General features: G+C 34.5%; 9 protein-coding genes across 13 annotated transcripts; all 9 read left to right on the top strand.

Moving 5' to 3' along the window:
* On the top strand, nt 10785–11473 carry LOC104746599. The gene has a single exon (XM_010468119.1). The coding sequence runs from the start codon at nt 10940–10942 to the stop codon at nt 11330–11332; it is 393 nt and encodes a 130-aa protein (XP_010466421.1). The 5' UTR covers nt 10785–10939; the 3' UTR covers nt 11333–11473.
* LOC104746598 (protein NRT1/ PTR FAMILY 6.4) lies at nt 18160–20659 on the top strand. The gene is made up of 4 exons (XM_010468118.2): nt 18160–18438; nt 18524–18638; nt 18728–18945; nt 19027–20659. The coding sequence occupies exons 1-4, from the start codon at nt 18436–18438 to the stop codon at nt 20458–20460; spliced, it is 1770 nt and encodes a 589-aa protein (XP_010466420.1). The 5' UTR covers nt 18160–18435; the 3' UTR covers nt 20461–20659.
* On the top strand, nt 20742–22694 carry LOC104748402 (plant UBX domain-containing protein 6-like). The gene is made up of 7 exons (XM_019236710.1): nt 20742–21207; nt 21343–21527; nt 21613–21699; nt 21805–21878; nt 22132–22339; nt 22426–22512; nt 22605–22694. Exons 1-7 carry the CDS (start codon nt 20742–20744, stop codon nt 22692–22694), a joined length of 1197 nt encoding a protein of 398 aa, XP_019092255.1.
* Nucleotides 23126–25832, top strand: LOC104746597 (serine/threonine protein phosphatase 2A 59 kDa regulatory subunit B' zeta isoform). 3 transcript variants are annotated; one of them, XM_010468116.2, is made up of 3 exons: nt 23126–23566; nt 23672–25025; nt 25114–25832. In XM_010468116.2, exons 2-3 carry the CDS (start codon nt 23832–23834, stop codon nt 25492–25494), a joined length of 1575 nt encoding a protein of 524 aa, XP_010466418.1. In that variant the 5' UTR covers nt 23126–23566; nt 23672–23831; the 3' UTR covers nt 25495–25832. The 3 variants fall into 3 exon arrangements, with proteins under 3 accessions (XP_010466418.1, XP_019092716.1, XP_010466419.1); XM_010468117.2 differs by having other exon boundaries at nt 23127–23566; nt 23735–25025; XM_019237171.1 differs by having other exon boundaries at nt 23126–25025.
* LOC104746596 (peptidyl-prolyl cis-trans isomerase FKBP42-like) lies at nt 25941–28571 on the top strand. The gene is made up of 8 exons (XM_010468115.2): nt 25941–26061; nt 26304–26363; nt 26464–26649; nt 27009–27098; nt 27304–27488; nt 27605–27727; nt 27850–28002; nt 28091–28571. The coding sequence occupies exons 2-8, from the start codon at nt 26315–26317 to the stop codon at nt 28421–28423; spliced, it is 1119 nt and encodes a 372-aa protein (XP_010466417.1). The 5' UTR covers nt 25941–26061; nt 26304–26314; the 3' UTR covers nt 28424–28571.
* Nucleotides 28885–31974, top strand: LOC104746591 (chitin elicitor receptor kinase 1). 2 transcript variants are annotated; one of them, XM_010468109.2, is made up of 12 exons: nt 28885–29697; nt 29775–29808; nt 29890–29897; nt 29999–30157; nt 30239–30432; nt 30524–30613; nt 30691–30784; nt 30896–31047; nt 31135–31223; nt 31312–31447; nt 31536–31634; nt 31720–31974. In XM_010468109.2, exons 1-12 carry the CDS (start codon nt 29037–29039, stop codon nt 31879–31881), a joined length of 1878 nt encoding a protein of 625 aa, XP_010466411.1. In that variant the 5' UTR covers nt 28885–29036; the 3' UTR covers nt 31882–31974. The 2 variants fall into 2 exon arrangements, with proteins under 2 accessions (XP_010466411.1, XP_019092715.1); XM_019237170.1 differs by having other exon boundaries at nt 28886–29697; nt 30002–30157.
* Nucleotides 50886–52210, top strand: LOC104746592 (F-box/LRR-repeat protein At2g43260-like). The gene is made up of 2 exons (XM_010468110.1): nt 50886–51337; nt 51419–52210. The coding sequence occupies exons 1-2, from the start codon at nt 51315–51317 to the stop codon at nt 52086–52088; spliced, it is 693 nt and encodes a 230-aa protein (XP_010466412.1). The 5' UTR covers nt 50886–51314; the 3' UTR covers nt 52089–52210.
* Nucleotides 52596–55715, top strand: LOC104746593 (chitin elicitor receptor kinase 1-like). The gene is made up of 12 exons (XM_010468112.1): nt 52596–53351; nt 53442–53475; nt 53563–53570; nt 53698–53808; nt 53919–54118; nt 54205–54294; nt 54373–54466; nt 54585–54736; nt 54820–54908; nt 54991–55126; nt 55232–55336; nt 55421–55715. Exons 1-12 carry the CDS (start codon nt 52682–52684, stop codon nt 55580–55582), a joined length of 1851 nt encoding a protein of 616 aa, XP_010466414.1. The 5' UTR covers nt 52596–52681; the 3' UTR covers nt 55583–55715.
* Nucleotides 56767–60517, top strand: LOC104746595 (CSC1-like protein At3g21620). Of its 2 annotated transcripts, none has more exons than XM_019237169.1 (11): nt 56767–56910; nt 57216–57561; nt 57665–57814; nt 57906–58041; nt 58135–58236; nt 58322–58441; nt 58531–58611; nt 58693–59033; nt 59127–59697; nt 59768–60001; nt 60098–60517. In XM_019237169.1, exons 2-11 carry the CDS (start codon nt 57248–57250, stop codon nt 60320–60322), a joined length of 2274 nt encoding a protein of 757 aa, XP_019092714.1. In that variant the 5' UTR covers nt 56767–56910; nt 57216–57247; the 3' UTR covers nt 60323–60517. The 2 variants fall into 2 exon arrangements, with proteins under 2 accessions (XP_019092714.1, XP_010466416.1); XM_010468114.1 differs by lacking the exon at nt 56767–56910 and having other exon boundaries at nt 57301–57372; nt 57460–57561.

Genomic DNA, 61442 nt, shown 5'->3' with positions numbered 1-61442 from the left:
CGGGGTTTGAACCGAGTTACTGTGAAGAACAAGTACCCTCTCCCGAGGATTGATGAGTTGTTGGATCAGTTGAGGGGTGCTACTTGGTTCTCCAAGATCGACTTGGCTTCAGGTTATCATCAGATTCCTATACATGAGGCAGATGTGAGGAAGACAAAGAAGTCTTTGTTAGCATGTCCACTGATGAACGTCATGGTTGGATTAAGCGTAACGTGATGGAGTGTTAATTATTATTAGGCGATCACCCTTTCTGCTTTCTCTTTATAAGTTGAATTATTTTTATTAGGTGCTTCATGATTTTTGTCTTCTACTATAATTATTAGGTGCTTCATAATAATTTACATGTCCGATATTTATCATGTCCGATATTTATCATGATTATCATGTTACGTACTGTTATGCTTTTTATTATTATCATGTCATTCTTTGTTTTGCTGTGTTTTTAAGAACAATCTTTAAGAATGTTCGTGCATGAACACTGTTTTGTTCGTAGCTTTTATTATTATTACGTATTGTAATTTTTTTTCCAAATCCACCCAAATAACTAGGTGGAGACCAAGGATTCCATTCTCTATATTTATAAGTAAAACATATTTTCAAATCCATCCAAATCCAATATGAAATCAAATCCATACTCAAATCTTTAATAATGAATAAGGGGTGATTTTAATTAGGATTTAGAATTCATAGATCCAATAACACAGAATTTTAATAAAGATTTTAAAATGAATGATTGAATAACATATGATTTAACTTGGATTTCTAAATCCATTAAAATCAAGGATCCAATAACCCCCCTAAACAAATCCCACCTAAATCCTCCAGAATCTCAAAAATCATTAAAATCCAAATCCACAAACTATTTTGAATAACAGTGGATTTTAAAGTAGATTTTTAAATCATCAGTTTAATAACAGTGGATTTTAATAGACTTTTTAAAATATATGATTGAATAACATAGGATTTGTAAGTTTCACACAAATCATTTAAAATGTCAAGTTGAATACACCCCCCGTAGTAGATTTTACAATAGTTTTTGGATTTTGTTTTCTAAAACTCCATTTTTCTCTATTCAAGATCTTAGCCAAAATAGATTCTCTAAAAAAAAGGAAAATTAGTTTTTAGGTTTTATTTACAATTCTTAATAGAAACCAAAATCCACTAAATTAAGGATTTTAAGAAAACACTCATGACCTTCTCCATTTTTTTTTTCTTTTGTAAATAAAAAGTAGCAAAAATAAAATTAATATCTATTGCAAAAATTAAAAACCAAAAAATCAAAAACCAATAATCAATCATGGCCTAAATGATTAAAACATACGGGTCAATATTTAGGGGGATGTATTGAACTTGATATTTTAGGAGATTTACTGAGATTTTAATATTTTAGAATTTTGAGAGATTTGAGTTTAATTTTAGGAGATTTGGTTATTAAATTTGGGATTTTAGGATTTGGTGAGATTTGGGTTTTGAGATTTGTTGAAATTTGATTATTGAATTTTAGGTGATTTTGATATCTATAAAAAAAAAAAAAAAAGAGCAACTTGGAATGTCGTTCATTAATTTACCTAAGCTTCTTTCATACTTTGATTAATTTTAGAAGAAAAATAGACATTGGTCATGTTCTTTTTCCAATCGTTAGTGGAGCAACTGCGACACAAATGAAATGAAGCTGTTGATCACATCGTTTAGAGAAACAGAGCATGCCTTTTCAGGCAGATCCTTCATTGGAGACAATGTTGGTGTTGAATCTTCTGCGGTTATATCGCCGTCGTCTTCATCATCTTCAAGCGGTGACGGTGAAGACTGAGGTGTTTTATAGTAAGATGTTTAAAGGCTACCATGAACATCAGCCGATGCTGATCAAGAGGTACTCTTGTCCATTCCTGGGTTGCAAACGTAACAAGGACCACAAAAAGTTCCAGCCTTTGAAATGCGTGAAAAACCACTATAAACGCACCCACTGCGATAAAAGCTTCACTTGCAGCCGGTGCCATACCAAGAAGTTCTCTGTCATAGCAGACCTGAAAACACACGAGAAGCATTGCGGGAAAAACAAGTGGCTCTGTTCCTGTGGTACAACATTTTCAAGGAAAGACAAGCTGTTTGGTCACATAGCTCTGTTCCAGGGACACACGCCTGCAATCCCTCTTAAAGAGACAAAACCTTCAGCCAGTACATCTGCTCAGAGAGAGAGCTCTGAAGGCGGGAACAACAACCAAGGAATGGTTGGCTTCAATCTCGGTTCTGCACCAAAAAGAAACAAGAACAACGGCCTTATTGTAACAAACTTTTTACACTTACAAGAGCCATGACATGAGCTGCCTCTTCTCTCTTCCAGTACTCCTATGTACTACTACATATACACAATAAGCAATTTCAAATGAAACTTCAATTTCAATCATAAGCAAATTCATAAGGAAACAAATCTGCAGTTTTTTTGTTTGGGTTTTATTTATCGAAAGAAACAGAGTTTGCAAAATTAAAAAAGTACCTTTAGTTACTGGGTTTTCATCATGCTGCTGAAAGTAACAAAACTGAATTCAGCTTTTCAATTATCTCAAACCTGCTAAGTAATTAGAAGAAATTGAAAATCTTGAGTTGATAAAGGGGGTTATTATTGCCTGGAGAGAAGTTTATGGAGAGCGATGGTAGAGACATGGAGAGCGACAGTGGAGACGATCCGATCAGAGTTTCGGCTCCGACGAGACTCATCTCATGATCATAGATGGGAGTTTATTTTTTGTGTTTCCCAGCGCATCAATTAAAAAGTTTTGCGCAGAGTATATTAACGAAACTTTTTAGGATTTTAAGATCAAAGAGAGAAGAAAGAAAGAAAGAAAGAGAGAGTTGCACTTATAAAAAATATTGCAGTAGATGTCGAAGAAAATTTCTTTCAAAGTTTCAACCTTTAGGTGGGATTTTGTAAGACATATTTTTTTAACTAGAAATTTTAGAAAAATCTTCTAGAATCACATTCACTAGCTTTTTATAAAAAAATTGTGATTTTTTGAATAACAGTAGATTTGAGGTGAGATTTATAAATTATTGATTGAATAACAAGAGATTCTAAATGATTTTTATAAATTTCACATTCAAAAACATAGGATTTCAGATGATTTTTTAAAATCATCAATTAAATAACAGTGGATTTCAGAATACTCCAAAATCTCCTAAAATATCAAATTCAATACACTCCCTTAATTATTTTTTACTGGAAGCATATATATTTAACAAAATTATGTAAGTTGAGTTTAATTTGATACATTTAGTTAGAAATTGGAAACAAAATGCATTAATACAAGGCTTATGCAGTTTTAGCAGGTTGAAACGGTTGTTTGGACGTTGTCTAAATGCTTAAAATCTAGAGCATTAGTAAAATCTAGCTAAGCCACTTTTTAGAGCACTAGTAAAATCTAGCTATATTTATTAATGATTTCCTCTACTATCTATATATTTTATTTATTTTTTGGATGATAAAAAAAAACAGTATTCACACTTTTAAGGAATGATCATTTAGCAAATGGTTATCATTTTTTTCCTTATTCTAATTTGGAATTTTCAGGCCTACATCCATACATCTTTTAGAGCTGAAACAAGCCTTTATTTTTTGTTTTCTTTTTGTCGTGAAACAAGCCTTTACTAAATTATCTCTCCTAAAAAGAAATCAATATTAATAATGCTTGCAGTTACCTAAATTCAACAACTACCCAAACTCTACTCTTAAGTAAAATTTATCGTTACTTAATTTCTATACCACATATATGCGCTCATGGGTATAGGTTGGAAGAAAGTATTGTATTTGGTGTTAATCTTACAAATTTTATTAGTAATCTACGTTAGTGTCTTTTTAATTTATGAAACTAATTTGCTTAAACTCTAGACAAAGACACTAGCTAAAGTACGATCCTGACACTTTACTCAAAAATATGAATAAATCTTGAAAAGAAATGCGGAAAAGAAAAAAAATCTTTCATGAAAAAATAATTATTTAAACTGAATAAAAAAATGATCATATGGAGTCGGATCAAACTAGACATAGACAACCAAATACGTAGGTGCAAACGCATTTTGTACGATGCCCGAAACAACATTATAGTCTTTACAGGGGTAGTTACACCCCCTTCTTCTTAAAACGTAGGTCGGCTACAGAAGTTGGTATAGTCATGAAAGCAAACGTACTAGTGTGTTTATGTATTGTAAATTTTGATATTTATGTGGATATAAATGATTGCAAATAAAATTGTTCACCAATAGTCTGCATGCAAGTACTGGTACACGTCCCCATTCTTTCTCAGTCACTCATTCCAATTTTCAACCCAATGCCATTGCTACGTTTAATAAGCATGTTACAGAATAGAAATGGTTTGTCCATAGTTTAATGCCCCCCAAGAAACTATATTAAGAATTGCTTGTAGTATATACACATACTTATATAAAGTTCATCTTGGCGGAATATACATGTTTTGATTCAACGATCCATGCATAGGATATGGTATAAAGATACGGTACCAAGGCGAAACCTACTAGTATAACATTTGCTTAGATGATTTAAAACCAATCGCTGTTTCTCTAGACAATAGTCGATATCGACCATAAAGCCAAGAAACATGTTTTTCTTATTGTATTTATTTTAAATATAATAATGTCCACAAATTAAATGTATCAAACTGAAATTATAAATCAACCATAAAGCGGATGGAAGTGATCCCAAAAGCTACAGTACAGTCTTTGATGAAATTATTTGGATGAAATTAATAAACTCCAACCAATAAAGTAGATGCAATTATGATCAAAAATTGAATTAGAGGAGTTCTGATCTCACTTGGAACCCAATTCTTGTAGGGATCACTGCTTATCCTTGAGAGACTTTTTTGGAAATTGGCTAGGAGAGAGAATCTAGACGAGAGTAGCACTGTTCTTTCTATGTAAACAACAACACAATTTCCAAATGTTTACACGGATTTGTGTTAGTAGGGTTTTAGTTCCATATATTTCGTATTCGTGATGTTAGAGCTTAGCAGATATTTTGATATTACGAGAATTACGTTTGCTTCAGATTCACAGCAGTTGATCAAAGCACTTTATTCGGAGTTTTCCTCGAAGTAGCTCTACGGGATTCAACACGACATCCTTTAACTATCTTTCAATTTGGTTCATTTACTTTTGTTAGAAGAGATTTAACCAAAAAGCCGATAGGGTAGCTAAATCGGCATTAGTTTCTTTTACCCAGTACTATACCGATGCTTAATTTAATGATACCGGTTGGGTCAGGGGCGGATCTACGTGTGCACTAGGTGGAGCACGTGCTCCATACACCTTTATAAAAATCGTTTAAGTGATGTGCTAATAACATCAATTTCTTAGCTCATTTGAGAAGAGTGTCCCAAGTTACTTGAAAGGTCAAGGGTTCAAATCCCTCAACATGCACTTATTTATCAAAAAATTTATATTTTTCTATGTTATGTATTACTAGAAATTTTTTTAAAAAGTAATATAATTTTTGTGCCCCATATTATTTTTCTTCCTGGATCCGCCACTGGGTTGGGTTTTGACAAAAAAAATATATTCCGTATTCGTGATGTTAGAGCTTAGAAAATATTTTAAATATTTATGTAAGGAATTTGTATTTACATTATATCATTCAAGGTAATAATTTTAAGTTATTTGATATTTGTTTACTAACAAAATTACACTCTTGAGTAGGGAAGTGTTAATAATAGTTCTATCTCTTGCTCTTAACAAGATTCAGCTGTAAGTTAACAAAACGTCGAAGAGCTTAAATGAAATTGACAAAATAAAAAATAACTTTGTAAAAGTCTATAAAAAGCCACTCATTCAAGAGTTAAAAAAAAAGAAGCTGAAACCTTTTTTTTGTCGGTAAAAAGCTGAAACCTAGTTACCAATCATTGCCTTCATCTCCCACTTCTTTAGGTTTTTAAAGCAAATTAAAAAACTTCTCACTTTTTGGAAATAAATAAGGATGAGGACATCAAGCATTTACCATGATATAATTGAAGCAAGTTCTATAATAGGTGGTGAAACATATGCAGTTTCTGGTTTATTCATTTTGCCCCCAAAAAAACTACAAAGTCCAACAAATGCATAATTCTTCTTGATCACTCCAAATAAGCACCTTTTACATACCTATATAAAGCCCATCTTGGCTCTTCACAGAAATTTACTTGTAAAGCCCAAATATGGACGAAAGGGACTCATTTATCCGATATATTTGGTTGAAATAACATAAATTATTAAATTGTATGATTTTATCCATGTTTTATGACAATACCTCATATATGCTATGACGAATTCTTAAAGAAAAAATGAGTAATTTCCTCAATACATCTAAACTCATTTCCACAGAGTAAAACATCGTATATCATATATACTTGTAATTTGTTTTGTTGATTATTCCATAATTATCCAAAAATACAAACTATTATACCACAAATTGATTATTTTTCTTATTTAATAAATTATGGGTTGATAATGAGTTGTTATTAATCGTTTTTGACTAAATAAAATTTATTTTTTCTAATATAATACGTAAATACATATTAGCAAAAAAAGAAAAGAAAAAAAATACATATTAGCGTACATGAACTACAACCAGGGGCAGATGCAAGGCAAGAGAGGGTGGGGCACGTGCCCCACACTGTTTTTTTTTCCTTTATACATTTTATGTTTGGTTCAATTGGTGCCACACCCTAACTAGAAACAAAAGTTGTGCCTAGATCTAAACCAGTGTAATTAAAAAACAAACAAAAAATCATCCCAAAAAAATTAAATTAAAAGACCTACCTAAAATTTTAGGGGCATTCCCAAAAATGCCCCTTTTTCCATACCCCTTTTTAAAAATACCCCTTCATGTTGACCATTTTTAAAACTATCCTTCTTTATATACAAAATGACCAAATTACCCTTTTTGAGTGACAGCAAAAATGTACAGTCATCAAAATCGAAAATATTTTCCCGCCAAAAAAATTTCCCGCCGAAAGTTTTTTTTTCCCGCCAAAATTGAAAATTTTTCCCGAAAAAATATTTTTTCCCGCCAAAAAAAATTGTCCCGCCAAAAACGAAAATTTTTCCCGCCAAAAATATTGAAATTTATACATTTTAAAAACATTGTAAACGCTTTTAAAAACCTTGTAAATGCTTTTAAAAAGCTTGTAAATGCTTTTAAAAAGCTTGTAAATGCTTTTAAAAAGCTTGTAAATGCTTTTAAAAAGCTTGTAAATGCTTTTAAAAAGCTTGTAAATGCTTTTAAAAAGCTTGTAAATGCTTTTAAAAAGCTTGTAAATGCTTTTAAAAAGCTTGTAAATGCTTTTAAAAAGCTTGTAAATGCTTTTAAAAAGCTTGTAAATGCTTTTAAAAAGCTTGTAAATGCTTTTAAAAAGCTTGTAAATGCTTTTAAAAAGCTTGTAAATGCTTTTAAAAAGCTTGTAAATGCTTTTAAAAAGCTTGTAAATGCTTTTAAAAAGCTTGTAAATGCTTTTAAAAAGCTTGTAAATGCTTTTAAAAAGCTTGTAAATGCTTTTAAAAAGCTTGTAAATGCTTTTAAAAAGCTTGTAAATGCTTTTAAAAGGTTTTTAAACACCTTGTAAACGCTTTTAAAAAGTTTTTAAAAGCGTTTACAATGCGTTTAAAAACCTTTTAAAATTTTTTAAAAAAACTATTTGAAAACCTTTTAAAAACCTTTAAAAAACTTTTAAAAATCTTGTAAAAGCGTTTACAAGGTGTTTAAAAACCTTTTAAAATTTTTTAAAAAAACTATTTGAAAACCTTTTAAAAACCTTTAAAAAACTTTTAAAAATCTTGTAAAAGCGTTTACAAGTTGTTTAAAAAACCTTTTAAAACTCTTTAAAAAATCTTGTAAAAGCCTTTACAAGGTGTTTATAAGGTGTTTATAAGGCTTTTATAAGGTAGAAACCTTATAAAACCTTTTAAAAACCTTGTAAATTTTTTTTGGCAGGAAAATTTTGGCGGGAAAATTTTTTTGTTCGAAATTTTTGGCGGGAAAATTTTGTTTTTCTTTTTATTGAATAAAATAATTTTCATCTAAGGGTAAAATGGTTATTAAAAATTAAAAGAGGGCAAAAATAAAAATGGCCAGAAAAGAGGATATTTTTGAAAAGGGTATATCAAAAAGGGCATTTTTAATAAATTCTCAAAATTTTATTTTCGCATATGCATCCAATAATTTTTTTTCTTTTTTTGTTGTAAAGGATACATGCGAATTATTAAGAAAGTTGACGATAGATTACTTAGAGCATCATTGAAATGATTTTTTCCTCGTCAACTACTTTTTCTTACTGTTACATTTTGGTTTTTTACAATTCTAAAATCAAACATGTTTACAGTAAATAACTATTTTGTGATTAATTGATATTATGGAAAATTCTCTAGTTAGACAAATCATTTTTTTGTCTGGTTTTTTTAAATTTAGTTTTCATCCTTAAAACTTGTAAATCATATTATTTTATTTTCTATAGTGATATTTGATAAAATGATAAATAAAATAGTGATAAAATGTTATTGAATATAAAAATAAAATAAAATTCTGCAGTTTTTTAAATTTATTATACAACTTCTTTTTATGTTTGTTTAATTTATATTAATTTTTTAAAAAAAGTTATATAGGATGTATAAATGTTATGGATCCTAAAAATGTTATGGATCCGCCACTGACTACAACAGTAACTTTAGTATTAAATATATATATAAATCAACCATCTAGTAGCTAATTAATACGGGGGTGTATTCAAAAAATAATTTTGGAGGATTTAATGGGATTTAGTAAATTTGGAATTTTGATAGATTTTAGGGAAGTTGATATGATTTATAGTAAAATTTCTTTCAAATCCCACCTAAAATCATGAGATTTGGATTTCTATATTTTTAACTAAACAAATCCTATCAAATCCTCCATAATCCCTAAAACTTATTAAAATTCAAATTCACAAACTGTTTTGAATAATAGTGGATTTTAAAATAGATTTTTAAATCATCAGTTCAATAACAGTAAATTTCATGAGATTTTTTAAAATTCATGATTGAATAACATAAGATTTGTAACTTTTACACAAATCACTTAAAATGTCAACTTGAATACACCCCCTGTAATGTCGTTTAGTCAGATAGGGATAAATTAACTCCAAGAGACAATCAGACAATGTGTATATGTGGAATAATTGAATTGATAACGTCACATGCAATGGGCTCTGAAAGTGCCATGAAAATTATTGCGAAATTGACCTAATTAATCCCATGTGGAAGACACTCTTTACGAATTGTCAGCTCTTTTCCGCGTTTCACCCTCTATCTTTCTTTCTCCGTTTAGCAATATGCATATCATCCCATGCATGGCCCATTTTCAAAAGTACGTCAATCTATATATTCTTAATAAGAAAAAGTTTTTTAAAATACACATAAGATATTTTGTTAGTTTCTAAGTTAAATTTGTATAAACTGGCTTTAATTTATTTAATTCCATTAGGACTTCCTTTGTTAATTTACTAATTAATGGAAGGGTCTCTAATCTCAATTATGAAAAGCGATCAGCGGTTAGAATTGGATTTGATTTGGTCAGAAAATCGTGATTAGACAAAATCTATTTTTATACGACGGCTTGTATGTTTTATTATAATCGTTGATGGATATGGACCTTACACCATACTTTTTATTCAGAAAATATACCAAAGAAATTTTTGATATATCAAAAACTATAGTAGCTAGGGATAATTCAGTTTTTTCTTGACTTGGATCCGAATGTGATATGCATAATTAAGGAAATATGAGTTGAGTTTTTACATGCTATGATCAATGGCTACTGCAGTACTGCAATACCTAGAATCGAACAGAAAATGATATTAAGGGTTAGAAACTTTTCAAGATACAATAGAGGGAAAAAAAATATATACTCCGTTGAAAAAGTCTCAAACCTGGATAGTGGATTTTGACAACTGTCCTATTCCACATTTTACAATTAGTTGCATTAAAATCTACAAGTTCTTGAAATATTTCATGTAATTTGTTGCCTCGTTGGTCCCCAACCTTCAGTTGGAAAAATTTTAGAGAAGTGTATATGACTTGTGAGCTTGCACGACCTACCTAACGCATACTACGTTCACATGTCTATATATGTTACATTAATATGTTCACCGGATTTTAAAAAGAAACCTTGCAATTAGATTTTGACCTGGTTAATTATGCTGAGGCAAGCATGACACATCAATTTGTGGTTGGAAAAATTGTCAAGTTCGGTGATATTGCTACGGTCCCTTCCTTTTTTGTATATATATATTTTATAATTAAGAATTACGTTGGACTGAAAAAAATTGCTATGTGGGTTAAAACTAGGTAAAATGAAAACTTAAGTTAAGCTACTTTCATAAACAACTCATAACTATAAAAGTAGCTTAACGTAATCTTAAACAAAACTATTTTAAAAACCTTTTCTGTCAACGATTAATATGTGATATAGCATGACATTATTATTTTTGTTTAATAGAGAGATACAACTTCAGATCAGATCCGTTTACTATGGTTATATTGATTCCATTTACACTTCTTTTTATAGTTAAATTGTTAGTGATGAATAGCCAAATCATTACAATGCATAAAGATATTTATTTGAGAAATATATTATAATCTCACCCAAGCAACCGTGACAAGACAAAACGTACACATGATAAAAGAACGACCCACCTATGTGATTGAATTTATTTATCTATATAGTTTACATAATTATATGACATATACCGTGTTATGACAGAACATCTAAGATAATAATTACGACACAATAAAAAAAAAAATTTCAAAACCTCACTTACACATTGCAAATGCTCCGGCGCATAAATCGCTCCTCTCATGTGCTCTCTCTCTCTCTCCCCCCTTCTGGATTGTATATATATACCAATACAACCCTCACCATCTCATGTCTCTTATATCATACACATTTGACATATCAATGGGAAATTGCCTGAGACACGACAATGGCCTCGCTGGAGAAGAGGTAGACGATCTTGAGCCTGAGCCGCTGATTAAGTTATTAGAAGAAGGCAAAGCGAGTATCAGTGGGAAAGAAGAAAGTGAAAGATCAACGGAAGGATCAGAATCTAAGGTGGTAAGGATAAAAGTTACGGTGACAAAAGAAGAACTTAGACAAATCTTGGGTCACAAGAAAGGTATCAACTCCATTCAACACTTAGTTCATGTTCTCAAAGATAGTGGCAGAAACATCTCCAGGGCTGATGATCAAGAGGAACCAACTGATGAAAATTGGAGGCCTTCGTTAGAAAGCATTCCAGAGAGTGAGAATCATTACTGAAATTTATCATACATATTTAACTAAATCCAATTTCTCCAGTACTTTTTGACTCTTTTTTTTCCCAAGATGACTTTTTATTTTCTTGTCTGATTGGTACTTTTTAACCAATGTTGTCTCATAAACATTTTGGTTTTTTCTTTTCTCCTTTTTAGTTTTCTTATATTGTTTGTTTATTCCCGACGATATTTGGTGGTGCTTTGTGTTTTTGTTAGAGCACTAATTAACTATTACATGTCATTGTGTGCTGTATTTTGTAAAAGTATAATATATGTTATGTGGTTGAAAAATCAGAATCTTTTATATATGTACAACGGCATGTCGTTGTTTTTTTCTTTTTCAAAATTTTCGCGTAAGTACACAATGGCCATATTATCACAAAATCACTACACTACATGTCATATATTAAAGTGTTTCTTTCTTCGAATCCGCATCTAGAACAACGTCTTGCGAGTTGCGAGTGATAGTACCATGGTACATTGGCCAATGTAGGTAAGATCATAACTTATAAGAGCAGAGCCGTGCTTAGAGATATAGAGGCTGGAGGCGGTATACTGAAAAAAAAACTCAAATAGAATAAATGTAAATTTTTATTTTTAACATAATTTTCGTTTTGTATATAAGATTGTTAAACAAAATTTCAAAATCAATATTTCATAACCTTTTGTGAATAAACAATCAAAAATCTTTATATATATAAAACCTATAGCTAATATTTTTGAGTACATGAATTACAATTGAGTTATGGACACATAAATAGCTCAAAAATATTACCAGTCATAAACTAATTTGCGTTATCAAGTGACCTTGTATCACCAAATTGAATTTAGTTCATTATTTCCTTTTTAATTTCTAACTACATGACTAATTTCAAACAAAAATCACTAACACAGTATATAAAACAATCACGTTTAGAAGAAAGGAGAAAAGAATTATCAAAGCATTTATTCAAATTATTAAAACCATCACGTGGGCAAATGCTCCTTTACGTTTCTATAGTACACTTTTCTCTTAGAATTGCACTAAAAATAATATAATAAGCTACTGAATGTTTTTCTAAAGTTGAGGCCGTAGGCGAAGGCTTCATATTGCTTAACGTAGGCACGGCATAAGAGCTTCATTATCTTCGAGTTTGCTTATCCATACAGTCATGCAGATATAATTATAGGCTCATACTCATCTAACCTTAAAAAGAAACAAGCGGATCAAACTAAGCGAGAAACCTGAAAGGCCCACTTTTGAATAACAGACAAAATGGGCTGCTTAAGTGAACCTATGAGTAATATAGTATTTTTTTTTTCCTTCAACAACCAGTTTGAGTTTGCCTAACAAGTTAAGTTACAAACCATTCTAATTTTGATATAAAGACTAGCTAGAGCAGAAACTTTGAGAGTTAGACTTAAACATACTCAAAATCGTTCAAGATAATGATATGATCATTTAAATACTTTGTATGAACCTATGCACATATACCGTATGTATGACTTTTCGTATACGTTTTAAATAAATATATATCATGCATATATATTTCGACGTTTATAATTTATAAATAATTTATATACGGTAATTGAACAGTAACTATACTTTGTATATATATGCATTTAAACGTATACAGAAGTCATACGAAACGATACTTTGTTTGTATACGTTAATTTAATATATATATACCGTACCGTATGTATTTGTAAAATACTTTGTATGTACAGTATCTACGTACGTACATACACCGTATACAAATGATCAAAATTTCCGTAAGAATCTTAACGTGTCAATGTTCTATTATAAATTATCACAGGCCGAACACATATATACATATTTATTATAGTAGACAATTGGAACATGAGTTTCACGTTACTTAACCAAACATGCTAGGATAAGCTCAACTACGTACGAAGAGTTGTGGTCAGCAAAAGCCTAGAGATTGCGTGAACAAATTGTCTAATACGAAATAATCATGGAAAGAGTTTTTTATTGAAACTTCATTTTATTTATTTATCTATTTATTTATTTATTTTTTCTTTTACGCGTAACTCGATTTATGTTAGGTTACAAATTAGAATTAACATGTGTTGACAGGTACAATATGGATCTGGTAACCGATGCAATGCACATGCATGTACGTTTATCATATATAGATGTCGACAATATATGTATACTGTAAAATTTGTAGGTAGGATTTAGAAAAGATAATACATAAATGCCAAGTATTTCAAGGTTAACAAAATATGAATACGTTAAGTCACTAGATATCTAGGGCGTGTTCTTTTTCCTATCGCGCGACCAGCGACGGCGACAACAAAAATACACTATTACGACGGCAAACAAAAATTCTAGCGACTCATTTAAAATTAACGCACCGATGAACACTGTCGCACACTCTCGATTAAGTGGACGCTATATTTTTTAGCGACTGTAAAAGCCTAGATTTTCTGTCGCTGCATCTATATTTTCCGTGCTTTAACTGTTACGGTTAGAGTAGAGAAGCATCTTGGCCTTCTATTTTGCTTGTCGCTGTCGCTAATAGAGCGACTAAGAAACGAACACGCCCCTAGTTGTCAAAGTGACTGTGAATTGTCTTGTGTGTGTTTCCATGTATATTTAAATAACTAGATTTTAACCCGTGGTATACTATGGATCAATAATTTTTATTAATATCTATAATTTATATTGTATTTGCTTGTTAAGTTATGATTGTTTTTTAAATAAATGAATAATTAAAATTTTCAGCCGCTTAAGGAACAATTAAAATTTTCAGCCGTTCAAACGGCTAAAATATTAATATTATTTTTTAACCTACGGTACACTGTGTGACTATTTTTTTATTAAATTTAATTTGTTTTATTAAGTGTTTGAGATTCTATTTGGTTTTTTAGTTATTAGAACAAAAAATAAAGGATTTAAATATATAATATGTAATTTATAAGCTATGATTAAGTCATATTTTCATAATGATTTACTTATTTTACAAAATCTTAGTTAAAGTAAGTTGATTTAATATGTCAAATATTCTAATATTAGTATTGTTGATAAATAATAAAATAAGGGTTTAACCCGTGTTTATGCACAAATTTAATGATATTTTATTAATTCCAACATATCTTTTTCATAACCCGTCATACTATATAACAACATTGAATAATATTTTAAACTTTTTATAAGCTTTTATTTATAATATTTTAAAGTTTTTATTAAGTTTATATATATATATATATATATCAACAAATTGATTTTAAAAAATGAGAATCAAAGTTTTTATCTATATTAACATTTTTATCTACATTAAGAATCGAAGCTAACATGTTTTGAAAAACAAAATATGAATTAAATTGTTGTTTTCTTTGTTTGCAAAAAATTTAGAGATAGAATATCTTCAATAAAAAGAATAGAAGGTGTCATTAGTATAGTATAGTTTTTGTTTGCATAAAATATTGATTGCAGTTTGTTACATTTCTAATATGAATGAAATGTAAAATATTTAGGAAACAAAATCTGATGTAATTGTTAGTTTAGAAAATTTTCTAGGGGTTAAAATTGTAAATAATTTTTTTAATAACTACAATTAAAAGGACATAACAGAAAATGTACTTCAAAAATGTTAATATAGATTTGATAGTACTACCTTTTCAATGGAAACTAAGTAACTTAATTTTCTTTCTATTTTCTGCAAAGTTATTCTTTCTATTTCTTTGACTGGAATTTTTTTTTGATAATACTGTGTTGTCATTAATTAGTTCGAAATTATGAATCTTCTAAGTTTATTGCGATAGTTGTTGTTTGTTTGTTTTACCCCTCGTAGTTGTTTTGTTTGGTTTATGGCAATTTACCAATTCTATTCTCATATCATTACGTTTACATGGTGAATTTAAAATTGATTGAAACTTATATATAGTTTAATGATTTATACTGATATAATAATAATTAAATTTATTAAAATCTTGTAAAAATACGCTTGTGAGTTGTTTACAGAATAGAGTTTTTAAAGTTATTTATTCGTAGAATTTCTAAATTTACTGAATTTTGGTTGAGCTTAATCTTATAACTCGATCGTTATTACATTTCTGCTAGAAAGCTTACATGTTTATTTTGGGATGACCGTATACAATGAATATGGAGTGAGAAAGGTTTATCGTGAGAAACCAAGCAAGATTTTTATATATCAACATGCATGGAGATAAAAAGAGTGGGGCTATGTGGTACAATATATCATACAAGATTTTCTTATCGTCCCATTATTGTTTTGGCCTTCTTAATTTTTATTTTGGAATGACATGTGACACATCCAAAGTTGGCATAGATTCCCAAACAATCACACTTTTGGTTTGTTTTGGTTTTTATCTCAAGTTGATGATGAATTCTCTCGGATTCTATTTGTACAGTAAAAAAACACTTAAAACTTTTTTTTTTTTTGGATAGTTAAAAACGTTTTTGTTAGTATGTCAATTTGGTTTGTTGGTACGGGACAATTGATCACATGTATTTTCGAGTGCCAATATGTTGTAAATCTTGTTTAATTTCATGTCGACGATAGATGTGAAACTTATAATATGTCTTTTCAATGTGATGTCTATAAATCATACATTTTGATATTATCTCTCTAGATTGGATCATACATTTATATGAATCCGCTCGAGTAATCAAAGTTTTGTTAGGATTTTACTACTTTGTGAAGATTCATGACTTTTTAATTCAACCCAATGGGAATGATTAATATCTTATATATATACCTTATCTTATATAGTTGGTATGACATTAATTTCCAACAAACATATCGTATATATGATTTTTTTTTTGTGGTCAAACATACAAGAAAATCTTAGAATCGTTAGTATATTATACTCTAGAGTTAATATAACATATCCTATTCTATCATACGACTACGTGTTGAATTGGTTATGGCCGGACTATGTTCTGTGTGAGTAGTGGGATTGTCCCACATAAGCTTAATAATTGCACATAAAATAAATCATAAATAAATCTTGATTACAATCACTAACCCTTTTCCAAAATGTTGGAGAAAATATCTCTTCTTTGGAAAGACTAAACACTAAATCATCTCAATTACTTGACCAACCCAACAAAACTAGGATCGGATACCATATAACTAAAAAAACAGTACAATGCTTTTAAGTTCTAAAATCTATAAAGAATATTGAACAAACAATTCATTGTATCCAGTGTCAGTATGGTTTACTTACCAGTTGAACAAAGACTTGTTTTTATCCTTCTTTGTTTTGTTTTGGGGCAAACTACTTGTTTTTATTCTAACTTTAAACACACACACTCTTGGTTTCTAGAAATAATTCAGCTTGAAAACTGTTTAACTTTAAGAATTATTAGTATATTGACGTGGATACATTAATAATTTAGTAGGGTCGAGAAAGAATTATTGTAATGTATGGTGAAAATATATAATCATGACGTCCACAAAGAGAGAATGCAACTTGTAGTAGAGGGAACCTTAAACCTCAACTTTACCTTAACCATTGGAGGCAAAACTATATTATAAGTTTTACTTTTATAATGTTTTTGCTTCTTCTTTTGACTTATGTTGCTTACATCATTAATTCAAGTAGAGGGATCAATTCGTCAACATGTACAGCTTTTTTAAATCAGTAGAGATCTCTCGAAGTAATATCTTCCTCCATTTGGGGGACTTTTTTACATGTTAATTAATTCACCTTTATAGGGTCACTTTCGAATATAATTGTTGGTTACCTTATAAAGGCAAAAACAAACCTATGTTTTTCCTTTACACATCTCAGCTTCAATGCACAATTCTTACGTATCACCAGAAATTTTGTACTCTTTCTCAAAAGTTAAAGCATCAGCTTATTGTAGACCATTACAAAAACCCTAGACACTGAAAAATGAAGTCCATTGTTTGCCGACTTCCTATGGGTTAGGGACCTTGTGATCATCACAAAACCGGTACATAGTCCGACAAAACGAGTTATTGAGTCCAAATCCTGATTCAATCATCCCCTATATGAAAAAACGAAAATTTGAATTAAAAATACTTTAGTTACGTATTACGTTTGCCACAAACGGATATTAATTCAATAATTATAATTTTACTCATAATAGTTTTATTTAAATTGATTTATTTCATACATAATGTGAGTTGTTACCTAATGTCATATTCAACTAGATATTGGTAAAAAAATACATATGCCATTTTTATCAAGTACACACATTAAGTCATGATGAGTTTTTGATCCACCACAAGAATTCTAATAAATATTTGTTAATCAGTCGGTAATACAAATATACTCACTAAAGAACCATTCTCGGTCTCACTAATGATTATTGAACATTAGTTTGGAACATGTGATATCGAAATGAAATGATAGCACTAACTTGATTTAATGTTAAACAAGTCACAATAATATCCCAAATATTAAAGAACATGCATATTCAGTAAAATTTGGCCACGTGACCGATCAGTAGATCACACAACTATCTGGCACACATGATAATAGAGACAAAGATTTCGATATGTTTCAAAAGTGTAAAATCATAAAAACAAAATAACTATTGTAATGGTAAGTACAAGTAAAGAATATTTCAATGGGTGGTAACTGGTAATAGATTTGTTGATGGAGAAGAGGACATGGGAAATTACAAACAAGCTACACACACACAAGAAAGAAAAGAAAAAACTATTTGCTACCACACGAAAAAGGGAAAAAAAGACAAAAAAGATGAGTAATGGACATGGGGAATTACAAAGAAGCAGAAAACCTTGCAACCACATGAAATAAACAAATGTCTTTGTCATAAGATAATGAAATCACACCACTGTTGTCTCAGTGTTTGTTTTAGATCTCATCTGATCATATATATCGTCGATGAAGCAACCACACAAAAAAAGCAAAGCCACATTTTCATATATAAAGACCCATCAATCAAGTCCCCATCTCTCTTCACATGCCCATTTGAGTCGTATCTCTTCTCATTTCTTCTTTTGTTTTGTTGGAGTTAGATAAAATCAAAGGACTAATAAAAGTGTCAAAACCCTTATCGCTACAACCTCCTCCAAGCCATCTTTATAACTCCTCAAACTTCTCTGCCTTCTTCTCTCAAAGTCCAACTGCTCAAAAAAAAAAATGGTGAGTTTAATAAGTTCTTTTTCTCTGTCTTTTTTTTTATTGGCTCTGTTTTCTCTGTTCTAAATGGTTTTGCTTGTCTCTTCAGGTTCATGTGTCATCTCATGGAGCAAAAGATGGCTCAGACGAAGCCGTCGACTACCGAGGAAATCCCCCCGATAAATCCAAAACCGGTGGATGGTTAGGTGCCGGTTTAATCTTAGGTAAAGTTTCCACAAACTTCATAGTATAACACAAAAGGTTTCTAAGCTCCTCTGTTTCTAACACTCCTCTGTTTCTTGTTAATGTGAAGGGAGTGAGCTATCGGAGAGAATATGCGTGATGGGTATATCAATGAACCTAGTGACGTACCTTGTCGGAGATTTACACATCTCATCAGCTAAATCAGCGACCATAGTTACCAATTTCATGGGAACTCTTAACCTCTTAGGACTTCTTGGTGGTTTCTTGGCTGATGCTAAACTCGGTCGTTACAAGATGGTTGCAATCTCAGCCTCTGTTACAGCTCTGGTTAGCTCTTAAACTATGTCTTTGTACATCTTGATTGGCTCGCAAAGTTTTAGCTCTGACTCTTTGTTTTTGTGAAATCAGGGAGTGTTGCTATTGACGGTGGCTACAACCATCACAAGCATGAGACCACCACCATGTGACGATTTCAGGAGACTTCACCATCAGTGTGTGGAAGCAAACGGACACCAGTTAGCTCTTCTCTACGTTGCTCTCTACACCATAGCTTTAGGTGGAGGAGGAATCAAATCCAACGTCTCCGGTTTCGGGTCTGACCAGTTCGACACGAGTGATCCCAAAGAAGAGAAACAGATGATTTTCTTTTTCAACAGATTCTATTTCTCCATCAGCATAGGCTCTCTCTTCGCCGTGATTGTCCTCGTTTACGTTCAGGACAACGTTGGGAGAGGATGGGGTTACGGGATCTCAGCCGCGACTATGGTGATTGCAGCCATTGTTTTGCTTTGCGGAACGAGGTGGTACCGTTTCAAGAAACCTAAAGGAAGCCCTTTCACAACAATATGGAGGGTTGGTTTCTTGGCGTGGAAGAAAAGAAAGGAGAGTTACCCTGCGCATCCAAGTCTTTTGAACGGTTTTGACAACACCACGGTTCCACACACAGAGAGGCTAAAGTGTTTAGACAAAGCCGCGATTCTCAAGAACGAGAGCTCTCCTAGTTCAAAAGACTTCGAAGAGAAGGATCCGTGGATCGTTTCGACAGTTACACAAGTCGAAGAAGTGAAGCTCGTGATGAAATTGGTTCCGATTTGGGCAACAAACATTCTCTTCTGGACGATTTACTCCCAAATGACGACTTTCACGGTGGAACAAGCCACGTTTATGGACCGTAAACTCGGTTCTTTCACTGTTCCTGCTGGCTCCTACTCTGCTTTTCTCATACTCACAATTCTCCTCTTCACTTCCCTTAACGAGAGAGTCTTTGTTCCTTTAACAAGAAAGCTCACAAAAAAGCCTCAAGGGATCACCAGCCTCCAAAGAATCGGAGTAGGGCTTGTGTTCTCAATGGGAGCAATGGCAGTAGCCGCGGTTATAGAGAACGCTAGACGCGAGGCAGCGGTTTCAAGCAATACAAAAATAAGCGCGTTTTGGTTGATTCCTCAGTATTTCTTGGTTGGTGCGGGTGAAGCGTTTGCTTACGTTGGACAGCTTGAGTTCTTCATAAGAGAAGCACCAGAGAGGATGAAATCAATGAGCACCGGGTTGTTTCTCAGCACGATTTCGATGGGGTTCTTCGTGAGTAGCTTGCTTGTTTCCCTTGTTGACAAGGTCACACACAAAAGCTGGCTTAGAAGCAACCTCAACAAAGCGAGATTGAACTACTTCTACTGGTTACTTGTTGTCTTGGGAGCACTGAACTTCTTGATTTTTCTTGTGTTTGCCATGAAACATCAGTATAAAGCTGATGTGATTAGTGTTGGCGTTGATGATGATTCAGTTGAGAAAGAGAAGAAGACGAAGAAAGAAAGCTCTGAGTTTGAGCTTAAGGACATTCCTTGAAACCAAACTTGAAGAAGAAGAAAGAGAGAGCTCTGCTTTGTTTTATTGCTTTGAAGATTTCATCTTGTTTTTTTTTTTTTTTTGTATTTAGTATATTGTTGTGTGTATGAAATAGAAAGATTATTATATTGGTTTGAGTTGTATTTTTTTGTAACATTTTAAACAATTTAGTTACTATATATATGTGGTTTTTTTTTTTGTTTCTCTTTCAAGAACTTTATACTGAAGTTATAAACAAAAGTTTTTACAGAGGCTAGTCTGAGAAGAAACGTATTCTTGCGATGGAAGATAACTCAACGGAGATGGAGAAGTTGATCAGTTCCTTCATTGAGGTTACATCTTCGTCGAGAGAAGTAGCTATATCTGTTCTTGAAACTCATCAATGGAATCTTAACGCTGCTGTTTCAACCTTCACTAAGAACGAGGTTACCACCGCCGAGCCTAATGTACCAAACTCTAACGACGAAAAGCTCGTCCGTCGTAACCTAACTCCGTTTCCGAATCTTCGAATCAACATCCCTTTTTCTTCTTTCTCTCCTTTTGATGGCTCTTCCGATTACTCTCCGTCGCGGTCACGGTTACGGTTACTATCACCGTCGCCGCCGAGGTTTTATCTACAGTCAAAACGCACAGTAGCTAATCCATTCGGGAGACACACGATTAACCTCCGTCAAGGCTCCGGTGATCTCTCCGGCGGAACTGGTACTGATTCCGATGAAGTGCTGGAGAAGCACGGCGGAGAAGATAGTAGGTTAGTGTTTTTCAAGTATACTTGGCCTCTGTTTTGTAAACAGAGATTGGTTTTGATCAACGTTTTAGTGATATGCTTGTGCAAGATCCATCAGAATGGTTAAAGATGTGTTGATGTGATTTTTGACAGAGATATACTAGAAAGTTCTGACGATCAGTCATCAAGATCAATGTCTGGAGAAACTGTATCAGATGAGTTTGAAGAAGAGTCTCAAGAATTGATCACGCATACTGTAACAAGCTGGAGGAACGGTTACACTGTCGATGATAGTTCGTTAAAGACATTGGATGATCCCGAAAATGCAACCTTTCTTCAGGTTAAGTATGATTGATTACAAAGGTATTGGTCTTTCTCTGTAGTTGATTCACTTTGGTTAACGTTAAGTTCCATGTCAATGCCAGGCCATATCAAGGTTGGAGTCTCCACGTGAACTCGGTCAAGTCCGTGGTCAATTCAAACTCATTAGGCGTGAAGAAGAAAATTTCACTGTATATTTGTCTCCTTCCCTTTCTTTAATGTTTTTTTTTCTTTCACTTCTCTGATTCAAATGAGATAGTAAAGTGTAAGATCTTGTTCTTATATCTTAACAATAGGAAACACAAGCTTCAGCCGGATCAGACTCTGCTTCAACTGAGCCACCAGCTTTAGCTGCCTTACCATCAATGAGGTTACTGACATGAACATTGTGCTTTTTTCTGAAGGAGACGAATCGTCAATGTCTCCAAACACTGAAGAATTGTGCTATTCACAAATCCATGATACTGCCAGGATCTTGTGTATAGGATTAGGATGTTGATGGTATTTGCAAGTCATAAGGCATCAATCTTGCTTAGTAGTCTGGTGTTTAGAAAAGAAGGTTTTTGAATGTATGTGGTAGCTTTAGTGGGATGCTAAAGATGTCCTGATGCGATTTTCGACAGAGCTAAGGAATCAGCTATAGAAAGACCTGAGCAGTCACCAAGATTGATGTCTGACGAAACTGTTTCAGCTGAGCTTCAAGAAGAACAACAACAAGACGAGCCATGTGAAGTGTTCATGTACATTGTAACTATCTGGAAGAACGGTTTCACTGTAGATGATAGTCCGTTAAAGAGTTTGGATGACCCTGAAAATGCAGCCTTTCTTGAGGTTACTAATTCAATACCTTCATACCATTTCAGTCTTTCTCTGTAGTTCTTGATTGACTTGGATAACATAAGGTTCGATGATGCCAGAGGATAACAAGGTTGGAGTCCCCACGTCTACTCGATCCAGTTCGTGTTCAAGTCGAACTCATCAGGCGTGAAGAAGAAGACTTCAATGTAAATTAATCTCCTCCCCTCTCTTTCTAATGTTTTGATTCAACTGAGGTAGTAAAGTGAAAGCTCTTGGTCTTATATCTTATATCAAACAGGAACAGGATACAGCTCTTGCAGGATCAGAATCTGTCTTTACTGAGTCACAAGCTTTAGCCGCCTCACCATCACCATCCGAGGCTTCATAGACGCTTCTAGACCAGGTGGCTCGGAAGACTACCAAATTGTCCATCATGGGGTCTCCTCCTAACCAGTAACCACTACCTGACTTTGACCAAACCATTGAGAAAGCTGGCATCGCCAACTCTGTCCTCATCCAAAATCTCTAACTTTTTTGTCCAAAGTAAAAAAGGAAATGACTTTTATTACATTTGGTAACTAACTAATAAATATCATTGAAACATTTGTTTTTTTTTTTGTGGTTGTCTTTTAGCTAAGTCTTGAAGTGTTTGACCCAAATCTTTTGACTTGAATAATTAGGTGTTTGATATACTATGATACTTGCTGAATGTATGTATAAAATGAGAATGGTGCAATTTAACGAATTGACCATATACTAGTTGACGACCATAGACATAAAACGTTTACTTTTCGGGGGTTGTTTGTTTTGACTCACCTGCCCATTCTGTCAAACCGTGCGTGTCCCATCTTTATTGATTTTTTTTCTGTTCTGAAAAACAAAAGAAACCATAAAAAAAAGAAGAAAATATCTGGATGTGTTATTCAGGTTTGTTCGATTCAGAGATAAGTGTTACAGTGTAAAATCCGTGGAGAGATAGAGACAAGGATAAGGGACGAGAAGTAACGATTACTGTCTTCTATTTTTGTTCGTTATTACAACCTTTTAAAAATCTCATATTTTTTTTTGGGTTTCGTTTTTTTTTCCCCCTTACCTTTCTCCTCTCTCGCTCGATTTCAATTTGGGTGAGAAAGGAGCGGTCTTTTGTCTTTCCAGGGTTTATCACCAAAAGCTTGTATCTTTTTTTTTTTTTTGTTCTTTGTCTGATTTTACTTTCTGGGGTTGTGTAGATCTCTCCTTTATAAAGTCATCTGCAAAAATGTAAGCTCTTCTCTTCTTAATTTTCGTTTCTTTATCTCTCCAGATTCATTTGTTTGATCTGATTCTGATATGTTTTATTCCGTCTTCGTGTAATTCTCGGTTCAGGGTTGAGGCTTGTTCGATATACTGAAAATTAGGTTTTTTTTTTTTTTGTTCCTTTTCCTTCAGAAGCGAATCTGGTTATGTGTTTAGAGAATAAAGTGCGAGACTTTTGACTTATTCAGAGCTTGTTAGGAGTGAGTAGTGTGAAGGGTTTGTGCCAAATATGATCAAACAGATATTTGGGAAATTGCCTAGAAAGCCTTCAAAGTCTTTGCAAAATGAGTCTAATGGTGAAGGAGGGGTTAACTCTTACTATGCTCCCAATTCCACTACTAGTAGTACTAGTTCTGTTTCGAAACCTTCTTCAAAATCGTCTGCTTCTGGTTCACGTGTAGTTAATGGGACTCTTGCTCCTAATCAAGGGAAGAAACCATTGGGAGGAGATGCTGTTGGTGGGGTTAATGAGGCTTTGCCTAGCTTTAGAGATGTTCCCATGTCTGAGAAACCAAATCTCTTTATCGGGAAGTTGAGTATGTGCTGTGTTGTCTTTGATTTTAGTGATCCTTCAAAGAACCTTAAAGAGAAAGAGATTAAACGGCAGACATTGCTCGAGCTCGTTGATTATATTGCAACGGTTGGTGTGAAGTTTAATGATGTCGCGATGCAAGAGCTGACAAAGATGGTAGCGGTTAATCTGTTTAGAACGTTTCCTTCTGCGAATCACGAGAGTAAAATTCTTGAAATGCATGATATGGATGACGAGGAGCCTTCGATGGAACCAGCTTGGCCTCATATTCAAGTTGTGTATGAGATTCTGCTCAGATTCGTGGCTTCTCCCATGACTGACGCAAAGCTTGCAAAGAGATATATTGACCATTCCTTTGTTTTGAAGCTGTTGGACTTGTTTGATTCTGAAGATCAAAGAGAGAGGGAGTATTTAAAAACCATTCTGCATCGGGTGTATGGGAAGTTCATGGTGCATCGACCCTATATCAGAAAGTCTATTAATAATATCTTCTACAGACTCATATCCGAGACTGAAAGGCATAATGGTATTGCAGAGTTGCTAGAGATTCTTGGAAGTATAATTAATGGTTTTGCTTTGCCTTTAAAAGAAGAGCACAAGCTCTTCCTTTTGCGAGCTTTGATACCTCTGCACAAGCCTAAATGTTCATCGGTCTATTACCAACAGCTTTCTTATTGCATAGTTCAGTTTGTAGAGAAGGACATCAAGCTCGCTGATACCGTTATTAGAGGTCTTCTAAAATATTGGCCTGTGACTAACAGCTCGAAGGAAGTTTTGTTTCTTGGAGAATTAGAAGAAGTCTTGGAAGCAACTCAAGCTGCTGAGTTTCAACGCTGTATGGTCCCTTTATTCCGACAAATTGCTCGATGTCTCAACAGTTCACATTTTCAGGTTCGAGTCTTTTTGGTTTATCACACAACTTCCTATTTTGTATCTTGACAAGTAGCTATATGAAAAATGGTACTTTTGTTTTTTCCAGGTCGCTGAGAGGGCATTGTTTCTATGGAACAATGATCACATAAGAAACCTAATCACACAGAACCATAAAGTGATAATGCCAATAGTCTTCCCAGCTCTAGAGAGAAACACGCGTGGACACTGGAACCAAGCAGTTCAGAGTCTGACTATAAACGTGAGGAAAGTATTCTGCGACATTGACCAAGTTCTCTTCGACGAGTGTTTAGCCAAATTCCAAGTATCAGAAGAGAATAAAGCAGAGGTCAAAGCGAAACGCGAAAGAACATGGCAGTGCTTAGAAGATTTAGCGACTTCAAATACCATTGTAACGAACGAGGCAGTGCTGGTTCCAAGATTTGTATCCTCAGTCAATCTTGCAAGCAGCTCTGAGTCCACAGGGTAGTAATAGGCTCTGGTACGTAAAGAAGGGCTCTTGAAACGATAACAATACAGATTGGGGGGTTTGAGTTGTTGGAGGAGCAAAGTAGAGGAGTGGTGAAGTATCTCATTCTCATCAGTGAATACTTACTTGTTTTAACATTTTCTTCTTTGGGGTTTCTGGGTTTACTTCTTAGTTCTTTAAGTGGAAAGGGCAACATATGTACTGTAACAAATATTGTGGTCAATAGACTATAGGGATGGTTTCTTGAGGGACGACTGTATAATTATATTTTTTAGTGAAATCTTTGGGATATAACCTGAGAATATATTTTTCTGAATAAAATAATAATTTTTCGTAAACGCCGTTAGCCTGCCGTTAGTATTGATGTTCTTTTTGTAAAGCTTTCGATAACTAGTTAACGGGAGAGGTGCCGTTAAATTTGTTTCTAGATGTTTCGTTTTTTTTGACTTAAGTGGGAAAGTTGAAGGGTCTCTTAACCCAAATCTGTAATTTTAGTGACTTCGACGACGACGACGACGAAACAAGGCGATTCACATTTTCCCCTGAGCTTCTTCTTCTCCGAGTATCGTAAGTTCTTTCACTCTCCTCTTCTCCAATTCCACAAACTCTATCTTCGCTTTCTTCTATAATGACGACAACACCTGATTTTGTTGTTGCTTCCATTAGCTTTGACTTCGACCATGTTCGTTCGTATGGGTTTTTGTTATTGACTCTTACTTAGTCCGATTTTGCCGATGATTGAACTCTTATTATACAATAGTTGCTGAAAATTGAGCGTAACGTTTATCAATTCTCACTTTTGATTTCAGGAGAGGTTAAAATGGAAAAACAAATGGATGAATCTGTGGAGAATCAAAGTCAAACACATGGTAAGTATATTGTGAATCTTGGAACTATCATGTATACAACATGCTTGTTAGAGGAATGAATTTGATAATTGATTACTATCTTTTTCTACTGCATCATTAGTGGCAGAAGAACAAGAGAACGAAATAGTTACTGAAGGAAGTGCTGTTGTGCACGGGGAGCTTTCTCAAGATGGTAGTGTTCCCCCTAAAGTTGATGGTGAAGCTGAGGTCTTGGATGAGAAAGTCAGTAAGCAGATCATTAAGGAAGGTCACGGTTCCAAACCATCCAAGTACGCGACATGCTTCTGTAAGTACCTCTTAGATTTCTGCTGATCAGATGCTGATTTGTAATTGCACTTGTTTCTGCTCGTTTATATTCCCTTTGTGAAGGAGTCTCTTGACTGAGTTTCATAAAATTGGTTTGTTGTAATCCTTGATATGATATTGGAGCTTGTGCTAAAAGAGGGTTATTTATGTTGAAGAGGGTTCAAATGTGGTATAAGTTTTGTGAATTTGCAGTTAGTGATTAAACAATTACTTTAAATTTCCTCTGGGTGTGATGGTTGATGAGGAACACTTTGTGGCCGAATATGCCCTGGATTGAATCTTCTTCAAGCTTATCCATCTATTTGAATTTATATCTGACAAATTTCATATTGGCCATAGTGCACTATAGGGCATGGACCAAAAACAGTCAGCATAAATTTGAGGACACATGGAAAGAGCAGCAACCTATTGAATTGGTTATAGGAAAAGGTATGTGTCTGTCCATTATGTACTCTACACCTCCCTTTCGATGGATGTATCATGTGAACCTAATGAAAATTGATATATTTGAGAAGCAAGATTGAGTTTCCTATGTTTTCGCTTCAAAGCTGATTAGCCCATTTTAACATTACTATATATACAAAAATTTAAACCAGATTTTGTACTAATGAGTGAATTGTTGTCTGTGAGACAGAGAAGAAAGAGTTGGCCGGTTTAGCCATCGGAGTTTCTAGCATGAAGTCTGGTGAACGTGCGCTCGTGCATGTTGGCTGGGAGCTGGCATATGGTAAAGAAGGAAACTTTTCTTTTCCGAATGTTCCACCTATGGCAGATTTGATATATGAGGTTGAAGTTATTGGGTTTGATGAAACGAAGGAGGTAAGTTTCTCCTTATTATTATCTGTAGTTAATCGTTTCCTGACACAGACAACTCCACAACCAAGCTTTATCCCAACCTGTTTGCTTACCTCTGACTTAGAGAATGAATTATGCAGGGAAAGGCTCGCAGTGATATGACTGTGGAGGAAAGGATTGGTGCAGCAGACAGAAGGAAAATGGATGGGAATTCTCTGTTTAAGGAGGAGAAACTGGAGGAGGCCATGCAACAGTATGAAATGGTTATGCATCTTTCTCTCTCTCTTTCTATCAAAGTTTTGGTTTTCAGGCATACGTAGCGAGTCTGCTCAAGGATCGTGTGTCTTGTTTCGGCTTTTGATTAGTCATGGTATTACTGTTTCAGGCCATCGCATACATGGGGGACGATTTTATGTTTCAGCTGTATGGGAAGTACCAAGATATGGCTTTGGCAGTAAAGAACCCATGCCACCTAAACATGGCAGCTTGCCTCATCAAGCTGAAACGATACGATGAAGCAATTGGTCACTGCAACATTGTAAGACGCATCAAGCCATTCATTGGAAAAAGTCATTAGTGTTCATACTCGGTTTCTTGAAATCCAATCATACTGTAAACATTCTCAGGTCCTGACAGAAGAAGAGAAAAATCCAAAAGCGCTGTTCAGAAGAGGAAAGGCGAAGGCAGAGCTAGGTCAGACGGAATCAGCCCGTGATGATTTTCGAAAGGCACAAAAGTATGCTCCTGAGGACAATGCGATTAGAAGAGAGCTACGAGCACTTGCAGAGCAAGAGAAGGCTGTGTACCAAAAGCAGAAAGAAATGTACAAAGGAATGTTCAAAGGGAAGGAAGAAGGCAGTGCAAAGGCAAGGAGCCTGAATTGGTTGATACTGTTATGGCAATGGCTGGTTTCCCTTTTCAGCGGGATCTTTCGACGCGACAGAGTTAAAGCAGATTGAGGTATGAACGAACGAAGCTTAACAATTCAACTATAAAAGTTTAAAGTGAAAGATCATTAACTCTAGTGAGCTTGTCTCTGTTCTCTGGAACCCTACTCAAGTTATCACATCTAATTTAGACGTTACCTTCATAAAATTCGGTGTTTTTTTTTTTTTTTTTATGATTCTGAAATATTTAGTTTTATCTCTACAGACACATAATTTTAGACGTAAAAAATACATTTCGATTGTTTCCAAATATGGTTTAAGAAAATTCGATTTTAAATTAGTAACTTTATATAATTGAACCCAAAAAAAAATAACAAAATAACGATAATCCAAATTCCTTCAACAAATTTGGCGGCCTTCATAGTTTTGGTATTTGACCGACGACTTTCAAATTCCAGCTGGTAGTTGCATGAAATGTAATCTTATTAAATTAAGAAACATCAAACACTGATTAAAGTCATTAAACTAAATAATCATCATTCTCTGTGTTGACGAATAGTCAACGTTGATAAAGTCAACCTTTTCCTCTTTGAATCCATCTTCTCCAACAACAGAGCAGACGAAGAAACAAAACAGAGACCTTCCTCTGTGAATCTTAAAGAAGCTTCCAAATTTATCTCCGGCGATGAAGCTAAAGATTCTAATCACTCCGCCTCTCCGTCTTCTTCTTCTCCTTCTCTTATCGTCGTCGTTTCTCTTCTCCGCCGTCGAATCAAAGTGCAGGAACACCTGCGGTTTAGCTCTAGCTTCTTACTACCTCGAGAACGGAACAACTCTCTCCGTCATAAACCAAAACCTCAATTCATCACTCGCGCCATACGATCAAGTCAATTTCGATGCAATCCTAAGGTACAACAGCAACATTAAGGACAAAGATAGGATCCAGATGGGTTCTAGGGTTCTTGTACCTTTCCCTTGTGAATGTCAACCTGGTGATTTCCTAGGCCACGATTTCAGCTACGATGTTCAACAGGAAGATACTTATGAGAAAGTCGCCACTAAGAGATACGCGAATCTCACCACGGTGGCTTCGTTGCTGGGGAGGAATCCTTTTCCGGCGATTAACATCCCTCTCTCTGCTACGCTTAATGTGCTTGTGAACTGCTCTTGTGGCGATGAGAGAGTTTCTAAGAATTATGGTTTGTTTGTTACTTATCCGCTTCGTCCTGAGGATAGTCTCAATTCTATCGCGAGATCTTCCGGTGTACCGGCGGATGTTATTAGTAGGTATAACCCTGGCGTCGATTTCAGCTCTGGGAATGGGATCGTCTTTGTCCCCGGGAAAGGTACTTATTAGAATCAATTTGAACAAATTTGTAGATTGATGATCTTTACATGTTCGTTCTTGTGATTTTTGTTGCAGATCCAAGTGGTGCATTTCCAACTTTCAAACCAAGGTTGTTTTCGTAGTTTTTGATTTTGTAACTTGTTCCTTTCGATTTCTATTGCTGATGTATACTCTTTGATGTCTTTTGTAGTAAACAAGGTTGGTTCTTCTCTTCATTTCCGAGCTCTTTTGATGATTCTGCATGAAGCAAGAAGCAACTCTTGAAAGGATATGTTCTTGATATTTTATTTTGGGATTAGCAGGTGGTATTGGAGCTGGAATTATTGTTGGTATAGTTGTAGGAGTGATTGTGGCTTTGTTGTTGATCTCGTTTGTTGTATATTATGTTTACCGGAAGAGAAAGTCCAAGGGTGGTTCGTTTTCATCATCTATTCCGTTGTCTTCTAAGGCGGATCATGGTAATTTTGTGATGACCTCTACTTTGATGTTTCTTTTGTTAGCTGGGGTTTGCTTTCTAAATTTGTCTATCTGCTTTTTAGCTTCTTCAACTAGTCTCCAAAGTGGAGGTTTGGGTGGTACTGGAGTGTCTCCTGGAGTTGCTGTCATAAGCGTTGACAAATCTGTTGAGTTTACGTTGGAGGAGCTCGCTAAGGCTACTGATGATTTCAATCTGTCTTTTAAGATTGGGCAAGGTGGTTTCGGAGCTGTTTATTATGCAGAGCTCAGAGGAGAAGTAAGCAGATTTTTCGTATATCTTTCTTTATATCAACTGGCTGTAGCTTTTTTTCTGGCTGGAACATTGAAATCATTTGTTTCATGTATAGAAAGCTGCGATCAAGAAGATGGACATGGAGGCATCGAAACAGTTCTTGGCGGAACTAAAAGTCTTGACTCGTGTTCATCATGTCAACCTGGTAAAAACCCCTTTTATGTTCTCTCAAGATAATATCTGCGATCAGATAAAGTTTAACAGATTAACTTTTTCATGCAGGTTCGCCTGATTGGATATTGTGTTGAGGGATCTCTTTTCTTGGTCTATGAGTATGTTGAGAATGGCAACCTTGGACAACATTTGCATGGGTCAGGTACAATATTTACCCACCAATATAGAAAAGAGAATCACTTTTCAGAATACGAATAAGTTGGTAGTTGTGATCTATAATAATAAAACTAAGTGAGTTTATATGTATAACTAGGGCGAGAACCGCTACCATGGACTAAGAGAGTGCAGATTGCGTTAGACTCAGCTAGAGGTTTAGAATACATCCACGAGCACACGGTTCCAGTCTATGTTCACAGGGATATTAAATCCGCCAATATTTTGATAGACCAGAACTTCCGAGCAAAGGTTTATTCCCAATATCACATTGTGTAAAAATACTGAAACAAGTAGATTGTTGCTTTGTCACGGCGCTGAATTGCTTCCGTGGTGCAGGTTGCTGATTTCGGGTTAACAAAACTGACAGAAGTTGGAGGCTCAGCAACTCGTGGTGCGATGGGTACATTTGGTTACATGGCACCAGAGTAAAGAAACTTGATCTTATTTCTCTCTACACTTGATACTTCTTCAAAGACTACATTATAGTGATGGAATATTGCTATATATATGCAGGATTGTTTATGGAGAAGTGTCTGCAAAAGTAGATGTATATGCATTTGGAGTTGTCCTTTACGAATTGATATCTGCGAAAGGCGCGGTTGTGAAAATGACAGAAGCCGTTGGTGAATTTAGAGGCCTTGTTGGTGTGGTAAGTATCTAAAATATCGTCTTTTTGATTTTAAGACATGTACGTTTGGTCACTTAACATGTACTTTATTTTTTATTAATTAATGCAGTTCGAAGAAGTATTCAAGGAGACGGACCAAGAAGAAGCATTTCGCAAGATTATCGACCCGAGGCTCGGTGATAATTACCCGTTCGATTCAGTATATAAGGTAATCTTTCTTTTGGGGTTTCCAAAGCTAAAGCTAAAACAAGGCCAATGGGGGTGATTAATGATTTGTGGGTTGTGTGTGTTAGATGGCGGAACTAGGGAAAGCTTGTACGCAAGAGAATCCACAGCTACGTCCAAGTATGAGATACATTGTGGTTGCTTTATCAACTCTCTTCTCTTCAACCGGAAATTGGGATGTCGCAAACTTCCAAAACGACGATGTTGTCAGTCTTATGTCCGGCCGGTAGAGTTTCCGGTTTCTTTCTGTTTATTACAAAATGATTTGTCTATACGAACCTTAACTTAGTTCAAATTAAAGTTAAATTATATCTTATAACCTTTTCATAATAACTAATTTTTTTTTTGGCTCAACTTCAACTTTTACATTCACCAAATCATGATACACTTGGTTTATCCACCATTACAAAATGCTTGACCCACAATGGCTCTATAGAGTATAACTTAGGATCATAATCCTGAAAAGAAAGACTCATTTGCTACTCTATCAGCCACACTATTACAAAGTCTTGGAGAGAACATAATTTTAGCCTCTAAAAATCTTGGAGGCAATTCTTTGATCTCTTGAAGTATGGGAGCATACGCTGGCCAGCTTCCATCATTGTTCAACATGTTGACCACCGCCAAGGAGTCAGACTCGAAAATGATTCGCTCATAGCTCAATATAGACAACATTGATATAGCCATTCACAGCACTTCTAGTTCCACTTCTATGACTGGCATGGCTCGTCGAACCGCTTGTGCCCCCAACCAAATGACTTCGCCATAATAACTATTTAGCAACGTATCCCCTATATATTAATAGAAAAGCACTCTTGAAAAAAATGCTGATGTGTCATCATAGAGCTCGAAACACATTTTAGCAAATAAACATATTAATTCATCCTAATTACATTTATGCCATTACAGACTTAAATAAAATTCATTAAATAAATTAAACTATTTGTAGTCATTTAATTTGAAACTATATTATACTTCTTTAAAAAACAACAAATTGATTTCTTTTTAAAAATTAATAATTATTCATGTTTTATTAAAATAAATTTCATACAATTTTTTCACCACGTTAAATTTAATATTTACTTTCAAATATTTCACGGGTGAATATATTTTTATATAAAATAAACGTAAATTTGAATAAAACAAAAAAGAATTATTTACATATTTTGTTTTACACAAACAAATATCAAATCTCAAATAATAATTTTATTTGAGTCGATTTATCCGCACCATGTGCGGGTTATTACCTAGTTATCTATATATAATAGCAAACCCATTTTTTGAGGAACTATTGATGTCATCCTTATAATCCGACGGTTGAGGTTAGTCTTTATGTTAATCTAAGGGCTGTGATTTTTTATGTTTGCTAAAAGTCACTAAACCAAAATATGTGTCCTTTGACTCTTTTCAGTCGCGACCTTTCTGTTCACGTCTTGTGTGAAGAATCGCCTCTTTTTATTCTCAGTTCTCACCACTTTTAGTTGTGCCTCTTCATACTGACTTATATACTAGACTCTGTGATTTGTGAAAATCAAAATTTGGTTGGTCCCTCCTCCAATCCCCTCTGAAGAACAATTAAGTTTTTCGTGGCTGTTTTATGAATCCTTAAGAAACAGAATCAGAAAACCTTCTTTTGAATCCTTTTACCACAACGACCCGTAGACTCATTACCAATGTGCGCGTCAGTCTTAGTTGCGATTCTTTCTTCTCACAAGTTACACACCTTCACCGCCAAGGTTCACGATTCATGCTCATCACTCCCTTTCGTTCTCCTATATAGTTATATAAACAGTTTTGATAAAACAATTTTTCGTTTTCTCTGGCAGCAACATCTCTAAATTTCGTTATTTGCTCTAATTATCCATGTTCCTCCTGGAAAACTTCATATTCCTTATAATTTGATTATCGTTGATTCATTAATTAGGGAATCTCCATTATTAATAAAATTACTTATGTTGCGATATCACTTATCGTGTATTAATAGTTTATGTGTTTGACTTTTTGGTTCGTATTTTGTGGTATCACATTATTAGTTTGTAGTATTGGCTTTTGGTTGGGAAAACTTTTTCTTTGGAACGTTATGTTGGTACATAATTATGATATAATGAAGAAAGATTTTTTCTTGGAATGCTATGTAACAATGGAAGAATTGGGTTGTTAAAACGGTGGATTGTTCATAGTAAAAGGGTCATTCATTATGATGTGTGATTAATTCACTGTCTTACCATCTCGCATTTTCATATCTTTCGCTTTATTCACTCTTCTGCAATAGGAAGGAAAGACCAACGAAAAGTTTGGATTTTTGTTCTCTTTTGGTTCTTGTAACTGCTTTGTTTTTCATTATGTTGATGTTTAGTAAATTTCTCCTGATTATCTTGAAAAGAACTAAAAGAAGCACAACTTTTATCAAAGGAAGGAAAAGCAATATAGCACAAGGGGGCGGAATCTCGGAAAAACGGCTTTTACATACCTGGACAATTTCAATGTGTTCGATTCATACATTGGACTATTAACTGTGCGAAAACATACATGAACTTTAATATTTTTGAAATTCATACATGAATTTTTTAATTTGTGCGTAAACATACAAAAACGTGTTTAATGCTTAACACTGTTAATCTCACCGTTAAGTCACGCTGACGTGGATTCCACGTGTGTAGACTGAATGAAACGACATCGTTTTGGTCGTTGTTTAAAAAACAAAAAATGGGGCAAGCTAGGTTCGAACTGCAGAAGCTTAAACCTATTAAAATCACCATAACCACTGTGACGAGACTATTTTTTGAGACAAATTGAACAACAGTCGCCTATATACTCATCACTATCTTCCTCTTCTTCTTCTCTTCTCTTCTGCTTTTCTCTTCATGGCTGGCTCGTGAAAAAGGTTATTCAACAACAACAACAATGGCGAACAAAACTTCTATTCCACAAGCTGTCAACATCATAATATATAAAAAAATACAAATTTTCAACAACCATTAAAAACACAAGCTTTAATTCAACAAGTATGAAATTATAAATTCCTAAAATTGATCCAAACCTAGTTGAATTTGATTAACTCTGGTTAAACCCAGAAAATAAATTCAGAAATTATACAGCGGAGAAGTAAGTGATTTAATGATTATTGTGCTGTATCTAGATTTGAGTTTTAGTTTATTGATCCAATTGCAGATTATGGATTTTGAAGGATTTGGAGGCTGAGGAGAACAATTATGGTTCAGGCGTTGCCAGTTTCGTCGTGATTGTCTCCGGCAGTGTTCTTACTCTCGTTTCTGAGTCGGGTTGCAACAATGCCAGACAACTATTTCCCCCCTTCGCCGTTTGTTTAGACATCGGCGTCAAACTCGTCGTGATGGTTAAGTTCGGTAATACTTAGGAACTCATGGCTATGACAATCATGGATCCGGCGGCGAGGCAAGTGATTTTCGCCATTGTTGTTGTTGAACAATCTGTATGTGTCAGCCATGGAAAGAGAAGAAGAGAGACGAAGAGAAATAAAAGTATAAATGTTTCGATATATTACAATGAAGTCTTGTGTCCGAGTGGTTAAAGAGTGGTTGTTGGGTTTAACTTTCTCCAAGATCGAGCCTAGCTTGTTACATCTTTTTATTTTTATTTGACTAAAATGACAGACACGTGGATTCCACGTCAGATTAACCTAACGGCGAAATTAACAGAGTTATTTTTTAATCACATTTTTGTATATTATAGCACAAAATTATAAGTATGGGTATGAAATTCATAATTTGGGTATGAAATTCAAAATTTTTAAAGTCCATGTATGTTCTCGCACAGTCAATAGTCCGATGTATGAATCGAACATATTGGAATTGTCCAGGTATGTAAAAGACGTTTTTCCGCGGAATCTCTAAAATATTGTGTCATGATCGGTGGCCATATTATTTTTTTCGTACATATATAATTCTAGGAAGAGTCTGTTTTAAATGATTTTTCTCTTTACAATGGGCTGAAACACAATTTGCTTATAGATTGTAACTCCGTTTAAGGCTGATCACACCGTAAGTGCCACTCGCTATTGTTGCTATTCTTACAACTGCCCCGTTAGTATTCTGATAGCTGGGCTTATAAAGTCCAATTTCCTTAATCAAAAGCTTAAAACGCATTCGATCTTCGTTCTGAACTCCTTTGAGCAAACATAGCAACATATTGGTTAGTATTTTCCCTGAATGTAAAACCTACATATCTCTCGAGCATATTGTTACGTCTCCAATTCTCTTAGTCACCAATTTTTTACATTAAAATCTGGCGTTGTTTTGAGAAGCTATTGACGTTACAATTACATCGTAAACATTGTAGCATATTGATTAGGAAAAATGATCATAGTTGGTGTCTATTATAGAAATTAGAATACAACTTGCTTATAAAGAATTGCTCTCTTTATTGATGTTTAGAAAATATCTCTCTTAAAACTAAACACTCTTAAGCTCTTAATGTTCTCTCTTCTTGATTGTTTACTACTACGGGTCCATCACCAGTATCTATAACTTCTCCCCACTTCATGTGAAACATCCCCGGATTCCCCCTTGATCCACTTGTTGTTTCATTCCAATTCCAGCGTGTAGCTTCGTCAAACACTACATCACGGCTCATTACAATTCTTCTTGAAGTCGGATTATACAGCCTGTATGCTTTGGATCCTGGCTCGACACCAAGATGCACTAGAGGCTGTGACCTATCATCTAGTTTCTTCAAATTAGTGTTGAATTTGGGCTTATCTTGGGCTTCTAACTAAAAATCAATTGGCAATTAGTAGATGGACCATAACCCTTTATATATTAATGATAGTCCCTTCAAACTTCAGATGTGGACTTGGATTGTATCCCAACAATCTCCCCTTCAAACCAAGAACCACATGTGGGATATTAACATGCCTCCTTGAGATCCATCTCGAACGATCTCACTTGGACCGATAATAAACCTCTTCTTGGGCCCCCATTACTCGGGTTAACAAGAGGCATGTCCGTATCCACTTTTCTAGGTCCACCAGAATTTTTAACCTTGGGCTCTAATACCATGTTGAATTTGGGTTTATCTTGGGCTTCTAACTAAAAACCAATTAGCAATTAGTAGATGGACCCTAACCCTTTATATATTAATGATAGTCCCTTCAAACTTCAGATGTGAGACTTGGATTGTATCCCAACATCTATATGTTTATATTATGGTAGAAAGGCTATTATATAATGTAATTGGAGACCCTCTAAACACGTGTGCTGGACTTTTTTAGAACTCATAAGATACAAACGGAGATGAGAAGGAACAAAAGCCAAGACGCTGAGGGATTCAAAATTCAAGGTGAGTATGCATATGTTTCTTTAGTTTTTTGTTACATCATCCCAACAAATGTTCTGGCTATATGCCGTTTGTATGTTTTGAGATGCAGCCATTGGTTTTTCTTTCTAAATCTCTTTCCATTACATAGTGCTTTCAATTAAAATTAACTTAACTCTTCAATTTTGAATGTTTGTAGTTTGTAAATCAGTGAGATGATATAGTGAACATTGCTTCTAATCTGCCAACAAATAATAAAAAGAAGTTTTAGATTTGTTACATCGTCGTCACAACAGCTGAGACACAACTACATCATTTATGGTCTTTTTAAACAGACAAAAAAAGACATTTCAATGCCTCTTTGTTTTCAAAAAATGGTGGCCATACCAAAGGCTTCGTCATCTGCAATGGTTGTGATTCATCATATACGTCTTCCTTCGTAATATATCTTAAGTTGGGGTGTAGGCGTTTAACCACCACCTCTCTATTCACCATTACCCCCACGGCTTCAACTCTCATTGAAATAAGACATGTTATCCGACTGTGTGTTGGTTACACCTACATAATTATAAACAAATTGTCATTCTCCGTTGTCCAAAAATAAAAATATAACTATATTCATTTTAAAAAGGAAAATATTTTTTGTTCATCGAATAGTTTATTTTATTTTAATTATCATAAGTGGAAGTAATTTTAAATATGTGATAAAACAAAAATGATACAAGGTAGATCAAATTATGTAAAACTTAAAAGATACTAATTTTTGTGTCGTAGGAGGATAGATTATATGGAAACTTTCTACAAAATTATATATTTTTTCGAGAAAATATCACACAAACATGATTTTATTTTTATTTTTTGAAAGACATTATCCCACTGCCACCACATGTTTTGATTCTTGAAAGCAATTTCTAAAAAATTATATTTGGACACGCATTGGAAAGTTTTTGAAAACTTAAAAATTATAAATAATTTAAGATACATATATATAGGGAGGCTGCTGCGACCTCCTTCTTCACCAACCCATGAGGTACTAATTTCATCCGATCCTTGTATATAACATTGCATTTAGTTTTCTTTTATTTTGTGTGATTCTTGGATTCTTTTTCCAACTTTTATTTACACAAGGGACTGTGTAATATTAAGTTTGGGAGAGGGTCCTAGAATGTATTTAACATTGTGTTTTATTTTTTTTATTTTCTTATTTCAAATTTTTGCATGTTAGTTTTATTCATTTGAGTCTGCATCTATGTGCATTAAAAAAACCCAAAAAATTTGAAAAGCATAAAAAAAAAAAAGAGTGTTCATGTAGTTGCATTTACATATTAGGATTGAGTCTAGTTCGTTTCATATAGGATTGTTGCATATGCATCTTAGGGGACAATGATTAAAACTACCTTGTTTAAAATCAAACCTTATGATTGAAGCTATAGCCTTTAGTCACAGTTCATTGTTGCAAGATCAATCTTTGAAAAAAAAAAATGAAATTTTTTTGCTTAGAACCTTGTGTCTTTTGAATGCTTCCTCCACTTGTTTGAAAACTGGAACATCTCTATATTATTGGATTTAATTTGAACTTTAATTGTCTTGCTTATGAAATTTGAATACTTGCTCATGGTAACTCTAAACTCGGGTTAGCACTCCATTTTACCAATCTTTTCGTTTAACCCGATTTGTTTTCCTTACCCATGAACCCAAACCTTTCTTTCAAACATTGTTGTGAATTGTTGAGTGAGGCCTTTTTCATTGTGCTATAGGTTGTGAAACCTTGAGAGTATTGAGAACGACAAAGAACTGCCTCTTGATTTAGCTAAGTTAGAATTTGAACTAGCTAATGGATTCGGTTTTGAAAGATAGGTGGTTAGAATGTTTATTTGGGGTTGGGTTGAGGAATAAAAAGGTCCCTAAGGTTAGAATCAATTAGCTCTAAGTCTCTAAATAAAAACAAAAAAAAAGAAAAGATCTTTCTATAGTCTCCTAGAAAGAAAGAAAAAAAAAAAATATATATATATATACATATTAGGAGTTTAGCAAAGAAAGAAAAAGAAAAAAAAAACAGAGAGCTAGAAGTTTAAAGTTTAAACCTTAGGGATGTAAAAAAAAAGAGTTAAAATCAAGGATGTGGGTAGTTTAATTCTAGGGTGTTTGATAAAAAAAAAAAAAGGGTAGACCATCAAGAGTTAAGTTTTGTATGCCCAAATTGTTCTCAGTCTTAGATAGTTTTCACAACTGTCTAGCATTCATTCTTTTGAGAGAAAACCATCCAAAGAATTTGTTTGAAACCACCTTACCAAAAATTCTTGCCCTTGAAACCGATTGAGCTTGATTCACCTTCCATTTGCAAGAATTCGCCAAACACTTAATTGAATGTGAAAGAGATGTTCTTTATCTTTAGCTGGAGGTTGAACTAGATCGATGCATGGTAATAAGCATAGAAAAATATTTGTAAGTATGTTGATTGATCTTAGCACCATTAAACTATCTTTAAGGACTATAGCTTGAATCCTTCACTTAGCATACAAAGGTTATGAGTCCCCATTTTTCAATCGCACCCTCCTACTTCCTTGCTAGAGGACTAGCAAGATTTAAGTTTGGGGGTCTGATAACTCTCTAATTTACATGTTTTTAGCATCCTTTTTTTGTCCATATTTTGCATTGTTCATACCTCTAACTTAGCATTTTTAGGTCATTAACTGTAGGAATTCACTTTTAGACCATTTAGGGTGTTAACTGTAAGCAATTTTGCATTTGCATGTTTTGGATAAAAACAGGTGCTAAAGTGCCTAAAATGGGGAAAAATAAGGACAAACCCGAGCATATACCCGAAGGAGCCATCGAGCTGGAAGAACAAGTCCGAACCCCAACACGATCGAAGAGAATCTAAGAGCCGAAAGAACAACCCGAAGATCTACCCGAGGAGTAACCCGACTTCATCCTCTTGTACCCCATCGAGTAGACCATCGGACAAGGTTGGGAAGCTAGGTCAAAGGGGTTTCCATATATAAACCCCTCCTCTCCTTCCTCGCAAACGAGCATGCCGCAGACCCTCAAACCAGAGAGCGAGAGCTTCTGTGAGAGAACTGAGCGACTCAAACACTTTTCCCTTTGTTTTATTTCATAACTTTTTATCATTTCTTTAGATTTCTATCATGTATTCTTTCTACTCTACTCTATCGTTTATTATAATGCAATTTTCGTTCTTATTTGTTGTTTTGTTTCTTGTTATTTTGTCCGAGTAGTGTAGTAAAGTTTCTATGGATGGGATAGATGATTTTGTGTTCTTGATCGGTTAGGATGTCTTAGTTGATGGTGTATGTTTAACAAATTTCCTTCTAGATTAGTGTTCTTAATGTTGTCAACAGACTGAGAGGTTGAGATTAGATCTAGGGCGTTTTACCACCGAGAGGTGTAGATGAGATGCTTGAATCAACCAATGCTAGAGGTTTACTCACTTAGCCTAAGAGATTAGATGAGTAAAGGGTTTACTGAAAATAATGAATCGGATCTTAATGCCTGCTTGGTCATGTTTCTCCAACAAGAGTTGGGTAGGGGAGTGATCAAGGTTGATTGTTTCTAGTGCGAGAGTGTTTTAACAAGGTTTTAGAGATTCATTGTCTAGGAAATATTTGCTTGAGGCATGTAAGACATCTGTACCGGTTAGGAATACTTAGGATTCGATTACCCCATCCTTAGAAGCTTTCGTATTTTAATTGTTTGCATTTTCTTTCATTACTCGATCTCTTACGCGATCATGTACACGATAACCTGCATCGAGCTGTTCATATCTCATTTGCTTACTCGTACACCCCACCCGATCTTGTACTCGAATGCTTGCATCGAGTGCTTAGGTCGTGTGGTTTCTTGTTTATATTATTTCTTTTTATTTATTTTAGGATTGTTAGATCAAAACCTTAATTGCTTGGCTTGACTTGCATTGTTCTGATTGCATCCTTCCTGCTAGCATAAACAACCATTTGGATTGATAACCCTTTGTACTACAACTGCATAGGGAATTGATACCCTGGGTGAAAACCTGTTTATCAGTTTCTCTGAGTATTGTTTCATACCTCTAAGTTTTAAACATCTGAGTATTATTTTCTTTTAATGTATCAATCAACATTGGTTCACTCATCTTCGTTAAAATTTGGATTGTTTTACTTATTTATTCTTTCATCCAACTTTTATTTGGTTTCGTTTTCCATCTTATACCCCATCGATCATCTCTTCCAAGTATTCATCTAGAAAATTGATTGCTATGCATTCTCTCAACCTGCTTCTCTTATTATTTTTTTGTACGTTTTGTAAATTTTTATAGAATAATGATTTAAAATTTGCTTTATACATGTGAATATCTTTCAAAATTGATTATCTTGCTCAGATACATATATCTTGTTAACATTGTTCTCTTATTGTCATTGAATCGATTTTGTATTTACAACAAAATTATTATTTGATTAATTGGTTGATTCATGTTAGGCATTCTTTCCGAATTTCATACTATATAGTTAAAAGACTATAATAAAGTTTTTACATGAAATGTGAATTAACAATATTAGTTATTTAAACGTTTTCACTTTCCCGTGCGGCAATACACAGGTTGACATCCTACTATGTATAATATCAACACAGCAACATTTTTCTCCAATACAAATGCCATAACTAAATTTTGCTATTTTACAAAAATCATCGCAGGATTTTAAACTTAACAAATCACAAAGATGGAGGCATATGTTTTTCTTAAGCTCTAGTCCATAACCTACATATAAAGTACACTAACAATGATTAATCAATAATCCAATTAACAACATATAGTGAGATCATCATCATCATCATCATATTCATAATTACAAAATGATCAGGTATAAATCAATACAATAAAAATTTTGATGTTTCTCACAAGAGCATGACATTTCATTTTTTGTATTGATGTAGAAACTGACACATCAGTTAAAATGAATATCCAATCAAACTAAAACAATTAATACAGCTAAGCACAATATTTAGTGTCTCACAATATTAGCGATACAGGTCGTATCTCGATGTTTCCCTCAAATCTCGATGTCTCCGTCATGCGAAATGCAATCCCGTCATGGTGGTTCTTCTTCTTGTCTCCCTCAAATCTCAAGATCTCCGTCGTGCAAAATACGATCCCGTCACGGTGGTTCTTTGTTCCGAGACGTGAGCTCACAAAAGGGTATTAAACTAACTCCCCTTTTAATTACAAATTTGATTGCTTTTGTGGGTTTATGTTTTGAACTTGATGTGTGATAGCTACGGAGATAAGCTTAGAGATGAGTCACATATTGATTAGTTTTGATTTGATTCTTTAGCTTTAAACCACATATCTTATCATAAAACAATAAGAAGCTGTGGATGTTGTGAGTACATTGCAACAAGCTTCATAGCATTCACTGGACCGAGTTGGTTTGTCTGGTCGAAAACTGAAACTCAAGCATTTGAAAAGTTTCAAGGTGTCCTTGTCCTTAATCTTTGACAATCAGCTTGAGGTCTGTTCTAAATCCAGAAAATTGTAATATCAAAGCAAATCTGTTAGTGTTATGATATGTTATGTGTCAAAGATGTAAACTTGTGCTCTGGATAAGAAAACAATAAGGAGGTGGTTTTGATACTTTTATAATGATTTGCTTATCTGAAGCAATATGAACTATCTGGATATTAAAACACTCTCGTGGAATTATTATGGTATTTAATTGTGGATACTTAAAGTCTCTTTGTTAGCACCTATAGCGGAAGACAAGCCTGTTTTGTTCTTTTTTGTTTTTGTTTAGGTGATTAACTTGGTTTACGTGCTTCAGGTATTACTTAGAGATCTGGGGGCTGGAAAATCAAGTCTTGTGCTACGTTTTGTTAAATATCAGTTTGTTGAATTCCAGGTTGGCTGATCTCTCTCCCTCCCTCTCTATGTGTCTATGTCTTTTCTCATTTGGTTTTGATGCAATATGATCCCTCCCTTTCTCTCCGCTGATTGTTTCTTTAATCTATTTTATGAACTCCCATCAATATACTCAGAGGTTTGTGTAGAAAATTGCCCCGTATTATCACCTTATAAAAAGTAACTAACTTTGTTGAAGAAGGAAACTATTGCAAGGTTGGTAGTTTACCCCGTCTCTGTTGTATACTTCCATGGTTTTCTTATGTGGATTGTTTTGATATTATGATATGAAACTAACAAGAGATGGAAAATATATTCCTTCTTATGCATGCGCTTCAAGTTCACCACATAGGGACCAGAAGGAGGCTGCACAGACAACTAAAGAAGAAAACGTGAGAGATACAGTTCACAAACCAAGAAAAGAAAAAGAACAATTAAGGAGAATTGATTCATGAGGGAGAAAGATTACTCACAACTAAGCTGTGAAAATGTCATGAAAGATATTCATACATTGAAGAGGTGAATCACAAAGGAGAACAAGAAGCCTTGGGATCAAATTCCTGAATTGGATTTCGGGGATTAAGCAAATGAATTAAGAGGGAGTGTTGGAAGTTGATTCATTGCAAAAGATAAATGAAAACTAGAAGTGAAAGATGCTATGATGATGATGAACAAAGATGAAGCATGACCAGATGAATTGGTGGTGTGGTCGCAGAGGAAGAAGAAGACGAAGACGAAGACACAAAGGAGAATAAACGTAACTTGGTCAATGAAGGTAAAAAGCCATTGCGCTATTATTGTAGTTTAGGCCCATATATGTAAATGAGTATATTTATTTAATTTTTCTGTTAAATAATTGTAATTCTTTATTTAAGTCTACAATTTTTGAATAATTTTATGTAATTTTTTTAAGTCTACAATTAATATTAACAGAAAAATTAAATAGACTAAAAGACAAGAACAAGTATAATATGTTGTAAGAGATAAATTATGTGAGATGAGACAGAGGTTGAAGTGCTAAGCTTAAAAGACTAAGATCCATCAAAAACATTTATAATGTAGATATCAAACAGTAATCTCTCTTACTATTCTAAAGGGTTTGTGAGTGAGAAACAAATCAAGAACTAAGTGTTTGAAATCTATAAACTTATTTCTTAGGGTAATAAAATTTAAAATATATCCAAAACTGATTTTATAAAATCAAAAATTCAAGTATCATATGATGATGTAAATCATAATAATAATAAAAATTACCATTAAAATTATCAAAAAAATTATGAAACTTGATTTTAAACAACATATATTAAATTATGAATCCGAAAAAAATATAATAAAAATTCAATCTTGCGGCGTAGCGCGGATCCAACTTAATAATAGTAAAAAATTACTCAGACTTCTGGCAAGTATAGGAAGACAGTGGACAAAAGATATGAAGAGGAGGATAGTAAAATAAAATGCTACTAAGGTTTTTGTAGTGATGGTCATTCTAATAATATTCTCCCAAACTTTTTATAATAACGAGTGTTTTTTTTATTACCAAGACTGATTATTATTGTAATATAGATTAAGATCACAAAAATATGGTATTTGTCTTTTCTTTTTCTGGTCAAAGATGCAAATAAATCTTACAATTGTTAAAAATTTATTTCCCTATAAATTATATTGTATATATAATTAAAATTAAGTTGATGAAGGTTTAATGTGGAAACCTACTTGGTCCATTGGTTGACTAAGGGTAATATAATTTATAGGAAAATAATAGGAGTTTTCAATGACATTACTGTAGAATACGAATCAGCAGTAGTTGAAAGGAACAGTTGCACTTGCAAGCCTATGACTATGTCAAGATTTGTATTTATTTTATTTTTTTGCTTCCTTTTGAATTATTTTGGATTTGGTATGGTTGTAGTTCAGAATAGAAAAAAAAATATATACTCTCGTAGATGTTCTGTTTTCGTTTTAGATCTACAAAGAACGTGTAAGACATATCTTGTAAGTTTTTAAAAATCTATGGCAAACTTTGATATTGTACTCAACTACGAGTATAGTTTATGAAAATTATTTAAAACAGATACCAATACATTTGATAATATAGTTTTATCTTCTACAGAATTGTACTAGTTAGCTAGTCTAGGAGGTAGACTTATAACATCAATACAACAACATTTGCGGTCAATACAAATGCCATAACTATAGCCTATATTTTACAATAAGCATTGCAGTTCGGTAAACCAGTCGGGAAATCGCATATAGTATACTTGTCAAAGCATCTTTTTCTCTCTTCCTGTATTCCATAGCCTACATATACATCAAATAATTAATCAGTAACAATAATTAATCAATAACCCAATTAACAACAAATAGTGAAATCATCATCATCATGTTCATAATTACAAAATTATCAGGTATAAATAACAGTAAACAATTACCCGGATTTCCGGCAGGTGTAGGAAGACAGACGACTAAAGATATCATAAGAAAAATAATAAAACAAAATGCTATCAAAGTTCTTTCAGTGATGGCCATTTTAATGATTTTCTCTTAAACTTTTTCTTCATTACCAAGACTGATTATTATTGAATATATAGATTAAGAACACAAAAATATGGTAAGTGATTTTTTTCTTGGTCAAAGATGCAAAATCATACAATCTTTTTTATTTTAATTCCCTTTTATATATAATTAAAATTAAATTGAATGAAGGTTTAATGTGGAAGTAAATCCTTTAGAAGATTCATCCACCAGATCATCTCTGTAGATGCAAACAGGCGAATCAAAATTTTTTGGGTTCTGATTCTCTTTTTAATGTAAAACCTACCCCTAGTCCCCTTGTGCCAGCCTTGTAAAATCCTTGCACATACTTGCGAATTCCTGCACAGTTCTGCAATGCCTAAAAAAAGTCTTTTACAAATTTTAAGTTATCTTGAAGAACAAACTCCACCTTAATAAATAAAATCTCACTGGCTGCAACTTCGACTCTTGGTATTCTCTGCATTCTTATTTTCTGTAAACCTACTTAGATTTTAGTCATTTCAAATCTCTGACAACCTGATCCATTCCTGAGACCTAACCATTCACCCAACACCTCTCAAATCTGACCACTTCAACACAAATTATCTAGTCCATCTTCATACTCATCTGAATCTTCGACATAACTTGTTGACCCTACAACCCTCTTACATAAAGATTTACCTCTGAAGGTGTCCCTTAGTAAATATGTGACTATCTTCAACCAATTTCTAACTTTCTAATACCAGCACACAGACTTTCAACAACCAGTCCAAACAAGATACCATCTTGACTTTCTAATACCAGTCCAAACAAGATACCATCTTAACAAGATACCATCTTGTGTCTAGATTCCTTAAACTGAAATAGTTTTGAGTATTAAAAAGCTTCAAAACAGAACATCACATGAACCTTGTGACCACAGCGGAAACTAAATTCCTATTTCATAAGTTTTAAGCCTTTTGGATGATGCTTTGATTCCCTTTTCACATCCATCTGCTAATCAACTTAACACATGTATACATGAACCTGAATCAGACACTGTAGACCTTAAACCAACCCCATAACCGATTTAACCTTCGAGTCTTCTACAACAGTCTCTAGATCCTCCTTGTATGCTTACAGTGTCATTCCTGAGTCTTTAAAATCCTGAAAATGGCTCTGATACCACTTATTGAGCATCACATATCTCGATTTCACCTTGTTGTGAACCGCAGACCACCACTCTGCCCCTACTCCTTGCTTACTTCACAGATAAACTTGCATAACATTAACATAACACAGAGATTTAACAAGATTTCCTCTACGTGAGGGTATATCTCTTGTGGGAACCATCTCCCACAAACATCCATTATCAATCACACAAGGTTTATATAGTGTTTAATATACAAATCTTAAAGAACAAATACAAGGAAACATGATGAAGAAAACATAGAGTATCTGCTTTTCTTCTTCCTTTCTTTCTTTGCGTGACACCCCGGTTTCAGAGACATGCGAAGAGGTTTAAAAGAATTGGTTTGGCCACCTATTTCACCAAAGTGAACTTATATTTTCGATCAAAGATCCTGAGAGAACTCCAATATTAAGCGTGCTTGAGCTGGAATAGTTTCATAATATGTGACTTTCCGGAAACTGATTATCGAAACTGTGCGAGTGAAGACAAAACACAGTAAAGAGCAGGTGGTGATTTGTAGGGACGAGAAACAATTCTTTAAAGTCTCTCGTACGTAGGAACTAGCCATCAGATATGGATGGGCCCACGTTCTGGGAGTAGATGTGGGACCAACTAAGCAAGGAGGGCCCATGGACCGGAAATGGACATGAGACCCACTAAGCAAGGTGACGGTCAGGGCGTTACAAATGGTATCAGAGCCAAACCTGACGAGTGTAGAGTTAAGTAGGCTCACACTGTCAGGGGTGACAGATTTGGTGTGCAACGAGGATGTTGCAATTTGTTATTGGGGGTGTATTGTGACACTCCGGTTTCAGAGATATGCGAAGAGGTTTAAAAAAATTGGTTTGATCACCTCTGTCACGAAATTGCACTTATCTTTTTGATCAAAGGTCCTGAGAGAACTACAAAGTTATATATGATTGAGCTGGCGTAGTTTCGGGAGAGATGACCTTTCAGGAAGTGATTGTCAGAACTGTGCGAATAAGGACAAAACACAGGGAAAGATCATGTGGTGATTTGTAGAGATGGTAAAAAAGTATTTAAATCCTCCCAGACGTAGCAAACAGACCGTCATATATAGGTGGGTCCACGGGATGAGAGTGAACGTGGGGTCCACTAAGCGAGGTTGGCCCATGGTCCGGGTGTGGATATGGGGCTCACTACGCAAGGTGTCGGTCGGGGCATTATATTGTGTCTCTAGTTCAGCTTTACCCTTCATGTATAATCCTGAAATATCTCCAGAATCCCAAAGAAGCAGCTTCATATTTGTCTCTCATCAGAGTGTCCTCCTGACACCTTAAACCTAGACTAGGTTATGTCAGGCTCTCAGCCTTTCAGCCCTAGTCTTATATAATATGAAAAGGTTTTTCCTAACTTTTACTCACATTGTGACATTTGGCATTCTCTTTTAGTGACACTTGTCATTCTTTATTTTTATTTTATTTTTTAAAAACAAATTTACATCATTTTCAATTCCAAATAATTATATTTTTCTTATCAATGTTGTACAATTGACATATATTTTTAGATCCACTTTTATATCTTAAGTTCTTTTGTCAAACAAAATCATATTATTTCTCATATTATATATATGATACAAAATCTAATATTCTATAACATTTACAAATAAATAACTAATATTTGATATATCTACTTTACACATTTTATTTAATTTGTCTTTCATCCTTTAAAGTTGAAAAAACACACACTATTTTATAATAATAAAAAATATCATAATAAAAACCATATATTCGATGAGAAATGAAATAGTTTAAATACATATTTATGATTATGCCTTTCTGTAACTTTATAAACCTTAATTTTTACACGTTTTAAAACCATATAATATTTTCTTTCATTAATTGAGTAGGCTATAAAGTTAGTCAGTTCCACTAAAATCCTAATAAATTATGGTAAATTACATCATTTTTATTAAATAATAAATAATAAAAATGAATTAAGTAACATAAATAAAATTTTCAAATAGGAAAAATAATACTATGAATTTGTATTAGTAATAATGTTATTATTCAAATTTTAACCCAAAAATGATCAATTCCAACATTTAGAATGGGTTAATGAGTTTTAGAATGGAAGTAAGATGTTAATGCATGGTGGAGTAAAAAACAATTTATGTAATTGTATTTATAAAATTCTAAACATAAAAATAAAATTGAGGTGAAATATTAGTTTTTAATTAGAAACATATACTACAAAGATGTATTATTAAATTTCACTTAAAGAAAAATAAAAGTTTAATTACTCAACTCAACTTAAAAGTTTTGATCAAAAATGAAAACAATCTAAGGGTCACACTTTTCTTGGGGAAACTATGAAAAAGACTCGAAAAAATAATATGTCTAAAGAGACAAAATCAATGGTCACAAAATATAGAAAAATAATATGTAAAGGAGAGGATTATGTTCTAACGCTTGGCTGGTTTTTCTGGATCACATTGTCCTAAGTTTCTTTGTTCACATTATTCAATAGAAGTCTGCCTGTATGGATTAAAGTAGCCTCACTCTTTTTTCTGTAATTTTAAGGGAGTATGTGCAAAGTGCTGGCGTTTGGAGGAAGAAGTCCTTATCATAGACTGCAAGTGCCATGTTTGCATTGTTTGTCTCAACAATCATGTCTATATGTCTGTTCAACAGGGAGATGTGGTTCCTCTCTGCCCGATGTGCAATAATTTCTTCTTAAACCCAGAACTGTTAGCGACAAGGTTGGGTGAGAGAGCAATGGATGAGTGGTACATGCTTTGTACAACCAGTTTCATGGGTAGAGCTGCTTCTCAGGAGAAAACCAAAAGCATAATGGCGAGAGGTGTGTTTCTCATCTCTCTCTCTCTCTTTTATAAGGATACTAATCACCCTTTCTACACATCTCTCTCTCTCTCTCTCTCTCTCTCTCTTTTATATATGTTTGTAAGATACTAATCACTCATTCTACAGGCTGTGAGTTTCTTTGGAACTACAAACATGCGCTTTGTGGATTGGCATTAGCGTTGGTTGTGATCCTCCATACCAACTGTTCCTTTAAGTCAATCTACACCAGCTGATCCGCATCCATCAACAGCTCCACCTTCTACTCTAAGAGGTCGTTGTGGTTGTCCTCCTGGCAGCCGAGGCAAGGGCCGTGGTAGGGGTCATGTTCGTGAATCAGATGCACCAAAAGCTCATGTACTATTCATGTCACCTTGGACTAACACAGTTTTTGATTCATGGCGACCTCAAGATCTTTAGGCACTAAGATCTTTGTTTATCTATTGATGTGTTTTTTGTATTACGACCCCTTAGGCATTAAGTTCTTCTTATCAGATCATTGTATGATGTTATTTCGGTATGTTTTGAACCTTGGTTAAGTACTTATGAATGAACCATTTTAAATTAGCCATCATGACACTACATTTTAATCGAATAGAGAATAAAGAAAGAAGAAGGGAGTATAATGGTCTTCTAATTAACATGTTTAAGCTTTTGTTAATGTTGTTGACTGCCTTAATGACGATATATAGGAAATTGGAAAAGCAAGATGTATTTTTTATCAGCTGGAAATTAGTCTGCGAATTTTTCTGGCAAATATTAGTTAAGTCACGTTTTTTTTTGGAAAATTTCCCCATTCTCTGAGTCTAATTTAGTCAACCCTTTCTCCCGACATACAGAACAAAGAAAAAAAGAAAAACAGAGACCTTCCTCTTGGAATCTAAGAACAAACCAGCGATGGAGCTAAGGATTATAATCTCTCTGCTTCTTCTTCTTCTCTTCTTGGCCATAGATTCAAAGTGCATGAGAAGCTGCGGTTATCTCTAGCATCCTACAAAAGGGAGCGTGGAGTAATTTGCAAGAGATAGGAGACTCACTAAACCGAAGTCTGAATAGCGACAACCCAAACTTGACTCAAGAGTCCTATCAAATTCTAGAGTGCCTTTAAGAACCTTTTATATGGCTGTTAGGATATCTGGCCGGGAGTAGACATTCAGCCTCGCGTTAGAGTAATGATCCGTCGCGAACAGACGGCGAGGAAAATATAGAAATAATAGAAAATGAGTGTAAAGGTGAATACCTTATGGGAAATTAGTTGTAAGTGCGTAATTCCTATTGTTTAAAGTTAACTTTACTATCAATTGCAAATAAATTTTAACTATACTTACTTCAAACTTCAAATTAAAGTTAAAATTATATCTTATAACCCTTTCATAATAACTACTTACTACTTAGCAAAGTATTTTTTGTTATATTTAGATCTCTTGTTTTTTTACATGTCCAAGGTAAAATAATTAAATGTGAATTTTCCATTTACTTTTCAATTCATTTAACAAAAAAGAAAAGCTTGATATATTCCGAATATAATTTTGGAAACTTCTTCTAACAAAGGTAATTTTTTTTAGTTCAAAGAGAAGACGGCGGAAGCGGCGGATGTCGGATGATGTACCTATTTCCGGATCTACTGGAAGAAATCTTCATTCGATTGCCGTTGAAATCAATCCTCAAATTCAAAACCGTCTCAAAACAATGGAGATCAATCGTGGAATCCAAGAGTTTCACGGAGAGGCGCATGAGTCTTCAAAAAAATCACCGCAAAATCCTGGCAGCGGCCGCCGGAGTAAACCGGAGCGATTCGCGATTCGAAGAGGTTGAGGTGGTCTATCTACACTGCGATGACGTCACACTACCGTCGCTGACATCTGACGGTTTGGTTTGCCTCCCCGTACCGGGTTGGGTCAATGTCATCAACCCTACCACCGGAGAATTCCTTAGATTCCCTTCCGGTCCAGATCCAGTGACCCGCCGCTATCAATGCCACATTGTCCACTCTTGTGGTAACGCGTCTCTCCCTATACGGTTTATTGATGTAACTATTCGTTGATATAGGCTTAGAAAAAAATTGAATTGAATTGAAGGCACTATATATTTCCTGCATTGTGGGCGATGGGGTTTGGTAGGGATAAAGTCAGTAAGAGCTTTAAAGTTGTGAGGATGTTCTTTGATCCTTACAATTACTGTGAGGTTCTTGATGTCAATATTGGTGAATGGCGGAGAACACTCAGTGCCCCTCCTTATCTGATCGATCCCAGAAGGAAGTCGGCGTGTGTGAATGGTTCCATCTACTGGTTAAATTGTGGTCCATTGAAACTACTAGCTTTTGATCTTCACACACAAAAGTTTCGTGATGTTCCCTTTTTACCACCTTCCGCTTCGTTTGCAGACCAGCTAGTAAACCTTGATGACCGTTTAGCCATAGCCACACCCTATGGAGGGCCCTGGAAACTGGAGATATGGACCATGGATTTACAAAAAGAAGAAGACGGATGGAGTATGACTTACTCCATACCTTTATCCACCTCTAGAGATCTTAACCCTTCTCCGATTACAGTGCATTTCAGGCCGCTGACTGTTTCTAAGGAAGGGAATGTTTTCTTTCACGACAATGACAAGAGGTTGTTGGTATATGAACCAAAGACTAACCTCATTCGCTGCATCTCCAAAGATACTTGGGTTCTTCTCAGATATCCAAATTGTTTAAACTTATGCCTACCCTACTGCTTACCGCTACGGTTTTTTCTCAAATAGTTTTCCGCTACTATTTTGTTTCCTCTAGGTCCTGATTTTAGTATACTGATCGTTTACCACAACTCTAGTGTGCCTGTACAAAATGATTTGTTTCTTTTGGTTACTTAATTGCTTCAGCTTAAGTATATATTTTTGTCTATACGAACCTTAACTTGCACGTCACACGTTGCCGACTTTTATACAATTTTTTTCCATAACTTTATATGTCTACATCAGCCATTATCTCCATCCTCAGAATCACGTCAGTGATACTATTGAAGACGATTAGAATTGAGTTTGTTCAACAAAAGTAATAATTGTATAATATAAACCGAAAATAGTAAACCAAAAATCCAAAGGCATAATACGACAGAAAAAAAAAAACAAAATGGCGGTCTTCATAGTTTGTATTTTTGACCAAAGTTTTTTTAATGATCTTACTATTGAAATAATTAAGAAAGGGACGTCACCAATATCTAAGAATCCGTGATTATGAAAAAAACTTATCACCATTCTTGGAGTTGACAATTGTCAACGCTGATTTAGTCAACCATTTCTCCCGACACAGAGCACGAAGAAAAAAAGAAACAGAGACGTCGAAGAACTGTCCAGCGATGAAGCTAATGATTATATTCTCTCCGCTTCTTCTTCTTCTTCTTCTCTTCTCGTCGTCGTTTCTCTTCTTGGCCGTAGAATCAAAGTGCATGGGAAGCTGCGGTTTAGCTCTAGCATCTTACTACGTAGAGAACGAACTATCTCTCTCTATCATCAACCAATACCTCAGTTCTTCAGTAGCGCCTTACGATCAAATCAACTACGAACCAATCCTCAGGTACAACCGTAACATACAGAACAACAACAAAAACAAAGATTTGATCATCCCTATAGGTTCAAGGGTCCTTGTACCTTTCCCTTGCGAATGTCAACCTGGCGGTTTCCTTGGACACAACTTCACCTACCGTTTCCAACAGATTGATACTTACGAAAGAGTTGCCATTAGGAGATACGCGAACCTCACTACGGAAGGTTCCTTGCAAGGGAGGAATCCTTTTCCGACTAATAACATCCCTCCCACTGCGATGCTTAATGTGCTTGTGAATTGTTCTTGTGGCGATGAGAGTGTTTCTAAGGATTATGGTTTGTTTGTTACGTATCCTCTTCGTCCTGAAGATAGTCTCGATAGGATTGTTAACTCTTCTGGTGTACCGGGGGATGTTATAAGTAGGTATAACCCTGGCGTTGATTTCAGCTCCGGGAATGGGATCGTCTTTGTCCCTGGGAGAGGTATTTTGGAGTTTATGGTCATGGATGAATCATAGTAATGGTTGTGTAAGTTTCTTTACATATTTTTGATTCTTGTGTTGGTTTTTGCAGATCCAAGTGGTGTATTTCCACATTTCAAATCAAGGTTGTTTACATTTTTCTCATGTTATTCTTTTGATATTCTATCCACTGATGACTGATGATGCATCTCCTCTTCTTATGTTCTTTGTAGTAAACAAGGTTGGTTCTTCTAATCATTTTCCGAGCTTTTGATGATTCTAGAAGATGATGTTGTACTTAAAACAAGAACAAACTTGGGGAAGAGATTGAGAAAAGAAAAAAATTGGTATATTTTTGCTTTAAACAGGTGGTATTGGTGTTGGAGTTATCGCTGGTATAAGTGTAGGAGTGGTTGTGGCTCTCTTGTTAATCTCGTTTTTCATATATTATGCTTACCGCCGGAAGAGCAAGTCCACGGGTGATTCTTTTTCTTTTCTATTGATCATATGCAAAACAGTTTCATCTTTTAAAAATCTTGTTTTAGCTTAAATGTTGGTTACTAAAAATTATCAAATTATATGCTTTTAGTTTTTACAACTAGTCTCCAAAGTGGCGACTTGGCTGGTACCGGAACCAGAGTGTTTTCAGGCATTGCTGCCATAAATGTAGATAACTCTGTTGAGTTTTCGATGGAGGAGCTCGCAGAGGCTACTGATAATTTCAGTCTGTCTTTTAAGATTGGGCAAGGTGGTTTTGGAGCTGTTTACTATGCAGAGCTTAGAGGAGAAGTAAGCAGAGTTTTCTTTAGTCCTTTTAGTGTAGACTTATTATTTGAAGCTGCGATCATTTGGTGTGTGTATGCGTTCATGTTTAGAAAGCTGCGATCAAAAAGATGGACATGGAGGCATCGAAGCAGTTCTTGGTGGAACTAAAAGTCTTAACACATGTACATCATGTCAACCTGGTAAAGCCCTTTTATGTTCTCTCAAGAAAATATCTGAGATCAGAGGTATACAGAGAACATAATTATAATATCTTGCAGGTTCGCCTGATTGGATATTGTGTTGAGGGGTCTCTGTTCTTGGTCTATGAATATGTTGAGAATGGCAACCTTGGACAACATTTACATGGCTCAGGTATAATATATCCACACCATCAAGAAAACAAAATTAGAGAATCACTTTTCAGAATACAGATAATATGAAGGTTGTGATCTACAATAGAAAAAAACTAAGTGAGTTTATATGTAACTAGGAAGAGAACCGCTACCGTGGACTAAGAGAGTGCAGATTGCGCTAGACTCAGCTAGAGGTTTAGAGTACATCCACGAGCACACGGTTCCAGTCTATGTTCACAGGGACATTAAATCTGCCAATATTTTGATAGACCGGAACTTCCGGGCAAAGGTCCATTCTCAATCTCCCATATATATTTGCCAATCATAGGTGTACTAGACTCAGCTAGAGGCTTTTGTGTTAGTTTGTTACAGGTTGCTGATTTCGGGTTAACAAAACTGATAGAAGTTGGAGGCACAGCAACTCGTGGTGCAATGGGTACATTTGGTTACATGGCACCAGAGTAAAGAAACTTGATCTTATTTCTCTCTACGTACACTTATATTTTAGAGACTACTACATTATAGTGAATGGTATGTATGCAGGACAATCTATGCACAAGTGTCTCCAAAAGTGGATGTATATGCATTTGGAGTTGTCCTATTTGAATTAATTTCTGCCAAAGCCGCCGTTGTCAAAATGAATGAATCCGTTGGTGAATTTAAAAGCCTCGTTGGTTTGGTTAGTTTCATTAAAGTTTTCTTCATAACATTTAGTCTTTCTGATTTGAAGACAATATGTACGTTGGATCGCTTAACATGTGTTTTTGGTTCTTTACCAATGAAGTTCGATGAAGTAGTATTCAATAAGGAGACTGACAAAGAAGAAGCACTACGCAAGATTATAGACCCGAGGCTCGGAGATAACTACCCGTTTGATTCAGTATATAAGGTAATCTCTCTTCTTGTTTACTACTTCTATGCATCATTGATCATTCTAGGCCAATTTGGTTGTTTTATGTTTTGTGTGGTTTAGATGGCGGAACTAGGGAAAGCTTGTACGCAACAGAATGCGCAACGACGTCCGAGTATGAGATACATTGTGGTTGCTTTATCCACTCTTTTATCGTCAACTGGAAATTGGGATGTCGCAAACTTCCAAAACGACGACCTCGTCGGTCTGATGTCCGGCCGGTAGAGTTTCCGGTTTGCTGCTGTCTGTACAAACCGATACTTCAGCTTCAAGTATTTATATTTGTCTCTATACGAAACTTTGCACGTCACACGTTGACTTTTTAATACAAATTTCTGTATATTTGTCAATTTTTTCAGCGGCTCCGATCTCAGCATCTCTCACGTCAGTTAAGAATAATGAATTGCATTAAAAACGGTTTCATAAATAAAATTTTGAAATCTGGTTTGCCGACAAAAATAAAACATAAATATATAATTGGATAGTTTGTAATTGTGAATTGTGATTGGATAGTCTCTCGTAGCTTAGGAACAAGTCTTCCATATATAATTCCATAACACATAATGACATTCTAATGATTTTTTTATCACATGGATGATGGATCCCATAATATCTAAATTCCAGCTTAGAACAAAGAGGTACGTTTGTATGTTTTTTTAATTTCTCCCAGCTAGATTTTTTAATTTATTAGTAGAAAACTGTAACCGGAATATTCTTTTACCATCAATCGATATATATATACAACTTTTTGTTTCCTTCTTTTGTCAACAACATAATTAGTACTATTACGGCTATTGTAACGATTAACGAATTAAAAACACATAAAGTTTACCTTAAACTGACAATTATTAAATCAAATTTTTCCTTTTCTTCTAAAGTCAGATCTCCTCTTAAACTTTTTTGACATTATGTCCTCAAAAGTTTCAAAATCAGTGAATAAAATAAGAACATTAGCAAAACGTTAAACAAAAGCCGACGTCAGAACAACAAAGAAGTGAAATATAAAATAACATAGCCGTTATGTGAACATGTTAACTTTGAACCCAAAACAAAATTATGAACATGTAATGTTATTGTCAAAAGAAAAGAAAAAAAATGTATGAAAAGGAAATAGTAACGGACAATGTCTAAATTACAAAACATTTAATTTATTAAATAATTATCTTAATTTAACACTATTACTTTAATTTAAAAACTTAACTTTTCGCCATGTGTCCGTCGCCGTTTCATCCTCGCTTCACTAATGAATTAATTAAAATGAGAAAAATTAAAAAACTCGTAACACCCAAAACGTATGAATCAGCAGAAATCTCACTTCAGTTTTTGGATCGATTTCCCAAAACAAACCCCCCAAATTAATAAAAAATCTCATCTTTTTTTTTTCATTAATGTTTCTTCTTCTTCTGATTCTGATCCCTTCTTCTTCTTCAGATTCTTCAAGCTCTGCATCTGCAGTTTTTTTTTTTTTTTCTCTTCATCATTGTCTCCATTCTCTGCTCAACTTTGTTTGACTTCACCAAAGGCGAGTTTCCATAGCTGAGCTCTTTGACAAGGTAAAAGCTTTGAACTTTATCTGAATCTTTCACCAAGAAACTTTTATGTATTTACGGGTGCAGAGTCACTCATTGTAGTTTTGATTCAGTGTTTATGGATTTGACCGGAATATGAAAAGACAATGACTTTGTACGATTCCGATTTCTTTGTTAAAACGAGACATTTACGGAGAAAATATAGGGAAATAAAAATCGAATTTTTTTTTTGGGGATTTTTTTCAATTACTCTTTCATCTTGGATTGCAAGAAACCCTAAAGCTTAAAAGCTTTAACCTTTTTGTTTTGTTTGTGTGTGAATGTTTCAGGGGAAAAGGTTGTGTCTTTTCTCTAAACCGTCATGGCTACACTAAGCGATATCGGATTTGCAGCAGCGATTAATATCTTGACAGCGTTCGCTTTCTTCATAGCCTTTGCGATTCTTAGGCTTCAACCGGTTAACGACAGAGTCTATTTCCCTAAATGGTATATCAAGGGTTTAAGGAGTAGCCCCATTAAAACTGGTGGCTTTGCTAGCAAGTTTGTCAATTTGGATTTTCGATCTTACGTCAGATTCTTGAATTGGATGCCTCAAGCACTCAGAATGCCTGAGCCTGAGCTTATTGATCATGCTGGTTTGGATTCTGTTGTCTATCTCAGGATTTACTTACTCGGGTATATGTGTATCCTCTGTTGTTTGTTGACTGTTTTTGAATTTGTATGATCATTAAGTAGCAGTGTGGCTGAGCCTCAGCTTATTTGGTGTAATATTTTGCAGGCTGAAGATATTTTTCCCTATAGCATGTATTGCTTTCACTGTAATGGTGCCGGTTAATTGGACTAATTCGACGTTGGATCAGTTAAAGAATCTTACTTTTAGCGATATTGATAAGCTCTCTATATCGAATATACCAACTGGATCATCCAGGTGAAGAAACTTCTTTAATCTTTGTGGCTTTGGTTGTAAAATGTGGAAGCATTGGTTCTATTGAGGAATGTTCTGACTTGTATATGTACAGGTTTTGGGTGCATTTGTGTATGGCCTATTTCATTACCTTTTGGACGTGCTTTGTCCTACAACGAGAGTACAAGAATGTCGGTTCAATGAGGCTTCAGTTTCTTGCTTCTGAACAAAGAAGACCTGACCAGTTTACAGTATATACTCATTCTGAATCTCTTGGTCCACTCAGTTATACTTTTTGAGATTAAATGTCATATATGATTGATTGTCTTTTTGGATAAATTTAGGTCCTGGTGAGAAACATTCCTCCAGATCCTGATGAATCAGTCAGCGAGCTTGTTGAGCATTTCTTTAAGGTCAATCATCCAGACTACTACCTCAGTTACCAGGTAACAACTTTGGTTGTCTAGCTTAGGATGATCTAGTTGGAGATTTTGTTTCATGGTGTATTCATCTTCTGGTTTGACAAACCAGGCGGTCTACAATGCAAACAAATTGTCGGAATTGGTTCAGAAGAGGAAAAAATTGCAGAATTGGCTTGATTACTATCAAAACAAACACTCTAGGAATCCATCTAAAAGGCCTGTAATAAAGGTAAACCAATATATACAATCACATTGCTCTCTTCCTTTAGAAAGTGATCTTCTCTTTTGTTGAATCTTGATGTCTACTTACCTGAGCAGATAGGTTTTCTTGGCTGCTGGGGTGAAGAAGTTGATGCCATCGATCACTATGTGGAAAAAATCGAGGGTCTAACGAGAAAAGTAAAGGCCTTATTGATAATTTAATAAACTTGTTTGATCATTTCGTCGCCTCTTATTCAGACTGTACTTTGATGGTTTCAGATAACTGCAGAGAAAGAGACGGTAATAAGCAGCACGAAGTCGCTCGTGCCTGCTGCTTTTGTATCCTTCAAAAGGCGTTGGGGTGCAGTAGTTTGCTCTCAAACTCAACAGTCAAGAAACCCGACAGAGTGGCTAACCGAGTGGGCACCAGAGCCCCGAGACATATACTGGGACAATTTAGCATTACCATATGTTCAACTCACCATCCGAAGACTAGTGATTGCTGTAGCTTTCTTCTTCCTCACTTTCTTCTTCATGATCCCTATAGCTTTCGTACAGACACTCGCCAACATCGAAGGCATCGAAAAGGCTGTTCCTTTCCTGAAACCCCTTATCGAAGTGTATATAACAACCTCAACCTTAACTCTCTCTGTTTCTTTGTTTGTGGTGATGTCTCTCTGAACTCTTTGATTCCTCTTTGTGTTTGTGGACAGGAAAACAGTAAAGTCATTCATACAAGGTTTCCTTCCGGGTATCGCATTGAAGATATTTCTCATTGTCTTACCAAGCATACTGATGCTGATGTCGAAATTTGAAGGCTTCATAAGTAAATCTGCATTAGAAAGAAGATGTGCGAGCAGATATTACATGTTTCAGTTCATCAATGTTTTCCTCTGTAGCATAATCGCTGGTACTGCGCTTCAACAGCTGAACAGCTTCCTAAACCAATCTGCAACCGAAATCCCAAAGACCATTGGTGTGTCGATACCAATGAAAGCCACTTTTTTTATTACCTACATAATGGTGGACGGATGGGCTGGTGTTGCAGGAGAGATACTGAGGTTGAAGCCGTTGATAATCTATCATCTCAAGAACTTCTTCCTTGTGAAAACAGAGAAAGATAGAGAGGAAGCAATGGATCCAGGAACTATAGGTTTCAATACTGGTGAACCGCAGATACAACTCTACTTCATCCTCGGTCTAGTTTACGCAGCTGTTAGCCCCATTCTCCTTCCTTTTATCCTCGTCTTCTTCGGCTTAGCTTATGTGGTTTACCGTCATCAGGTTCGAATCCCAAATCCAAAGACCTCTGTTTTCTAAAGAAACTAAGATCTAACACAGCTTTTGTTTGCAGATTATAAATGTGTATAACCAAGAGTATGAGAGTGCTGGTGCGTTCTGGCCTGATGTTCATAGACGTGTAGTGATTGCACTGATCGTATCTCAGCTTCTTTTGATGGGATTGCTTAGCACGAAACGAGCTGCTCGTTCGACTCCTTTGCTTTTCATACTCCCTGTGTTGACCATTGGATTCCACAAATTCTGCAAAGGACGTTACCAACCTGTCTTTGTCAGATACCCTTTACAGGTAAGTAGTCTCTTCTGCTGCTCTATCAAGAAATGAGTCTCTCTTTTGTTTTGTTTTTGTCTTAATGGTGATATATGTTTGGCACTACTTTTGCAGGACGCAATGGTTAAAGATACGTTGGAACGAACGAGGGAACCGAATCTAAACTTGAAACCGTTTCTCCAAAACGCGTATGCACATCCGGTGTTTAAGGCAGCTGATAATCTAGCGAATGAGATGGTTGTGGAGGAGCCGGAGCCCAATAGGACGCCTGATTTAGTGGCGACTAAACGTGGTTCAAAGAGGCTGTTGTATAGTGGCTCTGCTGAAACCTTGACTTAGTAATATTAGTGAACAGTGTCGATGAGATTTTTCATGAATGATATTTTTCTTTTTAGGTAATGGAAGAAGTTTTCCAAATTTATAAGTTATATTGACTATGGAGATTTTGTAGTAAAAAAATAAGGGATAAGCGTGTCAAACAAAAGGAAAAAAAAAAGTCGGAAGTCGTAAATTCATGTGGTTTAGCTTTGATCGACCGGTTATAGGAAATGGATGTATTGGGTTGACTGTTTTAATTTTTCATTAGACCGGCCGGTTCAAATTACACAATTCACTATTTGATAATGCAATAGATTAAAATTTAAAACAAACTAAAATCTTCTGATATAACAATTTATAAAACACACTGTCTGTTCCAAACAAAAATGCACCCAGACATTTCAGTATACACTTAACTAACAAAATCATCTCAAAGTTAATCGCCCTTGAATTATACGGATAATAAAACATACTAAACCGTAAAGACAAATGTAAATGAAAAATACAAACATAATCCATAAACACATTAATTGAATTCTGTGTAAAATTTGAAGCTAAAAAATGATAACATTTCTCTTCATTTAAGAGATATGTGTTGCTTGGGTAGAAAATTTACTTTTACGTTGTAATTATATTTTTGATTAATTTTTTCCTAAGTATGTGATTCGTAGATTGAGTGTATTGGTTTTATTATTCGTTGGCTTTGAAAATCAGATTAATTAACAGTTATCGCTTATATGTGGTTATGAATTAATTAATCAACTGTCAACTATCTAAAACGCCAACCGAAAGAATTCATATTAGATTGATGTCGTATCCACACCATAATCAATGATGTAATATATGAATCTTGTTAAATTACTGATTATGTATCCAAATATTGGAATTTTATAAATTGTGAATGTTCAGTGCATCTTCTAATTTGATTGGACTGTTACAATCGTCAGAGATAACTATCTACATAGATTAATGATGAAGAGTTAATGAAGATACTTATAATGTCAAAATTATGTACTTTTGTTTTCATTTTGGATTGATAAAATTTGATCTATGAAGTTTGGATTACACCTTCTGAGATTTGAAATGTGTATTTTATACATTATACATGTTCTACAATATTTAAATTATGTATTCTACACAC

The sequence above is a fragment of the Camelina sativa genome, chromosome 15, assembly GCF_000633955.1.
Source record: "Camelina sativa cultivar DH55 chromosome 15, Cs, whole genome shotgun sequence".
NCBI classification, from domain to species: Eukaryota; Viridiplantae; Streptophyta; class Magnoliopsida; order Brassicales; family Brassicaceae; genus Camelina; species Camelina sativa.
Note: the sequence above shows the minus strand (reverse complement) of the source record. Positions and strands in the feature narration are given on the sequence as shown.

Coding starts and splice junctions, on each gene's coding strand:
- LOC104748402 (XM_019236710.1), top strand. CDS start 20,742: ATGGAAGATAACTCAACGGAGATGGAGAAGTTGATCAGTTCCTTCATT. Junction 21,879..22,131: donor GCTGCCTTACCATCAATGAG/GTTACTGACATG, acceptor GATTTTCGACAG/AGCTAAGGAATCAGCTATAG. Junction 22,340..22,425: donor AAAATGCAGCCTTTCTTGAG/GTTACTAATTCA, acceptor CGATGATGCCAG/AGGATAACAAGGTTGGAGTC.
- LOC104746593 (XM_010468112.1), top strand. CDS start 52,682: ATGAAGCTAATGATTATATTCTCTCCGCTTCTTCTTCTTCTTCTTCTC. Junction 54,737..54,819: donor ACCGGAACTTCCGGGCAAAG/GTCCATTCTCAA, acceptor AGTTTGTTACAG/GTTGCTGATTTCGGGTTAAC. Junction 55,127..55,231: donor TTAAAAGCCTCGTTGGTTTG/GTTAGTTTCATT, acceptor TTACCAATGAAG/TTCGATGAAGTAGTATTCAA.
- LOC104746597 (XM_010468116.2), top strand. CDS start 23,832: ATGATCAAACAGATATTTGGGAAATTGCCTAGAAAGCCTTCAAAGTCT. Junction 25,026..25,113: donor TCAACAGTTCACATTTTCAG/GTTCGAGTCTTT, acceptor TGTTTTTTCCAG/GTCGCTGAGAGGGCATTGTT.
- LOC104746592 (XM_010468110.1), top strand. CDS start 51,315: ATGCCACATTGTCCACTCTTGTG. Junction 51,338..51,418: donor CCACATTGTCCACTCTTGTG/GTAACGCGTCTC, acceptor ATTGAATTGAAG/GCACTATATATTTCCTGCAT.
- LOC104746599 (XM_010468119.1), top strand. CDS start 10,940: ATGTCTCTTATATCATACACATTTGACATATCAATGGGAAATTGCCTG.
- LOC104746595 (XM_019237169.1), top strand. CDS start 57,248: ATGGCTACACTAAGCGATATCGGATTTGCAGCAGCGATTAATATCTTG. Junction 58,442..58,530: donor CTAAAAGGCCTGTAATAAAG/GTAAACCAATAT, acceptor TTACCTGAGCAG/ATAGGTTTTCTTGGCTGCTG. Junction 59,034..59,126: donor CTGAAACCCCTTATCGAAGT/GTATATAACAAC, acceptor GTTTGTGGACAG/GAAAACAGTAAAGTCATTCA.
- LOC104746598 (XM_010468118.2), top strand. Junction 18,639..18,727: donor AGGTGCCGGTTTAATCTTAG/GTAAAGTTTCCA, acceptor GTTAATGTGAAG/GGAGTGAGCTATCGGAGAGA. Junction 18,946..19,026: donor CAGCCTCTGTTACAGCTCTG/GTTAGCTCTTAA, acceptor TTGTGAAATCAG/GGAGTGTTGCTATTGACGGT.
- LOC104746591 (XM_010468109.2), top strand. CDS start 29,037: ATGAAGCTAAAGATTCTAATCACTCCGCCTCTCCGTCTTCTTCTTCTC. Junction 30,158..30,238: donor GTCTTCTAAGGCGGATCATG/GTAATTTTGTGA, acceptor TCTGCTTTTTAG/CTTCTTCAACTAGTCTCCAA. Junction 31,048..31,134: donor ACCAGAACTTCCGAGCAAAG/GTTTATTCCCAA, acceptor TCCGTGGTGCAG/GTTGCTGATTTCGGGTTAAC.
- LOC104746596 (XM_010468115.2), top strand. CDS start 26,315: ATGGAAAAACAAATGGATGAATCTGTGGAGAATCAAAGTCAAACACAT. Junction 26,650..27,008: donor CAAGTACGCGACATGCTTCT/GTAAGTACCTCT, acceptor TATTGGCCATAG/TGCACTATAGGGCATGGACC. Junction 28,003..28,090: donor CAATTGGTCACTGCAACATT/GTAAGACGCATC, acceptor AAACATTCTCAG/GTCCTGACAGAAGAAGAGAA.